Source organism: Carya illinoinensis, chromosome 8 (assembly GCF_018687715.1).
Source record: "Carya illinoinensis cultivar Pawnee chromosome 8, C.illinoinensisPawnee_v1, whole genome shotgun sequence".
NCBI classification, from domain to species: domain Eukaryota; kingdom Viridiplantae; phylum Streptophyta; class Magnoliopsida; order Fagales; family Juglandaceae; genus Carya; species Carya illinoinensis.
In genome coordinates, this window is record NC_056759.1 from 32042510 (window position 1) to 32114598 (window position 72089).

The 72089-nt window shown below is 39.6% G+C and overlaps 3 protein-coding genes and 1 pseudogene across 3 annotated transcripts; all 4 read right to left on the bottom strand.

Annotated features, from left to right (window-relative positions):
• Positions 1–14550: 14550 nt before the first annotated feature.
• On the bottom strand, positions 14551–18539 carry LOC122274733 (annotated as a pseudogene).
• A 2356-nt stretch (positions 18540–20895) lies between these two features.
• Positions 20896–24777, bottom strand: LOC122274732 (squalene epoxidase 3-like). Its single transcript, XM_043083741.1, has 8 exons — positions 24204–24777; positions 23612–23723; positions 23244–23418; positions 22884–23052; positions 22421–22639; positions 21967–22242; positions 21484–21762; positions 20896–21310 (listed from the first exon to the last, which is right to left on the bottom strand). Exons 1-8 carry the CDS (start codon positions 24453–24455, stop codon positions 21173–21175), a joined length of 1620 nt encoding a protein of 539 aa, XP_042939675.1. The 5' UTR covers positions 24456–24777; the 3' UTR covers positions 20896–21172.
• A 3496-nt stretch (positions 24778–28273) lies between these two features.
• Positions 28274–32119, bottom strand: LOC122274627. The gene is made up of 6 exons (XM_043083650.1): positions 31240–32119; positions 31004–31080; positions 30286–30806; positions 29122–29756; positions 28621–28908; positions 28274–28449 (listed from the first exon to the last, which is right to left on the bottom strand). The coding sequence occupies exons 1-6, from the start codon at positions 32117–32119 to the stop codon at positions 28274–28276; spliced, it is 2577 nt and encodes an 858-aa protein (XP_042939584.1).
• A 9035-nt stretch (positions 32120–41154) lies between these two features.
• Positions 41155–49210, bottom strand: LOC122274205 (DEAD-box ATP-dependent RNA helicase 16). Its single transcript, XM_043083212.1, has 15 exons — positions 48925–49210; positions 48060–48218; positions 47887–47976; positions 47587–47715; positions 46799–46899; positions 46376–46490; positions 45515–45646; positions 44865–44930; positions 44496–44675; positions 43273–43368; positions 42378–42515; positions 42178–42260; positions 41838–41875; positions 41527–41741; positions 41155–41367 (listed from the first exon to the last, which is right to left on the bottom strand). Exons 1-15 carry the CDS (start codon positions 49087–49089, stop codon positions 41278–41280), a joined length of 1797 nt encoding a protein of 598 aa, XP_042939146.1. The 5' UTR covers positions 49090–49210; the 3' UTR covers positions 41155–41277.
• Between the last annotated feature and the right edge of the window lie 22879 nt (positions 49211–72089).

Genomic DNA, 72089 nt, shown 5'->3' on the forward strand with positions numbered 1-72089 from the left:
AGAGTTTGTTAATAAAAATATTGAAACTTTTTGTGATGAAAATGGTTTTGTGCATAATTTTTCTGCTCCTCGAACTCCTCAACAAAATGGGGTAGTAGAGAGGAAAAATAGATCTCTTCAAGAGATGGCAAGAACAATGCTTAATGAGAACAACTTGCCTAGTTATTTTTGGGCCGAAGCGGTAAGTACTGCATGTTATGTTATAAATAGAGTTATGCTAAGGTCTAAGTTATATAAAACCCCCTATGAGCTTTGGAATGAGAAAAAGCCCAACATTGGTTACTTTCATGTATTTGGATGCAAATGTTTTATTTTGAATGACAGGGATAATTTAGGCAAATTTGATGCAAAATCTTATGAATGTATCTTTCTCGGGTATTCTACTAATAGTAAAAATTATAGAGTATTCAATAAAAAGACTTTGACTGTACAAGAATCTATGCATGTAGTATTTGATGAATCTAATTTTCCACTCTCCAAGAAATCTATTGATGAAGAAACAGGAGGTATAAATAAAACGGAAAGTCTCAATCTCAACAAAGAGAAAACAATAGAGGAAGTTCAACATGGAGCCATCAGGAAAGATCATCAAAATTTAATACAAGATGCAACCAAACAGTAGAAATTTGTGAAAGATCATCCAGTGGAACAAATTTTGGGAGAACCTTCACAAGGTGTAAGTACTTGATCATCTCTTAGAAATATTTGCAATCATACTGCTTTTCTATCTCAAATTGAACCCAAAAATATTGATGACGCACTTCTTGATGAATCTTGGATTCTAGCTATGCAAGAAGAGTTGAATCAATTTGAAAGAAATGATGTTTGGACACTTGTTCCTAGACCCAAAAATCATACTATTATTGGAACAAAATAGGTTTTTAGAAATAAGAAAGATGAGTCCGGAGTCATAACTAGAAATAAGGCTCGACTTGTAGCCCAAGGTTTTAATCAAGAAGAAGGAATCGATTATGATGAGACATATGCACCAGTCGCAAGATTAGAAGCTATTCGAATGCTACTTGCTTATGCTTGTTATAAAGATTTCAAACTTTTTCAAATGGATGTTAAAAGTGCTTTCTTAAATGGTTTTATAAATGAAGAGGTATATGTTGAGCAACCTCCAGGTTTTGAAAATCATATTTCCCCAAATCATGTTTTCAAACTCACAAAAGCATTATATGGACTTAAACAAGCTCCTAGAGCTTGGTACGAGAGACTCAGTGGTTTCTTGATTGAAAAAGGTTTTTCAAGAGGAAAAATCAACACAACTCTTTTCATTAAATATGAAAATGATGATATTCTTTTGATTCAGATTTATGTTGATGATATAATATTCGGTGCTACTAATGAAAATATGTGTCAAGTTTTTGCTAAGACTATGCAGGAAGAATTTGAGATGAGCATGATGGGAGAACTTACATTCTTTCTCGGATTACAAATTAAGCAAGCAAAAAGTGGGACATTCATCAATCAATCAAAATATATTAAGGAATTACTGAAGAAGTTTGGGATGGAAAATGCTAAGGAAATTGGAACACCAATGAGCCCATCAACTAAACTTGATAAAGATGAATCCAGTAAGCCAGTTGACTCGAAGATATATCAAGGTATGATTGGTAGCTTATTATATTTAACAGCCAGTAGACCAGATATTATGTTTAGTGTGTGTTTATGTGCACGCTTTCAATCATCTCCAAAAGAATCACATTTAATTGCAGTTAAGCGCATTCTTAGATATCTTAGTGGTACAATTAACCTAGGATTATGGTACCCTAAGCACACATCTTTCGATCTAATCAGCTACACAGATGCAGATTATGCTGGCTGTAAAATAGATTGAAAAAGCACTAGTGGAGCATGCCATTTCTTAGGTCATGCATTAGTTTCCTGGTTTAGTAAAAAATAAAATTCTTTTGCACTATCTACTGCTGAGGCAGAATATGTTGCTGCGGGTAGTTGTTGTGCTCAAGTTCTCTACATGAAGCAACAACTTGAAGATTTTAAACTCAAGTATAATCACATTCCAATCAAATGTGATAATACAAGTGCTATAAATCTTTCAAAGAACCCAATACAACATTCTAGAACTAAGCATATTGAAATAAGGTATCATTTTCTTCGAGATCATGTGCAGAAAGGCGATATAATATTAGAGTTCACAAACACACACGATCATTTAGCAAATATTTTCACAAAACTTTTACCAGAAGATAGATTATGTATGATCAGAAGAGAAATAGGTATGATGTATGCTATGAATATCTCTTAAAAGATAGACCAGAGTCAATAAAAATAGAGATAGATTTTTTAAATACTTTTACATAAACTTGAGATTCTTAGCCTCATGTTTGAGACGCTCATTCTCTTCATACAATATCATGTCATTCTTATCCATGGGAACCGGCAAACGGAATGAAGAATCTAATAAAGATTTCAACTGTTTATTCTTCTGCCGAGTGATTCCTTCCCTTGTATGAGACTCTTGAACAAGTCGTTGAAGTACAACAATTTGTTCTTTGAGCTTTTCAACTTCATGATTTTTGGCTTGTAGCCGCTGAGAAAAAGCAACAATAGAGGAAGAGTAGCGAGTCCCAAGACTCACCAAGTCATAAATAGTATCAGAATCTGACTTATTAGTCAGATTATTATTTTCTTGCTGCAACATGGCACCAATGGCAGTTGCAGAAAGGACAGGAGGTTGAGATGCAGAATGCCTCATGGATGGATCTAGAGAAATATTAGAAGAATGAGCCATTGAGAAAAGAATAGAAGGCTTAAAACGAGAATGCTGAAGGAATGCAGATGAGTTATAGAGATGAGATGAAAACTTGATGCGGATTGGATGAACTTCAGGACTGATTTTATAGATATAGCATAAAGAATAAGACAAACTATTTTCTCTTCAAATCTTATTTAGTCAAAAGAAATACAAGATATGCTGGACACACATTGTCAAAAGTTTTCTTACTAAGCCAGCGAGATTAACAGTAGATTGTCCCTATTTTTCTAGTAAACGATGAACCTCTGCTGTTATCTGCTGATGTTGACCTTGTATCTGAACCCTTTCTCGTTCCAGCTTCTCTATTCGTGGTTTCAGATCATGAGCATACCAATCTGTAAACTTTTTCAACTCTTGGTTTTCTTGCTTTAGCCTTTTATTCTCACTACCTTATTAGCAAGCTTCTGTCGTAACTCAAATATTTGCATGTTAAGATGATCAATCTCATTCACCCTCGCCATTAACCTCCGAGACATGATCGTAACAGAGGCAGCATATTGACTACTGAGCATTCTTGATTCTGCAATAATCTCAGAATCAGCCTTACTAGAAAAACGGTTCACTGCTCCTATCATGGTATTGACGGCCTCAGGAGAGAAGATTGATGATTGATGCGTCAAGGGTTCTTGATTCAAGTCTGGAACATTAGTGGAAGAGAATTGCTCAGCCATTCTATCGTTGTGGAAAAATAGAACTCAGGTCAAGAAGCGATTATTTTTTTTGGCATCCGATAGATGAAAATGATCATTTTTTTATAGAAACTCGGAGCCTTCAATCCCGTTTGTCAACAACATCAGGCGATTTTTTAAATCTTCAGCCGTATTAAATTCATAGAGTTAGGCCTCGAGGCTTTGCAGTACTTGTCGGGTCACGGATGGCTCCATTTTTCAACTATCTATAGTGTCTACTAACGCACCGTTTTCTTCAGTCTATTTACTTGTTGCGGATCCTTTTTAATGATGCCAAAAGGGGGAGAAGTGTTAGACTAGAACATTAACACTGTTTAAATTGCTAAACTTGTTATATATGCTTGGAATTATATTTATACTTTTGCTTGAAAAACTAACGCACATTCTCAGGGGGAGCTTAAGTATTAATACAGGTTTAAGGTTTTATCAAGTATTTGTCATCATCAAAAAGGGGGAGATTGTTGAACCCAAGATTTCAAGTTTTGTGTAATTATATATTTACACATGGATTTTGATGATAACAAATGAATTCAAAGAATAAAGAAGTCTCAAGCTCAAGTTGTCTACACAATGGAGTCAAGCACATCAAGGAAACAAGTATGAGTAAGAAGGGAACAAGTTCACATTAAAATTATAGAGTAATGTTGTAAATCTCTTCAAAATTCGAAATTAGGATTAATGTTCAAAATTAATATTTTATCATAAAGCATTAAAATATATTTTCCACATGTGCATGAATATTTTTGAAAATTAAATTTGAAAATTTTGAAAGATGATTGATTGTCATCTTTTGCATGTGCATGCCTTGATTAAAGGGTTGAATTTTGAAAATATTAAAGATGATTGATTGTCATCTTTCACATGTGCATGTTTTATTTGAATATTTTCAAAAGTGATTGATGCTTTTTTAGACTTATACAAAAGGTAGATGATTTTGTTTGAAAAATTTGAAAAGTAAAGTGTGCTCATTTTGTCATATACAAAAAGTAAAAGATTAGGTTTGAATTTTTTTGAAAATGAAAGTGTGCTCATTTTGTCATATGCCAAAAGTAAAAGATTAGGTTTGATTTTTTTTGAAAAAGTGAATGATGTTGTCTTTGACAATTGAAAAAGAAGAACCTTTTATTTGAATTTTTTTGAAAAAGTGAATGATGTTGTCTTTGACATGTGAATCTTTTTAAATTTGAATATGAAGTCTCATATGCCTATAAATAGATCATTTGAGAGCTTCACATTCACAACACCAAGAGCATACAACATTCATTCAAAGCTTTCATTCTCTCTTCTCTAAGCATTGAGCATTAATCCTTGTTCATTTTGATAGATATAGTTTGCACTGTATTGTTCTTATTTCACTCATTGAGGAGTGTTTTCTGATAACCTACCCACTATCAGCTTTTGTATCAGAAAAGAGGTGTGTATAACCCTTGTGCGTGTAGAAAGTATTCTACACGGGGAATAGTTGAATCACCACGTGTAAGGTGCTTGCAAGTGTAGAGGGTGTTCTACACGGATCCTTTGTAGCGGTGTTGTTCAAAGGTGTAATAGGTTTCTATCTCCACCTGAAGGAGGTTGAATAGTGAATTTGGGAATCCTCAAGGGATAGCTTGAGGCGAGGACCTAGGCAGTGGGGCCGAACCTCGTTAACATACTGAGTTTGCTTCTCTCTTACCCTTACTCTTTATATTTATTGTTATTTCATATTTTGTTTATATTTTATATTATATATTTGATTTATAATTGTTATTTTTTTTAATACAACTCAATTCACCCCCCCTCTTGTGTTAGTCATCTGGGCAACACATAGGATCGAGTCTAACCTGGAGAAAGTTGAGGTGATAGAAGGAATGCCCTCCCCCCACATTCTTCATGAAGTTCAGAGGCTCGCAGGGCAAGTGGGAACTTTGAACCGCTTCATCGCACAATCAACTGATCGGTGTCTCCCCTTCTTCAAAATTCTAAGGAAGGCCTAGGAATAGGATGCTAACTGCAAATTGGCATTCATCGAACTAAAAAGGGTATTTGGCCCACCCACCACTCCTCAGCCAGACTAAGCCAGGTGAGGACCTGACCGTGTACCTAGCTCTCTCACCACACATCGTGTCTGCAATACTGATCCACAATGCAAAAAGGGGATAGTAGCCCGTCTATTACACAAGCCAAGGGTTCTACGAAGTTGAGACGAGATACCCACAAATGGAGATGCTAGTGTTCACATTGGTAGTCACTGCAAGAAGGTTAAGGTTTCTGAGCCCATCCGATGAAGGTGCTCACCGATGTCACCCTCAAAAAGATTTTACAAAAGCACGGTTGGTGAAATGGGCAATCAAAGGATAAGTGATAACAAACTTTGTGGCCGAGTTCACTAACTTCCCAGAGGAGGTACTGGTCACACCCCAAAAGAAGCCCTGGTAGGTCTATATCGATGGCTCGTCCTACCAGGCTAAAGGGGGAGTAGGGGTGCACGTCATCACTAAGCATGGGGAGGAGTACAATTATGCGATAAAGCTCGCTTTCAGAGCAACCAACAATGAAATTGAGTATGACACACTATTAGTTGGAATGTCGGTGGCCAGGCTACTAGGAGCCACTAAAATCAAAGTAGAGGCCAATTCCTAGGTTATCGTTAGCTAGGTGCTAGGACAGTTCACAAAAAAAGGCAAAAAGTTGAAAAAGTACCTCCGTGTGACCTCTTCCTCTATTTCAGCATTTAGCAAATTCCAAGAAGAGAGAACTAAAAGGCAGATCGATTGGCAAAGGCTGCCTCAGGACAGGAGGAGCTCCCCCTTCCCGAACATATCGTGATCAAGACGGTCGACACTCCAGCCATCAGGGCCAAGGTGTTGGTCGCCTCCTTAGTAGCATCTGAGTGGGCCGCAGACATTATGAAACTCCTCCAAGAAGGCAAAGTCCCAAATGACCCAAAGGACACACGCAAAATCAGAAACAAGGCCGCACAATTCATGCTATTGGGTAGAATCTTGTACAGGAGAGGCTTTTCTGAAACCCTCCTAAGGTAAATTTCACTAGAAGAGGCCCAGTATGTACTGGCCTAAATTCACGAAGAAATCTATAGGAACCATACAGGCAGAATGGCACTGGCCACATGGGTGACTCGGGCAGGATATTATTGGCCCCACTCCCTTCGGGATGCGAAAGATTGGCAAGGAAGTGCCCAAAATGTTAGGAACACACACCCGTGCTGCGCTACCTGCCAAAGGAACTGATGTCATCATATCCCCATGGCTTTTCACATACTGGAGACTGGACTTGATCAACCTGTTTCTGATGGCTAAAAGAGGAATAAAATTTGTGGTTGTAGCGGTTGACTATTGTACTAGCCGAAATTCCTATGGAAGTCAGTAGTCTGCTGTTTTGGCATCCTCCAAAGCTTCATATCAGACAGTGAAAGACAATTCAACTTCTCACACTACTAAGAATGGTACACTGAATTAGGGATCAAAGTCAAGTACTCTTCTCCGGGACATCTGTAGGGCAATGAACAAGCCGAGGCAACCAACAAAAATTTATTGGCCATATTGAAGAAAAATTTGAGGGCTCATAAAGGTGGATGGGCTGAAGAACTTCTAGGGGTGTTGTGGACCTATCAGACAATCGTCAAAACCCCTACGGGAGAGACACCTTTCATCCTCACCTATAGAAGCTAGGCGGTCAATCTTGGGGAGATAGGAATGCACACTTACTGAGTCTAAAACTTCAACCCAAACCTCAAAAGGAAAACGTTTAAAAGCAAACCTAGACCTCTTGAAAGAAAGGCGGGAAGAAAATGCGATGTAGACATCGAACAACAAAAGGAAGGCGGAGCAGTACTTCAACAAACAAGTTAGACCACGCTCCTTCAAAGTGGGAGACCTAGTAATGAAGCAAACTGGGGTGACCAACCAGGAAGAAGGAAAGCTGGGGTAGTGATGGGAAGGTTCGTACCTAGTGATAGCCAGCAATAGACTCAGCTCTTATTGCCTCAAAGATGACCAAGGCTGTGAACTCTCTCACCCATGGAACGCTGAACACCTGAAGAAGAATATTGTTTAGGAACTATGTATATTATCCCTAAATGTAGCTTATAAATGAAGATATATGGATGTTCACCTCAACTCACCATTGTCCAAATGGGAGACTAGCAAGCCAAATCCCTAGAGTCACCGTGGGGTTACGGCCGAGTCCAGAGCATTGCAAACTCTGCTTAGATGGCCACTCGGAGAATGCCTAGCCTTGTGGCTAGCAAGCCGAGTCCCTAGACTCACTGTGGGGTTATGGTATGGCCTAGAACATCCCAAGCTCTACCCCGATGGCCACTCAGAAACAGCTCCCTAGACATGTTGAGCCTCGTGACCAACAAAGCCGAGTCCCAAGACTCGTCGTAGGCTTATTGCCTGGCAAAAGCATCTAGAGCTTTACCTAGATGGCCACTCTAATACAAGTCCCTAGACTTGTCGAGCCCCGTGACCAGCAAGCTAAGTCCTTAGACTCATTGCGAGGTTATGGCCGAGCCTAGAGCATCCCGAGCTCTTCCCGAACGACTCCTTGGATACAAGTCTCTAGACTTGCTGAGCCTCGTGACCAGCAAGGTGAGTTCCCAGAATCACCACGGGGTTATTGCAGGGCCCAGAGCATCCCAAACTCTGCCTGAATGGCCACTCAAACACAAGCCCCGAGACTTACCAAGGCTCGTGACCAACAAGCGGAGTCCCAAGACTCACTGCGGGTTTATGGTCAGGCCTAGAGCGTCCTGAGCTTTGCCCAAATGGCAACTCGAATACCGGCTCCCTCTTAACAAGGATGGACATGAAACATTTATAATTTGTTCCTAGGGTCCATTTATTTATTTATTTTTATAGTGACGCATTAGTTAAGAATAGGTGTTTGGTGGGGTCCCCTTACCCTTTACCCAGATGGCAACTCGAATACAAGTCCCTAGACTTGTCGAACCCTATGACCAGCAAACCGAATCCCTAAACTCCCTGCAAGGTTATGGCCGAGCCCAAAGCATCCCAAGCTTTAACCAATGGCCACTCGAATACAAGTTCCTAGACTTGCTAAGCCTCATGACCAACAAGCTGAGTCCCAAGACTTGTCGCAGGGTTATGGACGGGTCTAGAGCGTCCCAAGCTCTGCCTTGATGGCCACTCGAATTCAAGTCCCTGAACTTGCCTAACCTCGTGACCAGCAAGCTAAGTCCCAAGACTCACCACAGGATTATGGTCAGGCTGTGAGCATCCCAAGTTTTGCCTAGATGGCCACTCGAGTACAAGTCCCTAAACTTGCCGAGCCTCGTGACCAGCAAGTCGAGTCCCTTAGACTTGCATTGGGGTTAAGGTCAGCTCTAGAGCATCCCAAGTTTTGCCTAGATGGCCACTCGAATATGAGTCCCTAGACTTGTCGAGCCTTGTGACTAGCAAGCCAAATCCCTAGACTCGCCGCGGGGTTATGGCTAGGCCTAGAGCATCCCAATTTCTACCCATATGATCACTTGAGTACAAGTCCCTAGACTTGTCCAGCCTCGTGACCAGCAAGCTTTGTCCCTACACTCGTAGTGGGGTTATGGCCATGACTAGAGCATCCCGAGCTCTGCTCAAATGGCCACTCAAATACAAGTTCCTAGACTTGCCAAGCCTTATGACCAGAAAGCTAAGTCCCTAGACTCGCTGTGGGGTTATGGATGGGCCTAGAGCATCCTAAGCTGTGCCTAGATTGCCACTCGAGTACAAGTTCCTAGACATTTTGAGTCTCATGACCAGCAAGTTGAGTCCCTAAACTCGCCGCAAGGTTATAGTCAGGCCCAGAGCATCCAGAGTTTTGCTCAAATGGCAACTTGAATACAAGTCCCTAAACTTCTAGCAAATAGGGAAACAAGCATGCAAAGATTGAAGAAGTACACAAGCAGAAGATAAGGAAATCAAGCATATGCATAAAAGTCCATATTACATCACGGCCCAAAAAAAAGTGGTTGAGAAAGATCAATTGTGCACAGGCAAAGGGCTGACTCACTCAAAAATGAGTAGCACAAAGGTTATCCCAAGTGCAGGAGGATGTCTTGTAATAATTAGAAATAAAATGCCTAGATCGTCTCCTTGGAGAAAGTTGTTTAAATATAAACTCGTATAAAATAGTGAAAAGTTTCACAAATAAAAGTTGTGGTATGTACAATGAATGGAAGAGTGCAATGAAAAAAAAAAGGCACTAGTCATAGACTAGATTCATACTTTTAGATTTTTTTTAGTGTCGAAATGGAACGTAAAAGACTAACAATTTGAAATTAACAATTAAATATTCAATTACACTAAACAATTTTAATTAATCTGAAAATTGAATAATAAATTGAAATTAATCTAAAATATAATTGTAATGCATTTTTAATAGAAGCTTAAAGAAACGAGAAAAATAACTGACATAAAATAAAATAAACAGCAAATAAAATGCCCAAACTTTTAATACAAAAATATCAAGAATATACCATAAATTTTAAATTGAAATTAAATAAAAAGAAGGGAATGAAAAAATCAAGCCAAATAAACTGAGATGAAAATTGAAAGCAGTGGAGGAGGCTGGACTGTCACAACAATTGAACCCCTCAAGAGGCTCTTCAATGGCACTGCAGTTCCTAGGGGAATTAAAAGTACGACGTGAATGAATTAATGCCCAAAAGAGAGAAAATACGTTCTGTGCAATGCAACTCAAAGTCCCAATATATATTAAAGTGTTGTTCCGTAGGTCAAACTCCCAATTGAATAAGTAGTGTGCGGCGTGTAATTCTCCATCACATAAAAGTGTTGCCGTGCGTGAATCAAATGCCCAAGGAATTCAATTGTATACGGCATCCCAGGTTCAGGTCAAAATAATGTGTTGCCATAGCTCCAAGTCAAAAGTCTTAACATCTATTGCCTTTTCACCCGTGCAAACTTGACTTTTCAAAGTGAAAAGTAAGTCTTCTTTTATTTTGTGCGGCATACAACTTTTAGTAATTCTCCACTTCTATTTCTTTTAATCATTATATAGAAAGATAAATAAAATAAAATAAAAAGAATAAAATATATAAAAAAAATATGTGTTGTGCATATAAAGAAAAATTACTCAATTAAAGCACAAGTTCTAAAGTTAAGCATAAACCATGCTATTAATTAATTTAAATTACAACTCGAATTTATTCATCTTAATATTTTTTTTCATATAAAACTAATAATGATGTAATAAAATAGATAAAATATATTAGTTCAAAATATATAAGATATGCAATATTTCAGCTCAATCAATGAAGTCCATACAATCACAACTATTGTGGTAGAGGAGGAGCATCCAAGAAGGCTAGAGGCATCACATCTGTCTTGAGGGTCTTGACAAACTTGTAAGCCTGGGTTCGGGTTCTAGGGAGGCCAGGTTCAAAATGATGAGGTATGTCCTGGGATGATCTCGTATATGGTCCCTTAGCCGCTTAAGGCCCTCCTTGAAGCCATATCCCCAGGCTTCATTTCTAATAGCTCGAGCGCTCTTGATTTGGGACTTGACCAACCCAAAGTACATGCGACTGGCCACTTGACTGGACTCCAAGGTCAAGATCTGAACGTCCCGAGCCAAGATGTTGTTCATTGTGGTGAGCAACTTCTCTTCGAAGGTATGAGCCTAGACCTCACTTCACCTTACAAGCGCTTTCTGGCGACGAACCTCTCGAGTGAGCGCGAAGCGTTTGGACAACAATTTTGAGTGTCGCTTGGTGCTCGAGGTTTGCTCCTTGGCCAGTTGGTCCCTCTCTTCCCGCAGCTCCAAGAGCCCTCTCCAAGCTGATTGCAACTCTTTCTCCCTCCTCTTCATGTCCCTTTGGGCTTCAACATGCCCATCCCAAAGACGCTTACACTCCGACGCAATCCAGGAGAGCTCTTCCTTGACAATTACCAGCTCTTGCTTCATCGCAGACTTCTTGCCTTCAAGTTTCTAGCCCTTCTCTCGCATGAGCCTGTTGCATTCCTTCAAAGCGTCCAAGTCCTCCATTAGACCTTCGCATTTGAGGGTCAGAGCCTCAACCTCCCAGTTCACCTTGCAAATCTCCATGTGTGAAAGAAGTGCAAGAGACTGGAGAGCCCTGTTCTCCTTCTCAAGCTCCCTGCACTCCTCAACAATTATGCCTGCCAGTTGGACTACGACCTGCATTGTGAGAACTATTAGGAAAAAAGAAGAGAAGGAAAGGGTCAAAGAAACAACCAAAGTGCAAACGGAATGTACTTGGGTGAAGAGAGGCCCTAACTTCTAGGCCTCCCGCTCAATTGCCTCAACCAGGGCCCTATCAAAGCCTGGATCGGTAGCCCGACTTGCCCTCGCCCCGGGGTGGAAGGACAGGCCAATGAGGATGGCATGAACGAGTGATCGGGGATTGATAGGTACCTCCTAATGTTGACCTCAATCAACATCGCATCAGTTCTGAACTCTATAGGGTGGGCCACTACCTAGGACAGCACTGTCGCTAGCCTGGCCTCCTCCTTTCGAGACAATCTGATGGACAGACTCTTGGTGAGAGGAACGTATGACCAAATGGCCTGAACAGGAAACTCCTGGTGGACCTTTTCTCGTTCAGAATACTCCCACCTTGAGCTAGAAATAAAAAAGAACCTCCTGGACCAGTCCTTGATGTGCGAGTGACACTTATCCAGGCTAATGATATCCTTTTTAGCGGAATGTGCCTAGAAACTGCACAGGCTCGCATCAAGGAGTAGCATACGGTACACTAATAGGAACTCCAGAGCTGTTAGGTCAGGGTACTCCTCGGGATAGAAGCTGAGCACCCTCTATAAGATGATGTAGCTAGCAAGCAAGAGCCACCAAACATTCGGGTGGAGTTGTGCAGGGGCGGCAGAACGGGAGGCAGAGCCCATTCACGAACATTAAGGGGACGATCGACACTCAAGGCGCCATCCCGTTGGAATCCAAAGCTTCCACTCGATGCCTTGGGACCTCTAGGACCACCGATTCTAGGATATTATACTTCGACCTCATCACCTAGAGGTCATCAGCAGAGCCCAATGATTCCTAACTTGAGCTAGCGAAGTACAAGGGACGGGCACTAGAGGAACTTTTGGGGGCCATGGGAATGAGAAATAAGAAAACAACAAAGATTAAGAAGAAAGCTCAAAGAACGAGAGAGAAGATGATGGGAGAAGTGAAGAAGAAAGCTCAAAGTGAGAGAGACAGTAATAGCGAAAATGAGAGAGAGGGGATCCTTATATAGGGGCTGGATGTGACGGTAGAGCTATTCTGAATAACGAGCAATCACAAGCCAGGAACCCAAGAGGTGCGCCACTTCTTGAGAAACGTGCGGAGTGGAATTGTGGAACTTAACCGACGCAAACTTGCAAAGACATGGGAAACCCAAGTCGGGCGCATAGGGAGGCCAAGCCAATGTGCAGCGGGACATAGGGGAGACTCCCTCATCAAGTCGAAGTTTCGGGACATTGAAGAGGGCAAGGAAATTGAGGCACCCCCTAGACATTGATGACAAAGGGGAATAGTCATGGGGTACATGCCTGAGAAAGGCGCGGTAGAGGTGTTTTGAATTCACACCACACGTGTGTGGTCGGAATACTGTGAGGGAGTTATTTCCAGGGCCAAGCCAAATCAAATGGGCCTGGTCCACGAGGCCAAAATAACCCAAAGGCCTAAGAGGAAATGATGAGCTGGGCTAGGTCAGCCTAGGAAGCCCAAGAGAAGAGCAGCTTGACAACGCACGCTAGTCAGGGGTTGAAGGATAGATTGTTTAACACCACTACTGGCCGATAGCCCCAGCACGCAAAGTCAAGGACAACCCCTATCCCTGAACCTAGGTAGCTGGACAAACCTTAAGAGTGGGTGCACCTGACTTAGGCCACTTCGCATTTAACGGGATGCAGAAACGGGCACGCCATAATGAAGGAGCCACGTCACATTTAATGAAGTTTGAGGGTGTGCATGCGACAACATGCCTTCTAGGTCGTCAATAGTCACCATGATCATGTCCTACAGGACTGTTGTACAATAGGAAGCTGGCAGGGAGACGAGACCCAAGCACAGAGTGACACCCCCACGATCCCCCTTCTAGGGATCACCCTAACCAGGTATATGTGCCCTCTCCCTCATTGAGGGGAGGGCTCTCAGACACTTTTCATACTCAAGCTTCTATAATTCTCGCACAGAGAACCATAAACTGATTTAAGCATCGGAGGTGTCCCCCACTACCCCAAAACTCCCATTCCTCCATAGTTGCAGGTGTGAGTTGGGCCTCCATGGAATTGCTCGAACTGCGAAACACAACATCAACACCTTCTTACAATTAAGCTCAAATCTCGAAACTTTTTAGGATATAACTAAAAAATAACCCTTTGTTGAGTTTGATTCTTTACATCTTCTTTATGTTTGGTTTTCTATTTGTGGTGGTGAGGGAGAGGGCTCTCAGACACTTTTCATACTCAAGCTTCTATAATTCTCGCACAGAGAACCATAAACTGACTTAAGCATCAGAGGTGTCCCCCACTAACCCGAAACTCCCATTCCTCCATAGTTGCAGGTGTGAGTTGGGCCTCCGTGGAATTGCTCGAACTGTGAAACACGACATCAACATCTTCTTACAATTAAGCTCAGATCTCAAAACTTTTTAGGATATAACTAAAAAATAACCCTTTGTTGAGTTTGTTTCTTTACATCTTCTTTTATGTTTTGTTCTCTGTTTGTGGTGGTCAGGGCATTGAAATCTTCTCAAAGACATTGTGGGTGAAGTGGAGAGGGGAGTTTACCCGAATTTCATAACAAATAAAACAATCATGTCATTCTTCTGGGTTTTGAAATCATTTTAATTAATGAGGGGTGTTAATAATTATCTTTTAAATCATAATTATTTTTTATTATCGCATTCAGTTCAGAATCACCGGGAACATTATTATTAGTGAGGCTCAGTAGCAACCTTTCAAGGTAATCTAGGAGCTGCTCCACAGTCCTCACACACACAGTTGATGATCATTACCAATGAATAAAAGCGAGAGTTTGGATTGGGAAGTAAGCCACTAAGAAACATTAGTAAACCCCACAGCATAGTCATCCAGATTCTCTGCAAAATTTGTTTTTTTTCTTTAAAGGAGTTTCTTTACACAAATTAAATTTTCTACAAGTTAAAGAGCAAATGTATAATTTTGGGTTCTAATAGAATGATTGTTCATATGGTTACTACAGTTAATAGCGGTCTCGATGTATAAATAATTATTCCATCAATTCCCCATACCCACCCCCTTTTGTTTGTATTCATATATTTGTTTGCTTCTGATTACTCTCTGCTTATACTCGACAGCAACAAAGCCTCAGCTACTTGATCTCTGCCATATCCTCTTGGATGTCTTGCTTGATAGGAGGAGCTCTATGGTATGCTGAAATGGTTGCAGGGAAGAACATCTGTCTCACACCTTTTGCCTTGATAATGGGAAATATTATACTGGATGCACTCTGAAAAGTACAAAAAATGTTCAATAGGCGTTGCAAGGGATATTTATTTATACGTATGAGGTGATTAATTCATGCCTATAGATGTAAAAATGAAAAGAAAAAGGGATAGAATAACTATTTGGACTTGGCATTCTACCAACAAAAAAAAAAAAAAAAAAAAACAGAGAGAGAGAGAGAGAGCAATAATTGATGTGGAATACGCACCAAAACAACCTAGCTCCAATCCACATGCCTTTGGGGGAAGGAAACGGTAGTAGCAAACGACCAACACCATATATTACAACCGCAAAGAAAAGGAGAACTAAATTCAATGGACGTGGGTTCAGACCAGAGACTAAAGCTACTGGTCCTGTTGAAAATTTGCCGCCAAGGCTTAAATAGTCAAAACGTGCTTGGCGCATCTCCCTCCTTGCCTGATCAGGAGAAGAAGAAAACACCATGTAGAGGGCACCAGCCAGAGTATTTATTGTAGATGCCACTGGCAATAATAACAAACCATATCATACAACAATGTTAGTGTGAATTAACATACCTTGGACATTAAAAGGTTCCTTGAATTTTACCAAAAAAATAAAGGTTCCTTGACTTTTCAAACATCATATAACAAAGCAATCCAGAAACAATGGAAAGAACACCTTGCCATCCAATTCTACTAGCACACATGAATAAGCAAAACATGTCAGCAATTCACTTTTTGTTCTAGAGAGTTAACTTTCGCAAGGTGTAAAAGGATTCAAGATACTTGGACAATGAAGGTGCACCATTCAGGTCACATAGTGGCTTCAGAAGATCTCGGAGTATGACAATATCCGAAAGTGCCACAGTCATCCCACCACCAGTTAGAGGATGCTGCATGTTGAAAGCATCACCCATTAGAAGGGCTCTGGGTGTAGGAAGTGGATCTTCTGGCATGCTTCTATTTGGCATGGTTCTAATATTTCCTTTATCAACTGCAGATATGAAGGCCTCCTTAAGCTCAGCTGGATTCTGTAATTGAAATTCTCTAGATTAATCCAAGGTGCAGGAACATATGTTCTTGTTGAAGCCAATGCAAAACAAGGATGAAAAATACCGAGAATACAGTAATAGTAGTACTACCATTGGAATTGAGTCGTGATAATCAGAGATCATTTACACACAAAAAAAAAAAAAACTAGATACCTGTGGAGCCACCACTGTTTTCAAATAGTTGGCCATTTCGCCATTAGCAACAGAAGGAAATTTCTGACCAGGTACATCAACCAAACAGCGAACCTCAGTACTACTGATTGGATAAAACAAGATGGGTGAAGGGTCTGCTAAAATGACATGTCCATGATTTGCAGATGGAAGTTCACAGTTCTCCAAGACTAAACCCACAAAACAAGATGGCATGTCTACCTGTTGAAAAATATTAGTTTTCTACATGTCAGTCTCAATATAGAATGGAGCATGAATGCATATGCCCAACCGCAAAAAAGTAGATGTGTATGCAAAAAAACAAACTAATTTCTGCATATCCTGGATTATGATGATATATATTATAACTGTCGAAATATGATCAGTGAACAATTTCCAACTCAACTTTAACTGCATCAGGCAAACTGTAAATATTAGAAAGTTCCAAGATGGTAACTTCACCTTAGGGTTACAAAGAGAGCGGCGCAAATTTGAGAAGCAACCATCACACACAATCGTGAGAGGAGCATAAGCTTTATGTTCTAGGCCATCCTTTGTTTTGTACTGAACCCCCTTAATTGTCCCATTTCCTTCAAGCAGGGATGTAACTGTACCTTTTTCCAATTGCACACTGAACATGGACATAACTATGTGCTTAGTACAGTGCAAAACTTGAAGACCAAATTCAAGAAAAGTGGAATGTGCACCAGGAGTCCAGGACAAAGCAATATCTAAACAAGCTACAGTGTAGGAGATTCATGGAGCAAGGATAGCATAAAACTTTACTACGCTAAGTTGAAAATGAGCAGCAAGAAATAATACTTGGGAAGAGTGGCAGCTTTTTCTCTCATCCTTTCTATAAAGCGCCCGTTGTGGAAGCTCCTTCCAGCCACATCTGAATGAAACTTTTACATAGGATAAGACAGTCTAGTATTTTTCCCATCCTTGAAGAGAGCATAACCAACGACTTGCTGAGCATCAATTTCCTCGACGCAATCTGACATCCAAGCACAATTGTGTCACCAATACACAATCAAAACCAATACTAAGTAATCATTATTCCAACGCCAACAAATCCTCCTTGGAACAAGAGTCAGTTCAGAACCATGTTTGCAATCATCCTTGAGAAAATTTTATTGTACTTGAAGGATACAGGAAATTACAATAACGATGTGAACTTCCAAGCATACCTTCAAGGCCCAATTCAATTAGTTTTAGGTACCCCCCAGGTTGCAGAAGTTCACCGACAATTCGGTCTGGCTCTGTCAAGTCTCTTTCAATCACATGAACCGGTCTTCCTTCCTGCAATCAGTGGCAAAAAAATTTAGATTCTACTTGTAAAAGGAAATAAATCAACAATTTTAAGGCAAGTGGTCGTTGAGGGGTGATATTGCAGGTAAAGTAGTTAACTTTAAACACAAGAACTTCGTAACACGGTTTACATCTATTAGGTCTGGTAAATCACGGGAAATCATTAATAATTAGATGCCGCTACATGCGATAAAACTTCAATACTGGTAAATCTTAAATCACTTGTGAGGTTGTCACCCTCCTTGAAACACTATGCATTCAGTCGAGCTTCCAATTCCTATTGATTAAACTATCTAATACAATTTTCTTTTATCATTGCACTTGCGTAATTTACTTCCACACATATTCACTGACCCAGATTCCCCAATAAAATAAAAGTATGCGAAAATTAATTAAAAAATAAATATTTTCATGCCTTGATGCTAGATTCCTGAATTCTCTGGTTTCATAATACCGGAAGTTTCAAAAGACCCACCAATTTTCATACCTATGCAAAAAGAATTCAAGTCGAGAATTTTCAAATTTTAGAAGTTCTTTATTGTCTTGAGAAAAAAAAAACAATTACCTTGCTGAGGGTGTAAGCGAGGGCGGCACCCGCTACAGCGGCACCGACGATGATAACGTCCGTGCCGGAGTACTCGAATGGGCGAGATTCTCCATCGCTAAAGCTCTGTTTCGCGCATTCTTCGGGAAAACTCTTCTTCTTGAGCTGTTTCCTGTTGGCATTGCTACAATTCCTAAGACGGAGAGAGTAGAGAAGAACGAAGCCGAACAGGGAGGCAAAGAAGGCCCAGAGCACATGCTGGTAGATAGCCATCATTATGTTCAGCGGGATGAAACAATGAGACCCAGATGAAGAAAAAGAGGAAGAACAAATGGGTTGGGTCAAATCCTCCGTTTCACCCCCCTAACCTGCTCGCAATGCCGGCTCTTCTTCTGGTTCTTCTAAGTAATATGGATGTGGATGGTGAGAATTTAATAATTTATGGTGTAGAACAAGTTAGGAGGCAACGAGGCTTTATAGAGAGAGATTACAACGCAGCGGTGGTGAAGAAGATATGGTTGTGACTGTGAATGTAAATGTGCATGTGAGTGGGTGGATTTATAGGAGCATCTGTTAACTTGGGATTGTGGCGCCATTGTGGTGGGTAAGAAATGGCTGACTGCCTCACGGGACCTTGGAATTGGTGCTTGTCTTTTTGTCCTTTCTCTTGAGTTTCTTTTTTAACACTCATTAAATAAGTTTAAAATAGGAGGAATACAGGGTTGTCTGTGAGGTAAATTCCCTCTAATTCAGGTCTTTAATATTGACCCCAAAACGTATGTATTTATAAGACATGGACCGACTCTACGTAACTAGGGAACATACCCTAGTTTGGTTTACTAAAATCAACTTATTTTTGTCTCTAAATGAGCTTGCTATAAGCCTATACCTGATTAAGATTTGGGGCGGGCCATCCCGTTCCCGGTCGCACTGCCCTGCATACATTAAAAAATTTTATATAAATATATATACAAATATTTATAAATATATATTAGTAATTTTACTGTATGTAAATATAGTAATATGTATTAAGTATCGTTTTTATTTAATATTTTATATAATTTGTAGTGTAGTAAGTGTGGCATTTATATGATCAAGACAATACAAATGTTTCATTTAAGTAATGTGTGACTCTTGCATTGTCAGAGGTGAGGTATGGGCAGGAGCGAGGGCGGGGATTAGGGAAGGGTAAACCCCACTCTGCCTATCACCCCTAATTAAGGTCTTGCTTTTTAGTGAGTTATTAAATATTTATTGTCTGCACTAGTAAACATCTTTTTCAAATAAATTGATGTCTCTATTATGTGCAAAGCAAAGCTTGATAGAATCTAACTTTTCTTCAAATTCATACCAATAATGGTAAATATTATAACATCAAAAAAATGAATAATACACGTAGCAAAGCGACTTCCTTCTCCAAAAGTGTGGTTATCATTAAGTAGTAAAGCTCTAAATAATGATAAATACTCTAGGGACAATGATAATACTATATAATTAATTTATATTTATATCTAAAAAAGTTGAAGTCCTAAAATCTTAAAAGCAACAATTTTAAAAACACGCCGCGGAGTTATGACTAAGCCTAGAGCATCCCAAACTCTTTCCAGATGGCCACTCAAATACAAATCCATAGACTTTTTAAGCCTCATGAGTCATGACTAATAAGCCGAATCTTAAAACTCGTCGCAGGGTTATAGCCGGGCTCAGAGTGTCTCGAACTCTGCCCAGATGACCACTCAAATACAAGTCCCTAGATTTGTCAATTCTCGTGACCAGTAAGCCGTGTCACAAGACTCACCACGAGGTTATGGTAAGGTCCAAAGCATCTCGAGCTCTGCCCATATAGTTACTAGTGTAATGCCCCAGTCCCAGATGGAGTTGGAGAGTTACTACATGTCGCCTAAATCATTTTTCACAATATAAATAAATATTTCGAAGACTCCATAGACATATCATCATCCACTTTCAAAGACTCCATAACAATAAATACGACAACTCAAGGCTTAATTGTCAACATCCCAATAAATCTAGTCAATACAATAGATCAATTTACAAAATAATAACCTTTCAATAATTAGGTATATAAACCCACTCCCTTATTGAGGAGGGGAGGGCTCTTAGCCACTTTTCATACTCAAACTTCTATAATTTTCACACAGTGAACCATAAACTAACTTAAGCATTAGAGGTGTTTTCCACCACCCTGAAGCTCCCACTTTTCCATAGTTGCAAGTGCAAGTTGGGCCTCCGCGAAGTTGCTTGAATTGTGAAACACAACATCAACACCTTCTTAGAATTTGGCTCAAATCTTGAAACTTCTAGGATATAACTAAAAAAATATCCCTTTGTTGAGTTTGATTCTTTAGATTTATTTTATGTTTGGTTCTCTGTTTGTGGTAGTCAAGGCATTGAAATCCTCTCAAACACATTGTGGGTGAAGTGGAGGGGAGATTTTACCCGAATTTCATAACAAAGAGAATAATCCTGTCATTCTTCTGGGTTTTGAAATCATTGTAATAAAAGAGGGGTGTTAATAATTATCTTTTTAAACATAATCTTTTTCATTATTTTTAACCTGATATTAAATAATTAGAAAATTATTTATCCTCTTCTAGTTATTTACATATCATTTAATGTTATATTTATAAATGATGAATATTATTTTTCTTAATTAATAAAAAATAAAAAATAAAAACTTGAAGGTGGCCTGAGTCTACATAGTTGTGTGAACATAACTCACACAAATACCTTGTCTGAAACTCAAGGCCTAGTTGGTTGGTTCCATACTTATTAGTGAGGCTCAGTAGCAACACTACAAGATAATCTAGAAGCTGCTCCACAGTCCTCACACCCATAGTTGACGATAATTACCAACGTAAAAAGGCGAGAGTTTGGATTGGGAAGTAAGCCACTAAGAAACATTAGTAAACCCCATAACATAGTCATCCAGATTCTCTGGCGAAAATTGCCTTATTCTTTAAAGGAGTTTCTTCATACAAATTAGATTTTCTACAAGTTAAAGAGCATATGCATAATTTTGAGTTCTGACAGAATGCCATGCCCTCTAGTGGAAGTATCAAGATACAGACCTCTCGTGGAAGTATCAAGATACATTAAATTCCATCAATTCTCCCTACCCACCCCCTTTTATTCGTATACATATATTTGCTTGCTTCTGTGACTCTCTGCTTTTACTCGACTGCAACAAAGCCTCAGCTACTTGATCTCTGCCATATCCTTTTGGATGTCTTGCTTGGTAGGAGGAGCTCTATAGTATGCTGAAACGGTTGCCGGGAAGAACATCTGTCTCACTCCTTCTGCCTTGATAATGGGAAATATTATACTGGATGCACTCTGAAAGGTACAAAAATTGTTCAATAGGTGTTGTAGGGGATATTTATTTATACAGATGAGGTTATTAATTCATGCCTATAGATGTAAAACCAAAAAGAAAAATGGATAGAATAACTAACTGCACTTGGAATTCTACAAAAAAAAAAAAGTAAAATTTGATGTGGAATACACACCGAAATCAACCTAGCTCCAATCCACATGCCTTTGGGTGAAGGAAACGGTATTAGCAGACGACCAACACCATATATTGCAACCGCAAAGAAATGGAGAACTAAATTCAATGGCCGTGGGTTTAGACCAGAGAGTAAAGCTACCGGTCCTGTTGAAAATATGCCTCCAAGGCTTAAATAGTCAAAACAAGCTTGGCGCATCTCCTTCCTTGCCTGATCAGGTGAAGAAGAAAACACCTTGTAGAGGGCACCAGCCAAAGTATTTATTGTAGATGCCACCGGCTATAATAACAAACCATATCATACAACAATGTTAGTGTGAATTAACATCCTGTGGACATTAAAAGGTTCCTTGACTTTTCAAACATCATCATATAACAAAGCAATTCAGAAACAACGGAAAGAACACTTTGCCATCCAATTCTAGTAGCACCACATGAATAAGCAATACATGTCAGCAATACACTTTTTCTTCTAGAGAGTCACCTTTCGCAAGGTGTAAAAGGATTCAAGATACTTGGACAATGAACGTGAATCATTCAGGTCACACAGTGGCTTAAGAAGATCACGGAGTACTACAATATCGGAAAGTGCCACAGTCATCCCACCACCAGTTAGAGGATGCCGCATGTTGAAAGCATCACCCATTAGAAGGGCTCCAGGAGTAGGAAGTGGATCCGCTGGCATGCTTCTATTTGGCATGCTTCTAATATTTCCTTTATCAACTGCAGATATGAAGGCCTCCCTAAGCTCAGCTGGAATCTGTAATTGAAATTCTCTAGATTAATCCAAGGTCAAGGAACAGATGTTCTTGTTGAAGCCAACGCAAAACAAGGATGAAAAATAACGAATACAGTACTAGTAGTACTGCCATTGGAATTGAGTCATGGACATCATAATCAAAGATCATTTACCAAAAGAAAAAAAAAAAAAAAGATACCTGTGGAGCCACCACCGTTTTCAAATAATTGGCCATTTCACCATTAGCAACAGAAGGTAATTTCTGACCAGGTACATCAACCAAACAGCGAACTTCAGTACTACTGATTGGATAAAACAAGATGGGTGAAGGGTCAGCTAAAATGACATGTCCATGATTTGCAAATGGAAGTTCACAGTTCTCCAAGACTAAACCCACAAAACAAGATGGCACGTCTACCTGTTGAAAAACATTAGTTTTCTACAAGTCAGTCTCAATATAGAATGGAGCAAGAATACATATGCCCAACAGCAAAAAAGTAGAAGTGTATGAAAAAAAAAAAACAAATTAATTTCTCTAGATCCTGGATTATGATAATATATATTATAACTGTCCAAATATGATCAGTGAACAATTCCCCACTCAACTCTAACTGCACCAGGCAAACTGTAACTATTTGATAGTTCCAAGATGGTAACTTCACCTTAGGGTTACAAAGAGAGCGGCGAAGATTTGAGAAGCAACCATCACACACAATTGTAAGAGGAGCATAAGCTTTATGTTCTTGGTCATCCTTTGTTTTGTACTGAACCCCCTTAATGGTCCCATTTCCTTCAAGCAGGGATGTAACTGTACCTTGTTCCAATTGCACACTGAACATGGACATAACTATGTGCTTAGTACAGAGCAAACCTTGAAGACCAAATTCAAGAAAAGTGGAATGTGCACCAGAAGTCCAGGACAAAGCAATATTTTAACAAGCTACAGTGTAGGAGATTCATGGAGCAAGGATAGCATAAAACTTTACGACGCTATGTTGAAAATAAGCAACAAGAAATATTACTTCGGAAGAGTGGCAGCTTTTTCTCTCATCCTTTGTATAAAGCGCCCGTTGTGGAAGCTCCTTCCAGCCACATCTGAATGAAACTTTTCCAAAGGATAAGACAGTCTAGCAGTTTTCCCATCCTTGAAGAGAGCGTATCCAACCACTCGCTGAGCATCAATTTCCTCAACGCATTCTGATATCAAAGCACAATTGTGTCACCAATACACAACCAAAACCAATACTAAGTAATCAATAAACCAACGCCAACAAATTCTCCTTGGAACAAGAGTCAGTTCACAACCATGTGTGCAATCATCCTTAAAAAAACTTTATTGTACTTGAAGGATACAGGAAATTACAATAACGATGTGAACTTCCTAGCATACCTTCAAGGCCCAATTCAATTAGTTTTAGGTATCCCCCAGGCTGCAGAAGTTCACCGACAATTCGGTCTGGCTCTGTCAAGTCTCTTTCAATCACATGAACCCGTCTTCCGTCCTGCAATCAGTGGCAAAAAAATTAATAAATAAATTAGATTCTACTTGTAGAAGGAAATAAATCAATAATTTCAAGGTAAGGGGTCGCTGAGGGGTGATATTGCCAGGGAAAGTAGGCAACTTTAAACACTATGCATTCAGTCAAGCTTCCAATTCCTATTGATTAAACTATCTAATCCAATTTTCTATTATCATTGAACTTGCGTAATTTACTTCCACGCATATTCACCGATCCAGATTCCCCAATAAAATAAAAGTATGCGAAAATTATTTAAAATATATATATTTTCAAGCCTGGATGCCAGATTCCTGAATTTGATCAGTACCTATATATGCGCTATCAAGAATTCTCTGGTTTCATAATACCGGAAATTTCAAAAGACCCACCAATTTTCATACCCATGCAAAAAGAATTAAAGTCGAGAATTTTCAAATTTTAGAAGTTCTTTATTGTCTTGAAAAAAAAAAAAAAAACAGTTACCTTGGCGAGGGCGTAAGCGAGGGCAGCACCCACTACACCGGCACCGACGATGACAACGTCCGTGCCGGAGCCCTCCAATGGGCGAGATTCTCCATTGCTAAAGCTCTGTTTCGCGCATTCTTCCGGAAAACTCTTCTTCATGAGCTGTTTCTTGTTGACGTTGCTACAATTCCTACGACGGAGAGAGTAGAGAAGAACGAAGCCGAACAGGGAGGCAAAGAAGGCCCAGAGCAGGTGCTGATCGATAGCCATCGTTATCTTCAGCGGGATGAAACAATGAGACCCAGATGAATAAAAAGAGGAAGAACAAATGGGTTGAGTCAAATCCTCCGTTTCACCCTCCACCCTGCTCGCAATGCCGGCTCTTGTTCTGGTTCTTCTAAGTAATATGGAAGTGGGTGGGGAGAATTTATGGTGTAGAACAAGAGAGAATTTAGGAGGCAACGAGACTAGAGAGAGATTACAATGCAGCGGTGGTGAAGAAGATATGGTTGTGACTGTGAATGTAATTGTGCATGTGAGTGGGTGGATTTATAGGAGCATCTGCTAACTTGGGATTGTGGCGCCATCGTGGTGGGTAAGAAATGAGTTTGAACAAAGAAACCCAAAAGAGAAAGGCAAAAATGACATTGGCCGTTAACCAAAACTAAAAAAATTATCTCTATCATTTTAACTTATTATTATAATTTTTTTAAATTTTAATATAAAATATAATAAATAATTTAATTTTTTTAAATTTTAATATAAAATTAATATTTAAAAATTATTATAATAATATTTTATTTATTATTATTTAAAATATTTTAAATCACCTCATCTGTATAATTACACGAGACACGTAAGTAAGTTTAAAGTAGGAGAAATACAGGGTTGTTATTTAGGTAAATTCCCTCTTTTTCAGGTCTTTAGTATTGACCCCAAAAAGTATGTATTTATTAGACATGGACTGACTCTATATAAGTAGCTAGGGAACATAGGCTAGTTTGGTTTACTAAAATCAACTTATTTTTGTCTCTAAAGGAGCTTTTGCCATACCTGATTAAGATCTTCTTTTTAGTGGGTTGTTAAAAACCTATTCAAATGGTTTTATCTTATCTTATTATTATAATTTTTATATAAAATATAATAAATAATTTATTTTTTTTAAATTTTAAAATAATAATAATATTAAAAAATAATATTTTAATTATTTTTTTTTCATTTTTTATCTAAAATTATATCATCTCATCCTACTGTCTAAACTACACCTTAATGTGTCTATTATTTGCAATGCAAATTGCAAAGCAAAGCTTGATAGAATTTAACTTTCCTTCAAATTCATTCCAATAAGCAATAATGGTAAATATTATAACATAAAGAAAATTGAATAATACACGTAGCAAAGCTTTAAACAATGATAAATACTATAAAATTAATTGATATTTATATCTAAAAAAAAAAGTTGTTTAAACAATAGTAATCAGCATTAATGCATCATGCATGGTTGTTGCCATGATCAGCTATATATCTCAAACAACTTGTAAATATTGCGGCCAGTTGGCAACAAATTATTAGTTGCGAGCAGCCTAGTTTGTATATTCTAGTGACTCTTTTTTGTTTTTCTCGACTAATTAATTAATTTGTACTCCCTAGCTGGATCTCAGCTTTACACACCCTTACACCATGTTTAGAAGTGGGCTGAGCTAAATTTTTTATAAATAGTAATAAATTGAAAAAGTGGAGTGAGTTATGTTGAATCAATTTAAAATGAGTTTAGGTATATTTAGATATTAAGATGAGTTTAGTAGTATTTATGAAAAATTGAAAAAGGTTGTGAGTCCTACGTATAAAGATGTGTTGAGTTAAAAAAGGTTTTAGATCCCACGTATAAGGAGGTTTTGAGTTTAGATGAGCTTAATAATTTAAAAGTTGGCTGCTTGGATATTAAGTTTAGCTTAAAATTAGATCGAATTGAATTAATCTCAGCTAAATCTTACAACTAAACAGGACTAATTATAAATATCTCATATATATATATATATATATATATATTTGTCTAATGAGATTTATATTGATCAAGTGAACCACTTGAATCCTGATCAAGGTACTCATCTTGCCAGAGAACCTTGAGCCATTATAAACATGAGCCATAAGTAGTGGAGTAAAAAAAAATCGGTGAGCTAGTAAACCAGACTGGCTCGGACTGAAACGGTGGGTTGAGTTTGGTACCGAGTTTGGTTCAATTCAGTATCGGTTTTATTTTCTTAAAACTAATCAAAATCGATCCGGTTCCAATTTTTCTTTTTTAAAACCAAACTGAATCGGACTAATTCATATATATAAATATATATTAATTTTGTATATAATATATAAAATATTTTTGTATTATATGATAAATTAGTAATTAATATAATATTAAATTTTAAAATTTTATATCACTATAGTTTATTCTATTAATAGTTATACCAATACTATATCATTATATATTATAATATATTACAATATATTATCACTATATTATTATATACTATAATATATTATATTATATATATTATATAATATAATATATTAAAACTGAAAAATTAGACCGAACCGGACTGGAAATTGATAAAACTAGAATACCAATTTAGGATAATAATTTGTATATAATCGATTTTAAAAAATATAAAACTGATACGTACCGATTATATGTTAAATTTTATCATTTTATCCAAAACAAGATCGGATTGGCGGACCGAACCAGTTATCCAAGTACATAAACTGGCCAGAGATCAGGGCAATTCTTGGTGAAGCTATGCCCACGTCATGAACTTGATATTTACAGTAGGGTGAGGTTACTCTACCGCCTCACCCTTACCGCTGGGCTTACCACCCAGTGTAATTTTTTTTTCATTTTTTTTTCACATTTTTTTAATCACTTTCTTAATCATTAACTAAAAAAAAAAAATACATCAATACACTTAAAATCACTAAGTAAAAAAAAAAAATATTTTTTTGCCTAGCAGTCAACCCAAGCGGTCAACCCCAGGAGGCAAAATAGCTTTTTCCTTTACAGTATGGGGTTGTTATTTATTAAGGGGCCGAGATGGATGCATGTCTGTCGTGAGATGACAACTACGTACATCGTCTGTCCAGTGTCCACATTCATAAAGGGTTGGAGGGGCTGAGGTTGAAAGATGGGACTAGAAGTGGGGACTAATTGCGTGCCTTGTTTAATGCTTTTTAAGATCTGTTGTTGTTTTCTTGTACGTGTAGTTGCATGCTTTGTATCGTTCATTGAATGCTTGGGGACCAGATGTAACAACTAACTCAAGAATTGACTGAATATCTAATCTTTGAGGGATTAGTTCCTCCAAGAATGAAATCTATTTCACTTTTTGCATGCTTTACATCAGGAGCTCGTCTCCCTTTTATACACAAATCAGACGTTAATTCTGTTATAAAGGGAAGGGCATTATTGTACATTTAGTTAACACTTTAAGACTACAATTGTAACTATACACTACTTAATGAATCATGTGCTATCACGTGCCTCAACTGCTTCAATCCTTCACACTCGCTGCTCCCTTGCTTCCAGACTTCCCTTCTGTTATTTCTTCTTCATGCTAATGCTCGTAACATTTCAACCCCTTCAAAAGACCTTACCCACAAGGTCAGGGTATTGCAATCGCAATTGCTCAACAGGAACCCATGTAGCATCTTCCTCAAAGGCCCCATGCCATTTAATCAACAACTCAATAAAATGGTTTGTTGTTAACAGGAGTCATTCTTCTCTACAAAACTTGCTCAGGCTTAGTTCTAATTTCACCATGTGAATCTTGCAATGGTAAGGCTGAGGAAATAATCTTCAAAGGCCCTACATGCTTCTTTAATCTGGACACATGAAAAAATGGATGGATAGCTGAAGTTGGTGATAATTCTAGTTTATATGCTACTCTCCCAATACACTCTAACACCTTAAAGGGACCACAATATCATGCTGCCAACTTGGGATTAAAAACAGATCCCACAGTGTGTTGCTTGTACTTTTGTAACTTCAAGTAAACCATGTCACCAACTTGAAATTGCCTATAAACATGCTTCTTATCATACTATTGTTTCATGGTAGCTTGTGCTGCCAGCAAATTCTTTCTCAATAAGGACAGAATCTCCTCTCGAGATCTCAACTCTAAATCTACTGCTTCATTCTGAGTTGTACCTGCTGCATATTGTAACAAGGTAGGAGGAGGCACACCATACAAAGCCTCAAATGATGTCATTTTAGTTGCTGCATGCAAAGAGATGTTGTACCACCATTCTGCCCAAGGCAGCCAATAACTCCACTGTTTTGGTCTCTAAAAAAAAAAACAGCTCAAATACTGTTGCACACACTTATTCACAATTTCTGTTTGTCCATCCGATTGAGGGTGATAAGCAGAACTGTAATGAAGCTTTGTACCTTGCAACCTGAAGAGTTTTTTCCAAAATCCACTTGTGAAAGTGGCATCTCGATCAGTAACAATTGTTGCAGGCATACCATGCAACTTGAAGACTTGTGAAATAAAAAGCTTTGCCACAGAAACTGCAGTGTAAGGATGAGACAGTGGTAAAAAATGGGCATACTTAGTGAGTCTGTCCACAACCACTAAAATGACAGAAAATCTCTTCGAATTAGGAAGTGCATCAATAAAGTCCATAGAGATATCACTCCATGACTTCATAGGAATAGGTAATGGCTGCAATAACCCTGCTGGCAACAGATTCTCCACTTTGCATTTCTAACTTACTTCACATTTTTTAATGAAATTCTTAATATCCTTCCTCATTCCCAACCAAATAAAATCTGCTTTAGCTCTGTGTAAGGAATTTTGGTAACTAGAATGGCCTCCAAAAGCACTACTATGTATAAATTTCAGCACTTGTTGTTTCAAAGGGGACTTGGAAGATAAAAATACTCTACCTTTCTTCAGCAAAAAACCATTCTGTAATGTAAAGGCCTGATTCATTAATTCCCCTTTTTGCAACTTCTGACATATAGTAGAGATCTCTTCATCATGCAAATAAGAATCCTTCAACTGCTGCAACCACATTGGATCCAAAACAATTATGGCAGATAACAGTACTTCTTTGTCTCTTGAATCATCTCTTCTGAAAAGAGCATTTGCAGCCACATTCTCCTTGCCTTTTTGATACTCAATTTTGAAGTCATAACCAATGAGCTTACTAATCCACTTTTGTTGTGAAGGTGTACCTATCTTCTGTTCCAGTAAAAACTTTAGGCTTTGTTGGTCAGTTCTGATGACAAACTGAGAGCCCACAAGGTAAGGCCTCCACTTCTTAACAACCACTACTAATGCCAAGAATTCCTTCTCATATGCAGAAAGATCCAATGCTTTTCCTTTCAAAATTTGGCTAAGGAAAGCCAAGGGTCTGTCATTCTGGATTAAAACAACTCCTACTCCTTGACCTGATGTATCACATTCAATTAAAAATGGTTTAGTAAAATCAAGTAAAGCTAAAACAGGTGGTTGAGAAATAGCCTTCTTCAATGCGTCAAAGGCTTGTGCAGCTGCATTACTCTCCAATGAAAGGAATCTTTTTAAGCAAATCAGTGAAAGGCCCAGCAATTAATCTATAATGTCTTACAAACTTCGTGTAATAACCAGTTAAGCCAAGAAATCCCCTTAAGGATTTGATGGATTTGGGCAAAGGTCATTCCACCATGGCCTTTATCTTGGATGGATCAGCTTGCACTCCCTCAGCAGACACCAAATGTCCAAGATAGTCGATTTGCTTGGAGGCGAACCTGCATTTACTTCTCTTAGCAAACAATGTATGCTTTGCTAATACTTCTAACACTAAGGTTAAATGTTGCACATGATCTTCCTCATTCTTACTGTATATTAAAATGTCATCAAAGAAAACTATAACAAATTTTCTTAAAAAATGGTTGAAACACTTCATTCATCAATGACTGGAAGGTAGCAGGAGCATTGGTTAAGCCAAAAGGCCTAACCAAAAACTCATAATGGCCTTGATGTGTGTAAAATGCTGTCTTCTCAATATCTTACTCCTTCACCCGAATCTGATGATAGCCAGATATGAGGTCTAGCTTGGAAAAAACTGTAGCCCATATAATTCATCAAGAAGTTCATCTACCACAGGAATAGGAAACTTGACTTTAATAGTTTCTCTATTCAAAGCCCTGTAGTCTATACACATAAGCCAAGATCCATAAGCTTTCCTCACAAGAATCACAGGAGATGAAAAAGGAGATTGACTGCATCTTATAACTCCAGCTTCTAGCAATTCTTTAACTATCTTTTCAATCTCAGCTTTTTGTACGAAGGGATACCTATATGGCCTAACAGAAATAGGCATTGTACCCTCTTTAAGATAAATCTTGTGATCATGGCTCCTCTTTGGAGGTAAACCCTTGGGTTCCTCAAAGACTACAACAAACTTTTTCAAAACCTCCTCAACTTCACTGTCTATCGGTTCTTTGCTAGCAGGCTGTTGTAGCTGAACTAACGGTAACAACATTCCTTTCCTTTCAATTGTAGTCAACTGACATATGTGAATATCCTCAACCAATTCAGGTTTAGTAGCATTCATGCCTCTAATTGTCACTATCTTGTTGTTGTGCTGGAAAGACATAGTTAAACCATTAAAATCCCATAACACAGGGCCCAAGGTTCTCAACCACTGCATTCCTACTACAACATCACAACCACCAAGAGGCAACAAAAAAAATCAGTGTTAAACTGATTGCCTTGCATCTAAAACTGCATCTGTTCTATCAACCTTTCACTTCTCATTTTCTCCCCATTAGCTACACGTACTTCCACCTGCTTAGCAAAATTAATTCCTAACCCCACTTTTCCAGTAATCATGGGATCAAGAAAATTATGTGTGCTGCCTGTGTTCACAAGAATGACAACAGGACAATCCTAAACCTTACCATGAATTCTCATACTTCTTGGACTCAAATATCCTACTATAGCATTAAGAGATATCTCAGGAACTATACATTGTGGAGTCAGAATCTTATCCACAGCCTAATTTTCTACCATCTCACAATCTTGCTTGTTATCATCTCGAAATAACTCCATCCCTTCCATCACAAAGAACTTAGCCTTTTTCCTCTCACATTTATGACTAGGGTTCCATTTCTCACCACAGAAATAACACAACCATTTTTCCCTTCTTTCCTTCATCTCAGTTGGGGTAACTTTTTGTATTGGCAAAAATGGCTTAAAACTGTTATTCTTTTCTACAAGAGTGTTGTCTTTTCTTGCAAAATTATTAGTAAATCCATTTCCTTCAACAGAAAATGGTGCATAGGAATTTTGATAATTCCCCCCTCTAAAGTTACCATGAATACTGTGGATGTATTCTTCTTGCATCTTAGCAAGACCAAAGGCAGAATTAAGAGACTGAGGATGCAGTATCCTCACAAGTAATCTTATTTCATCTCTTAATCCACTTGAAAACAAGCTCAGCTTATAATCTTCAGACAATCTTTTCAACCTATTAGAGATTTCTTCAAACTGAGTTTTGTATACAGTAACTGTAGAAGTTTGTTTTAAATGTTTTAAAGCTTCCATAGGATCATCATATGATGAGTTCCCAAATCTCAATTGTAAAGCATCAACAAAAGCATCCCAAGAAACAAAAAGACCAGTTTCTTCAGCACCTTGGAACCAAATCAAAGCAATTCCCTCCATGTACAAAGATGCCATCCAAATCTTTTGTCCATCTGGCATAGGATACAAAGCAAAATAATGATTTGCTTTATAAACCCACCCAATAGGATTATCCCCATTAAACTTTGGAAAGTCTATTTTAATAGCACGAAACTTCATATCTCTTTGTTCTGGATTACCTCCATCTTGTCTGCTACTTGAATTCTGATGACCCAGCCTGCCACCATTAACATTCACAGCCTCAAGCAACATATCCAGCTTCGAATTCAAGGATTCTAATGCTCCTTGATGATCTTCAAGACTCTTTCCTTGCTGATCTTGACTTTATCGCAAACCCACCACCATCTTCTCCAATTCTTTATAACGAGTTCTAGGACTGTTTATCCGGGTTCTGACTCGGGAACCCGGGTATACCCAAACCGAAACCTAAATTTGAAATTCGGGCCGGAACCCAGATCGGGTTAACCTGGGTCAGATCCGAGCCGAAACCTGGATGAACCCGAATTTTGTAAAACTCGGATTCCGGGTTCCGAATTGAACCCGGGTTTTTTTTTCGGATTTAAAAAGCCTATTTTTTTTAATAAAAACCTATATTATATTAAAGATTTTTTAAGAAAAATCAATGTTGAAAAGCATAATTCTCTTTATGTAAAAGCCTATATTTATTATAGAAATTTTTAAAAAAGTGTTGAAAATCATACTTTTTTTTTTTAAAGCCTATATTTTGTGAAAATTTTTCTAAGAGGTAATGTTAAAAAGCATAACATTGTCCAGAATAATAAAATATATAAAAATGAAAAACTAAAATGCATGTAATCCACTACATATTACATTATATTACAAAATATAAAATTACAAGATATGAGTTACATATTAATAACATATTCTTCCATGTGATTTAATCACACCAAATAAAACAAGTATATTCACTGTAGTCACCCAAACAAAAGATAACCGTCACATTGAATTCCTAGTATATTCTCTGCAGCCACCCAAACTGAAGAGTTCGAATGTATTTCAACAGAGAAAAACACAAACCATAGAAAGGAACACTAAGAGCATTATCTCTGAAATTCCTATCCCTTTTTTTGCCCCTTTCATTATGATGATGATCTTGAGTTTTGAATGTGAAAATCTAAAATTTCTCTATCCAAATTCTCAACCCATTTATCTGTTGGTGATAAGGAAATCATTTCCCAATCAATGCTAATAAATGGTGCTGAAGCCATATAATTTAACCCGTCGTCTAATCCACAAAGACAGTTAACAAAAAGCTAGAACTTCCTACCTGTTTCCTTGCACAGAATGAACAACCATATGTCATCCATGTACCTGCAATATCCTAGAAAACTTGAATTATTGCAATCCAACTAAAAACTAAAAAAAAAGAAAAAATCAATTTTGGTTTCTACATAGAAAAAAAAAAAAAAAAAAAAAAAAGAGGAAATGATGTCATCGCAGAAATTCACTATTTCTAAACAAAGCCTTACATAAAAATGGAATATTGTCATTTTTATGAGATCTGAAGTCTATAAAAATGATGCCATTGAGATCTAATCAGAGCTTATATGCTTAGATCTACCATAATCGCACAAAAAAGACATGTTTGGGTTTTTGCCAGATCAACTCAGATTACACAAGCATTACTAGTCTCTAGAAGTGGATACTACGAGAGTATGCTCCAAAAATACCACGTTCTCTATACATAACCAATCTTGGTTGACAAGTCATATATGGTGCAACAGTCTGATATTTCTATTAACAAATAATCACATATAGGCTTGAGTTTTGCAATCCAAACACATCCAAAACATATAACATTAAGAGTATAGAAATAATTTAGTTAGTCATATTCATTTGTGTGTAAAACTACGTAATGAGAAATCTGAGTAAATAAGTTATAATTTATAAATGTGGCTGTTAGTCACATCATTATCTGCCATTCAACTAAAGCCACCAATGGTCGTCTAAACTATTAAATGAAAAATGGATAAAGCTCAAAGACAAAGAATCCAAGGTATTTTGTTTATGAATGGTAGAATCCAAGATAAATAACTAACAATTCCTAATTCGAAATCAAGTGTTCATAACCCAATATTTTGTTTTTGATAAGTAATAAAGATTCTAATGAAGAGTGTAAGAGGCTTAGCCCAAGTACGCAGGAGGGTCCATTACCCAATATTACTCCTGCCTTGGCAGGAGTTTGGCAGGGAAGATCTGGATATGGTCCTAACCTTCAGCATCAGCAAACTGAATAGAAGACAAACATGCAAGCTATCAATTGTGAATCATAGTAAATTTGTCAGATTAAGAAGGGGTAGGAAATCTATTTATGGATAAACTAAATGCCCATAAACAAGCAGTAGGACGTAATCAAGAACACTAAATAACTGAACCCTCTATATACATCATTAAGAAATTATATCAAAACAAACAAAAATGAAAATTCAAGTTTTTGGCAAACAAAGTCCTAAAAAAAATCACCTTCTTTCTAGATGTATATGGTCACGTTGGAATGTAAACTACTTCATCTTCTCTGATCATGCTTAGCAAATTCACAACCATGAATATGGAAAAGAAAAGCAAAGAAAGTTTGATATGAAACTGAGATTATTTGTCTTTAAAAGAAACATAATCTGAGCAAAAAATATGCAATCATACATTCCTGGACATATAATAAATCCTATAGTTCCAATGCGTAATCCAGAAATATTATCCTCCCATTTTCCAACGAAATATCACATATATAAGTTGGGAAGGGGGCACAAATCTAGAGAGAGAGAGAGAGAGTTTACTTGGGAGTTCATGTAGTTCAATGACCCCTGATAAGCAAACTGACATTTTTTTTTATCGCCAAAAATGCAGAAACAGAACACGGTAAGATAATATTTTTCCTTTGTTCAACTAAACAGACTTAACCCAGAAAATACCTTATAATTTCAGGCTTCGGCTAAGAAAGAACAAACCCAGCAGAGAGAATAAAGAAAACATACGGAAGCCTCTGCCAATCACTGGCACTTCCATCGTTCGGCATTGCAGACAGCAGATCAGATCCTTCTGCTATCAATGAAACCGAAAGAAACACAAAAATCCAATGCGTTTTGTATAGATCGAGAATTGTAGCTTGATTTTTTACCCATTCCATACCGGGAAGAACTGCAGGAAATCGTTTGATAACACTTCTTCCTATTTCTCAATGACATCCGACGATCAAAACCATCGCAAAGCATAGAGAGAGAGAGAGAGAGAGAGAGAGAGAGAGAGAGAGAGAGAGAGAGAGAGAGAGAGAGAGAGAGAGAGAGAGTGATTTCGGGGGAAGGGGGGCAGCTAGCGCAATTATGGGTAGTGAAGCACTGAAGGAGTTAAGAAACCCGGGTACCGGGTTTTGTAGCTGGGTTTTGGGTTTAAATCTGAAACCCGGACCGGATTTATCCGGATTTTGAAATCCAGGCCGAAACCCATAACCGGAATCCGGTTATCTCGAGTTACGGCCTATATGAACAGTCCTAATGAGTTCCTTCTACCATTTGGGAAAAAAAAAAAATTTGCAAAAAAATAAACTTGCTATGATACCAATTGTAACAACTAACTCAAGAATTGATTGAATATTTGATCTTCGAGGGATCAGTTCCTCTAAGAATGAAATCTATTTCACTTTTTGCATGCTTTACATCAGAAGCTCGTCTCCCTTTTATACAAAAATCAGACATTAATTCTGTTATAAAGGGAAGGGCATTCTTGTACATTTAGTTAACACTTTAAGGCTACAATTGTAACTATATACTACTTAATGAATCATGTGCTATCACGTGCCTTAACTGCTTCAATCCTTCACACTCACTGCTCCCTTGCTTCCAGACTTCCCTTCTGTTATTTCTTCTTCATGCTAATGCTCATAACACCAAAACTTCCTTTTTTAGGTGTTTTTGGGTGTCGTAATCACAATAAAGCTCCCATTTCTCCACAGCTGCAGGTGGGAGTTAGGCTTATGTAGAATTACTCGGCTGCGAAACACAACATCAACACATTCTTACAATTAGACTGATCAGATCTCGAAACTTCTAAGATATAACTAAAAAATAATTCTTCGTTGAGTTTGATTCTTTAGATCTTTTTTATGTCTGGTTCTCTGTTTGTGGTGGTCAAGGTATTGAAATCCTCTCAATTAGACACATTGTGGGTGAAGTGGAGAAGGGATTGTACCCGAATTTCACAACAAATAAAACAATCCTGTCATATTCTTCTGGGTTTTGAAATCATTTTAATAAAAGATGGGTGTTAATTAATAATTATCTTTTTAATCATAATCTTTTTTATAATTTTAACCTGATATTAAATAATTAGAAAACGGTTTTTTCTCTTCTACTTATTTACATATCATTTAATGTTATATTTCTAAATGATTAATATTATTTTTCTTAATAAAAATAGGCAAAAAGATAAACCAGTACTTGAAGGTGGCCTGAGGGGAGATCTTTCAATTGATGCGCCCACCTTGAAGGTGAAAGTTCAGAATTTTAAAGGTCTACTACGATTTGTCAAGTTTCTGATATGAGAAATATATATTAGTCATAAAAGTAAATTTATAGACAGATGTAGCTTGTTGTGGTATATTAAATTATAAAATGACTTTTATTGTAAAATAGAAATCACACAAGTTTGTGAATTTACTTTTGTATAGCCTCTTTGTGCCTGTAATAGGTCTCTACTTATATATTTAAAGGAAAATTCTATATATTATATTACGATCTTACTTGTATTTTACTAAGTAAGATGTAACACATTTACTACCATTGAATGATCATTGATTGGATATTTCTTTATTATCAAATGATGATAAATACACCACATCATATATAGTACAATACAAATAAGATAGTGATGTGGGGTATAACATTACTCATATCTAAATAACCTGGTCTTTTTCTCATGTAAAAATGCTTGCTAATCAAGTGGCTCATCATTTGGCAAAAGGAGATTTGTGTTTACTTGATGGTGTAGTATATATGGAGGATGTACCTTTGAACATTCATCGTTTTGTAACTGTTGATGTGTCTATTTAATCAATGAAATGTTCTGTGTTGTGATAAAATAAAATAAAATGTCTTACTAACTTCTCAATAAAATTAAAAATGAAATTAAAAATTTAATAATTTTCCCATGCACCGCACTGATCTGCAACAAAAATCGATAATTCAGAGGACAAATAAACAACCTATATCAATAGAAATTCAAATCGAAAACAAAAACCCGAACTCAAATCAAAATCCTAGCTATTATCAAACGTATGTACTCCATTGAGTAGACATGCTTTTCTTGGACATATTAATGGCCATCATGAGGACCATGTCCACACTCAAAACTATTTATTAATAAAAAACTTTATGTGCAGTCGCTTTTGCCTACTCTTTTATGTACTTCACTGACGTGATTAGCTGTGTATTAAAAAAATTAATACAGCCAATTATCACATCAATGGAGTGCGCAGAAAGTATGTAAAAATACTTATATATAGCATTACTCTTTATTAATTAGGAATTCTCCAAATGTAAAAAAATAAAAACCTAAAATCATTGAAATTAATTCGAAATCTGGAAAACCAATTCCCTTCGCATTAAATCACTGAATTTTGCGCGTGAAATTAGTTGGGTTTTGTTATGTGAAAAATTATAGTTGGAAGAAAAGAGCAAAATCGACCTTAACTCAGTTGGTAGAGCGGAGGACTGTAGTTGGTAACACCAAACAGATAATCCTTAGGTCGCTGGTTCGAATCTGGCAGGTCGGATTAATTTTCTTTTGTTTTTGTACTACAAACTTTACCCTCAACCGTATACCAGATTGAAGAACATCCCCCAAAAGGATTAGGGTAGTAAAAATCTCAATTTTTCTAGATGTCAAACAAAAGTTTTGAATATGATTAAGGCACTAAAAAGAAATATTTCAGTATCTGTACAATTTCGAAATAGTCTATATATAGATAAATTAATTATATATGTATAAATTATATTTCAAAATAACATAAATGAAAGTTTTAAAAAGTTAAAACACATATTCATAAAACTCAATAATATCTCTAAGTTCTCAATTCAACTTTTAAAAAAAATAATCACTCATCTTTATCACAAAAATGGAATTATGGATTTGATTTTCAGTCTTCGAAAAAAGGAGATTAAAAAAAATTAAGAAAATAGTATTCAAATGTGAGAATTTGAATGAAAATTACAAAAAGTCAAGATTTTTATATTAATTATAAAAATAAATTAATTTCAACCGGTACACCGAAAATTAACAGATATTGACCGAAACGCACCGAAATAACTGGTATTTGACCCGGTACGAAACACCTACCTCCCTTGTGCTAATTACTACTTCGGCACGTTAAGTACCGACCAATACAGCACGATGTATTCAAAACCTTGCATCAAACCCCCTCGAATAGTGCTACACGTACAATGTATTAAGTGACAGTTCTATTTTATTATTTTTTTCTTTTTGAATCAGATTTGAATTTTAAAATTTTAAAATCTTTACTATTTTTAATAATTGACACGTCAATACATATGATTATATAAGTAAAATTGTAAGTTTACATAGCATTTTCCAACCCTATTTGTGTTTATCATGAAAGCAACCCTTTAAACTCCATCTTATACCCCAAATCTCGATTTATTTAGCTATACCTAAAAAGGAGTACCATTGTTTATGAGCAAAAGCAGAGCCTGGAATCATGCATGATCCTATTTATACGAGCTTTGGGTATTGAAGAGTAAAAGCATCAGTAACCACCATTTAAATTATAAATGAAGGAATCTGATTTTCAATTGTATTTCTTCTCCATATTTCTCAGTTATGTTGAATGGGTGTTCTCGAGGTTTTTTTAAGCCTTCAAGGGGTTTTCGTCAATGGGATCCTCTCTCACCATATTTATTTATTTTGGCAGAGGAAGTTCTCTCGCATATGTTAAATAGGGAATTTCACTTGAGAATGATTAAGCCTTTTAATTCTTGTGGAGGTACCATGATTAGCCATTTGCTGTATGCAAATGATCTACTAATTTTTTCTAATGGTGGTAAGGCTTCAATTTGAAGACTTTTGACAGTAATTCATTTATATGAGGCTATGTCAAGCCAGCGGGTTAGTGCTCATAAATCTTCGATGTTTTTCTCTTCTAATTTCTCGGTGAATAGGAAATTGGAGGTAAAGAAAATCTCTCGCTTTGAGGAAGGTGCATGGCCTTGTATTTATTTGGGCATCCCTTTGCATGTGGGGAGGGTGCAATTACGTATGTTTGACCCATTAATTGCTCAGATTTAGAAGAAATTAGCGGGATGAAAAGGTAAACTTCTCTCCTTTGGTGGGAAAATTATTTTGATTAAGCATGTGTTGAATAGCATGCCTATTCACATGCTTTTAGTTTTGAATTTAGCAAAGGGAGTTTTGTTGACTTTGAAAGGGATTTTCTCTAATTTTTTATGGGGTTCATCCATAGAGAATAAAAAAACAAAATGGATTTCGTGGATGAAAATTTGTTTGCCAATAAAAGAAGGGGGGCTTGTGATACGAGATTTATGAGAAGCTCAATCTTCTTTGCTTATGAAGTTTGCTTGGAAAATCCTTCAAGGGAATTTTTTGTGGGCTATTTTTTTCTCTTCTCTTCCAAATATGTTCGGGATAAGCATATTTATTCGGTTATGAATGTGAAGAAGGGTTCTCATTTCTAGAAGGGGATTATGCGGTTAATGCCAATTGTGTTGAAGAATTCAAGATGGCTTATTCGCAAAGGAAAAGTTTTTGGTTCGATAACTGGCTGCGTGAGGGGATATTGGCAGAGAATAGTTTGGTGATTGGGGATTTTAGTTTGCAGATCAAGTATCTTTGGACTGAATCAAGTTGGAATGAAGAGATGCTTCGGTTCTTGGTGCCTGAGAAGCTGGTGCAGAAAATTACTAAGTCTGAGATCAAGGTGAAGGAGGGAGAAGATAAATGTGTTTGAGAGCCTTTGATTGATGGTAATTTTTCTACCAAGTTTGCATGGTAGCTTGTGTAGAAAAAAGGGAGTTTGTGCTCTTGGCGAAGATGGTTGTGGCATGATGGAGTTCCTAAGAGGATGTCATTTTGTTGTTGGAAGGCTAGAAGGAAGTCATTACCAATTGATGAGGCTATTATGCAGTTGGGTATTCCATTGGTCTCAAAATGTTGTTGCTATATTGAGCCTAATGTAGAGACATTAGATCATGTTCTATGTGAGGGGGAGGGGCCGAAAAAAAATATGGAATTATTTTGCGTCAATTTGTGGGATTCGGTTGCCACGACTTCTCACATGGGATGGGATGATGAGTGTTTGGTGGAGGCATGCATCTTCTACTTCAAAGGTTGGCTGGTCCCGTGGTGTGCTACCCATTATTATTTCTTGGGCACTTTAAAGGGCTAGATGTGCATCTCGGATGGAAGGTGTTAATTTCGATTGGAGGGTCGTTTTGAGAGTAGTAGAAGTGATCTTAAGAGATATTTCAAATGGTTTGCGAAAATTCAAATGAATGGGTGTTAATGATTTTTTAGTTTTACAGGACCTTAATTGTCATATTTTTCCGGTTCGTGAAAAATTACCAAGATTAATAGCTTGGAACCTGCCAGACTTGAGTTTTTTTAGACTCAATGTTGATGGTGGTTCTTGTGGCAATCGAGGGAGATCCGGTGGTAGGGGCATCCTTCAGAACTATAGGGGCAAGGTGATAGTAGGGTTTGCTCACTCATATGGTCATGCGACGAATACCATTGCCGTGCCGAGTGTCGTGCTCTTCTTGATGAGCTTCATTTGTGTCACTCAATGAGTTTGAGAGATTTGTGGGTGAAATCTAATTTAAGTGTTATGATGGGCTAGCTAGCTTTTAGAATATGCAAATATTGGTTTCTTTGAAATTTTTGAAAAAAAATTCAATCTCTTGTTGATTTGTTCAATATTCAGTTCCGGCATATTTTCATAGAGGCGAACAGGCAGGAGACTTTTTGACAAAACAAGGCCTGATGGATAGATCTTTTGATTTCACTGGTACGTTCTAGGTGCAAGGAAGGCTTTGGGGTCATTCAGCTAGATTTACTGGGTATTCCATGTGTTCGTTATCGATTCATTCTTATGATGAAATGTTGTAAATTCTCTGGTGACATGTTTTGTTTTTATGGTATTCCTCCACCATAAGTAATGATTTTTTAATAAAATTGAGAAATGATCACTCATAGACACAGACTTTCGTCTCTTAAAAATATAAAAATTGCAAGACCAGACTCAATAGAATTGTAACTGTTTGCGAGCTTTGACAACTAAAATTTAACACGAAATTTACTGCAAAACTGTTTGTGAGGCTTGATTGCCAACCTCAAGGTTATAAGGATTTACAGCTCAAATATAAAACTCAAATAGATTTTTTCTTCTTGCGTTTATGGCGGTCATCACTGCCTTTGTCCTCTCTCTTTGCCCCACCATTGCGAGATCTCTTTGGTGCCTGAGACCAAATGAATTGAAATTCCGTTAGCTGGTTAATCCCTGATTAGTTGCCATACCTAATCCTTGACTTCTTAGAAAGCACTCCGACATCACTCGTGTGAAAATTGGCATAAGCTAGGTATCATCTTTGGAATAAAGTAAAAAAATTTAACAATACCTCAGTAGAGAATGTCTTCAGTGGGTCTCCACTTTTTTTGAATTTTTTCTTTGATCCACCGTGGCGAGCAGATTTGGTATTTCCCATTGCAGCCCTAGCAAGCTTGACAAATTTGCGGGCTTCTTGTGTTTTTGGGTCCAATAGATAGTCCGGCACATCACGTAGGTGAGGAGCAGGGGGATTCTTGCTGAGGACCTTGTCATGTTTCAATAGATCTGCTCAACATATGAGTTGAAATTTTGAACCTCAGAGAGTCAGGCAAGAGTTAGAAAAATAAATACTGTAGATATCTAACTATAAAATTTCATTACCTAAGTCTCTTGGATTTACTTCAAAATGAGCTTTCAACCTAACCAGGCATAGGCAGATCATCAGAAAGAAAAGCAGAACCATAGGGGAATTAAGAGGATAATGTCTAATTGATACAAGGTCAGAAACCTTAAACAAAAGAATGACTGCTCAAATACTAGTTAAATCACCGCACCATAGTGAAAACCTGAAATATTTGGAAGTCATGCAAAATACAACCCTCAAGCAGGCCACAAGAAGACTAGGTTTGAGTTTTTTAAAAGTCATGGATCTATTTAGCAAGTGATTAGGTGAAAAGAGAATTCCTAATCTTGAGAAAAGCGCTGTTTGGTTTGTACTCACTTTTCAGAATTAAGAATTTCATTCCTCAAATCCTGAGCTCGTGACTCCCTAACAGCAACTTTTGTCACACTCTTCCCAACATCCTGTAAAAGTCAACATTTACAATCAAATCATTTTTGTATAAATCTCAGGATAACACACACACACACACACACAGAGTAGGGGTTCTCTGTTAGAAAGGTAAATGAATTGGCCATCACCTCAGCTCTGTATCGTAAGGACTCCACTGCATTCTTCGAGAGCAGAGAAAAGGGAGTTATTAAGTCCGAATCCTTCTTTTCATTATCCCCTAAAAAAGCTTTTATTTCTTCAAAAATTTCCATCTCATCAGGAGAAACCTGCAAAGGAATAATTATTAGAACTCTGTAAGGCAGATATACTTGCCACATCATCTCATTCCAATCATCATTACCATTGTCCATCCCCTGCCTTATATCAGCAGAAACAGGGAAAATTCTAGCAAGCAATGAGCACTGTTCAAAGATGACTTACATGTTCACATGAAACCTCAAACTGGGGCGTCAGCCGCGTCACATATGTACATATATATACACATAATCATACCCACCACCCCTATATAGTTATATACAAATATATATAAATAATAGAAGCTATTTCATTTTCGTTCACTAATAGTGTAATCCCAGGTGCACAGGGGCATTTTGTTACACTGCATTGGGGTCAACCAGTAAAGAAAGTTAACCCAATGGGCACCAACAAAGTGGGAACGCGGAGGAATGGGGGTGGGGTACTGGATTGGGCAAACTGATGATTGCTGTTGTACTAGGTGCAACAACAATATCAGTGCAACAACAATGTCACGGTAATCAAAGATATGCTCATGTTTTGTGGTAAAACCGGGTAACTTGTTTTGGAATGGGGTGGGATGAGAACTAGGGCATGCTAGGTCTAAATTTCAAAGTTATCATTCTGTATTGTATTGATACTGTGAGGGGAAAATGAATATAATCCATGATCTTAGAATCAAGTACCATAGATAAATACTCCTACTTATTATAATACATCCAAAAAGAAAAATGGCAATTTGTATCAGTCCTAAACAATTAACTTCAATGTTCTTTGATAAAAACTCACAAGAGAAATAGAAGCACCAGTGCTGTATGCTCTTCCTGTGCGTCCAATTCGATGTACATATCCAGCAACACTGGGTGGCATTTCAATGTTTATAACCTGTTCAAGGAAATATTGGGCAGTGCCAACATGGTTAACTGACATAATATTGTAATAATTCCCCCTCTAAAAAGAATTGCATACTAGCCAGCAGCCAAACACGGCATTTATCATGAAAATCTAGCAAGGTACTGCATGAAGAACTTGATTCATCATAAGGCACAAAAAAAGAAAAAGCACCATAATCGACAGAAACAAGCAAAAATTCAGATAAATAAGGTGGCTCTTATATAGTGGGAAACATTCCCAAGCTAAGGTGATTGTTTTTTTTTTTTAATAATATTCCCAAGCTAAAGTGATTGAATTAATCAATCATCATCCTCTCAAATTACATATGGGGATTTGTTTGTTTGATTTCAAGAGAAATCACCTTGGTGGTTAACAACCAAAGTTAAGTACCGAAAAGCAATGGGCATTTCATGATGTTTAATGGGATGCTAATATTTCAAAATATTGGAACTCCAACTGAAGAAATATACAGTTTCATCCCTCCAAAGAAAAGATAACTCGTGAAATATTGAACAACGATCCAGAGAAAGCGCTAGCCACATCTAGGCTATAAACCCAAAGGAGCTAGACAATTTGTAGTGTGACAGTATAGGTGTGACTGGCGCATTCTGTGTCATTACAGATCAGTTTCTTGCTGTTTATAATGGTTCCAAAAACTCCAGTTGTGACCTTGACTAGTTCTTTTGGAGTATAAGCTCAGATGTGGTTTGGACTTTCCTTGGGTCACTACATATTGAAACTTACAATGAATTGACGATGAAAGAATGTGCTCAAACAAATTAAGCAATTCTTCAGAATTAATACTGAAGAGAATCCTCAAAATTTGCCACACAATAGCAAACATACATACATCTCACCTGCCTGTCAGACTGAAAATTTGAATCACCAGAACAATTCTTTTCTTAAGAAGTACATCTTGCCACAAGAATTATTACATGATTCATTCAGAGGCCAAAACATAGTTTCAATTGGCTTTTGAGTGGCAATAGAACCTTAAGTTCACATGTTTGAAATCCCAAAAACTACCAGTTCTAATTCAAACAAGAAAGTATAACCATAAACAACAGCAACAAAACTTCCAGACACAACATGCCACAAGCAAACTAGCAATCACCTACCGTGTGTACATTTTTAAAGTCAATACCCCTCACTACTCCAAATTCAGAGTCTAGTTTTTGCTTGGCATGCTTTCTAGACTTTCTTGTTTCAGCATTTCTTTCCCCATTGACTTCTTCCTTCTCTTTTGTTTCACTGTCATCAGTTGCAATCAAATAATCAAAAAGCCCAGCATTGAATTCCTGATGACAAGCCAGTGACATTAAAGGGTACTTGTTAGTAGTTATAAAGTTGTAAAAACCATCACTGATCAGTGATAACAATATAAACTATCATTCTCAAAATGAAATGCTAGCAGCAAATCTACCAAAATCAAATTTAGAAAAGAAAATCATTACAAGGTTTCAGAATAAATCGGTATTAAAGCAGACCTCAAGAATATGAAGACGAGAATTCTGTGGCAACTCAGAATTTAAAACAGCAGACTTGATTCCAAACTGCAGCAAAAAGAATAATTGCAGTCAGTTAGGAAGGATGCGAAACACAAAAATATATAAAACTATGATGTTTGATACAATGTTAACCAACACAAATCTTGTATAATTAGTAGTTCTACTTGAAGGACAAGAAATATAAGTTTCTTCTAATATAAATACATATATACTTTTTTCATGCAGAAAAAATGAAGAGAACAGAATCCTTCTAGACAGACAAGACATAACACCCCAATGGAAGGCCTAAGCCACATTTGGGCCTATACTCCAAAAGGACTAATCAATGGTACAATTGGAGCCCCATTGGAATCATTATAAAGATCAAGAACTTCTCCCTCCCAAGGAATGTGGGATCCCAAACATCACCTATATTCCTCACTCAATATGGGTATCACATTCGAAATAGTCTAAAACCATCATTGACCAAGGGTCCAAGACTTTATTTATGCATTATAAGTCAGATGTTCCACTCTTAAAGACCATATTTAGTTTCAGAAAGATACAAAGCTGCCGGAGAGAAAGAAAGCAAGTATTTCGTAGACTATTAAAGAAAGGGAGAACACGTATACCTAAATGAGTTTGCATACCTTTTCCAGAAACAGTTTTGATCTATATCCCATGTCTATGGTATTAGTAAAAATCAGAACTTTCTTTTGAACCAACTCCAACTTCAAGAGGGCAAGGATGTGGAGTAATTTATCACGACCACCACATGAAATCTGAAAACAAAAGAAACATGACATTAAACTCATTACTAAAATGATCTTCATTGTCCAAACAGATTAAAAGACAAGTGTGAATGTATGGGGGATTAATGAACATAAACCAAATCCATACAGGTCAATGAACCCAAAATTACTTGAGAAAATTTGACAGACAATTCACCTTAACTTTAACAAAATGACGTGCAATAGCAAGTAACCCAAACGCATTATATAAAAACATATGAACTTGTTTTCATCATCGAACTGAAGATGGAGATATAAATGCAGAAATACCAGGACGTGGCTGACTAAAGTTGCCTACTGTCAGGTTTATTTTGCTTGAAAAAAACTGTTTATCTAGAGATATTACAACATCACGTCTTTGCAAGAAAGAGGAGAGAAATCAGGAAATATGTTGAAAATGGTGAGAAACAAGTGGAGATGATTTCCACATGCATCTATGCCAATATTACCAACAGTGCAATTAAAAGTTACAATTTTTTTTTTATTGGCACCATGGTGTCCAGGAACAAACTCCCAACTAATCCCGGGATTCTTACCACTTGAGCTGACCCCCTAGGGATTTGGCCCTTACCAGGCCCTTATGATTATCTTAGGAGTGTCCATTACTCATACAAAATAATATGATTCCCATGCAGAAGAACTTAGGTACATGGCCAAAGAAAAATTAGTCGAAAGGCAAGATAGTTTTCCTAATTACCAAAATGAGCATATCAATCTTACCCAAAATTGCTGAACATTCTTGGGGATAATCTCATCTTTAATATTTCCCACTTCTGGCAAAGTCAAGATGAAGGGGTTGTGTAAAACCAGCTTCTTCAGTTTCTCAACATCACCACTGCAAATAAATGAATACCAGAAGAGATGACATTAAGAACAAACATACTGAACATCAACGCCACAAAGATTTGCTGCAATGTCAACAGCTAGTAGAAGGGAATTTTGAGGCCCATTGTTGTATCTTTATCAGGTCATAAGCATCAGGCCAAGAATGAGAAAGAGGTAAAAGAACAAATAAGCAAAATCCTAAAGTGACCTTATTGTTTGGGAGGAAGATATTAGCAAGAACAATGTGGTCTAATATTCATAAAACACCTAAATTAGCTCAAATAAGTGAAGTGGCACAGGTACACAGTAGAAGCAGACCTTGATGTGGCAGACATAAGAAGGCATTGACAACGCCTAGGAATGTGAGCTGTAAAAGCTTTTATGTCATCTTCATATCCATATGACAATAGAAGATCTGCCTGAGAAACAGAAAAAAAAATCAATCTCTCAAAATGAGAATACTAAGCAATCATGTCTTAATGGTTAAGAAAGAAAGTATCATTACCTAGAATATTCTAATCATCGATATTTGTGTTACAATGTGACAGAACAATATAAGAATGTTTCAAGTATCAATACAAAGCATTTGTGTATTATGTGGAGCACTTGGCTGGAAAGGAATGAGGGGTGTTTGAATAATAGGGAAAGAACTTTGAAAATTTTTTATGTTTTACCTGTTTAGTTGGTTTTCAGCTATTGTTTTGAATGATGGGGCGTTCATGAGTTTCTGTCCTCATTTTCTAGTAGTTGAATGTATTTAGGTGTTTCTTTTGTATACTCCCTATGTACATGGGCTTTTCCTATTACATTCATTGAATAAATTTTACTTATAAAAATAAAATAAAAAATAAAAAATAAAAAAATATCAATACAAAGCAGAAAAGTTTTCATTTTGAATAAGTAATACATAAGCAGAGAATTTTTCATTTCCATTCTAAATGAGATAAAAATTCTGTAAACAAATTAATGAAGCTGATATAGTTGCTAAAGGCATAAAAATTACATACTAAATTTTAAATGAGGCTGTTCGAAAAGAATCCACATGCCATGAAACTCAAACAAAGCTAAAGAAATCAAACCATAAAAACTTAGGACCATATTCTTACCTCATCAAGTACAAGAATTTCAAGCGAGGCATCAATGGATGCTGATAGAAGTAGACCAGCTGACAAGCATTTTGGTATACAAGCAGGTGTGGAAACCAGAATATCTGGAGGTCCTGCTAGTGCAGTCCGCTGGAAGCAAAATTTAAAACCAACATGAGTTAACAAGACCTTTTTGTATTGGCCTACAACTACCCATTATAATGAGATGGAAACTTATGGGGAGAGCGTCTGCGCAAGAAGGAAGGTGCTTCTTTTATTTTATTTTTTATCAGGAATTAAATAAAAGAACATTGAACAAACCAAATCAGAAACAGGCATACTGCTCGTCAACTGCACAACTTTCAATTGAACTCTGCATAATTCAATGAGAGATGAAACCTCCGTAAAAACCTGAAAATCAGATACAATTAGTTCACAGATCGAACAAGGAAGTAGAAGCATTGAAAATCAAACAAAAGATACTAAAATTATACCTGTTGACACAGTTCTCGAGTTGGGACAAGAATAAATGCACTCGGAGCAAGCTTGTTCTTTGAACCATAATCAGTAAACAGCTTCTGAAGCAATGGAAGTAGATAAGCAAAGGTCTTCCCAGAACCAGTCTTTGCACGAGCAACGACGTCTTTACCTTCCTAAAAGCACGGAGAAGTACTATAATGAACCCACCGACAAAATGATAATTAGCTGAGAAAGAGCAGCAAAAAAAGAAGGAATGCGAATCTTTTTTTTTTTTTTCTTTTTTTCTTTTTCCGATTGGCAACGGGTATCCGGGGACGCTTAACTAATTTTGGAAGTATACAGACCATCAGCAAGAATTTACCCGCAAGTGCACCTCGGTTAATTCAGGGAAAAATCCCCCATTCAGATGGCCCTAGAGATTGTTTGCACCCAATGGAATTTGAACCTTACATATGAGGGGAGCATCCCCTCGAGCCCAAGTCCTTTACCACTTGAGCCAACCCCTAGGGTTAAAAGGATAACAAATATTTCACTCTGACATATATTTACGGATCAAAATAAATGAAATATAAACGTCCCATAAAAAATCTAGGGTCAGAGCACACAACAAAATAAACTGAACTGAGTCTAAGAGAAATCTCCGACTAACTTGAAGTAAGACTGTCATCATTTTCTATTTTTACTCAATTTTCTTGGCAAACCAACGGACCTTGATGCTTTCAGCCTACTATAAAGCCAATGTTTTGGTCGAGAAACTAAAGAAAAGTGTAGTAAGTCCAAAAGTAAAAAATTCCCACATTGTCTGAGCAGCCAAACAGAGGATAGATGAAGTAAAACAACTATAAATCATATAATTCAACAGAGTTAAAAAAATCTCACCAATATTAGAGGAACAGCGACTCGCTGAATGGGAGTGGGCTTCTCAATCCCCTTCTTGATTAGGGCACGAATAAGACGAGGGTCCAATCCTAGCTCTTCGAAGTTTAGATCTTCTTCTTCGTCTTCCGCTTCCTCGCGAGCAATATCTTTGGGTGGTTCCTCCATGCTTTCAACAATTAAGTCCCCCACTTTTGGCTGTGACAATTGACAAACTTCTCTGGGTAATAAAACCCTTCCCTTTATGAAATTAGGGTTTTAGGGGCACAGAGAGAGAGAGAGAGAGAGAGAGAGAGAGATTCGGGTCGATAGTGGATCCAAGATAAAATATCCAGCCAGTATTCGACATTCATGGGCTGGGCTTCTGTCCTGAAGGAAGCCTGCGATTCCACGAATAGAAATAGGATTTTATCTCGAGTTTGAAGATAAATAGGCTTGGAGTTTTTATTTATTTATTTATGTTTTTGAGTAGCAGGATTTCTTTCCTAATGAATGGTTTTGAATTCATTCCATTAAAAAGGAACAAAAAATTAAATAAGTAGCTGGAGAGAAATTTATAAGGTTGTTAGCTATATATCGTACGTGTAAAATAATATGTTAATATATATCTCTTTTATTGGATTATATATATGCATGGATATCTTCAAAGATGCGGATCATGAGGATTGAGGAGTAGTGATCGTATGGTACTGCAGGATTATCAATGGTGTGGCCGGGAATTCATCAAGGTCCTTGATTCCATTATGATTCTTTGAAGTTTTGAGTCTTGACGCACATCTTTGATCTCGACGGCTTGAATTCCAAGGAAATTAGTTGTATATGTAACGTCGAAACCCTAGAGAAAAATGAAGAGACGGAATCTTAGAAGGAGAAGAAGGGTCTTGATGGTCTGACAAAAAAAGGACAAAATCTAATTGATCTAAATTGAATAGTGACCAAATGAATAGAAGTAAAATATAAAAGTAGTATTTATACTCTGTACAAGTAAACATCAGAATTATACTTGTACAAATAAAATCACTACAAGATACGTGTCTACGAAAATTATAAAGTATATATGTGATAGTATACATGCAAATTAATGTGCGTTGATTGTGAGGGGAAAATGACCTGGACCCAACGATGGTGGGCCGCCGAGCACAAGAAGGCCCCAAGCCCATCAAACGAGGGTCTGAGTTGGGCTGGGGGGGCCTGAAGCAAAGGCCAGATGCCACACCCCCAATGCACCTGCTCACCCAAAGCAAGGGCCCTTGCCTTAGGCCCACCCTGTCAGAAAGCCGGCAACGGTCACCTAAGGTCTCAGTAGGGAACCAGGCCCTGAAGAAGACGCGCAATAGACAACTACCGCAGAGCCCCGATGACTGAGCGTGCTCGATAGTGGGCATGTCAGGCTAGGGAAATGCCACATTTAATACATGTCAGGCAATCCAAACAAGTAATGGCATTCAGTTTGAGCCCACTTAAGATGGCATAACCTTGGTCTGACACTTTGCCGTAGCAACAGGCGGGTGGCAAGTCCGACCTGAGTACTGCCTGACACCCCATGATCTCCCTGACAGCTGGGTCAAAACCAAGTATAAATACCCCAATCCCCCTCGGGAGAAAAGGTCTGATTTTTCTTCTTCCACTTTATTGATTCTTATTATTCTTCCTACTCAAATATTAGCTCCTTGAACATCCCTAGAACCCATTCTTTTCCTGTCCTACAGGTTTCACAAGTTAGGCCCCCATGGAGCTGTCCATGTCACGAAACACGACATCAACAATGGCGCCGTCTGTGGGATTTTCTTTTCCATAGAAGCGTGTACTTCGCATACTGGCAGCAACATGGTCCCAGGCTACACGGCAAGAGAAGAATCAAAACCCAGCGATGGAAGCAAGGCTCATAGAGATAAAGGAGATGATAAAGAAACTCACAGAGGAGATAGTAGGCTTTGCCAGGAGAACGCTGCACTACAAAGGACTAATGAAGAGCTAGTTGGAGGGGGGGAGGAGGGGGGAAGAACACAGTGGCAACAAGCACGTGGACTCATGGTGTGACTTGGTGGGTGCCGCGGTGGATGAGGAGAGGTGCAGGATGCTCCTCAAGCTTTGGGAGTTGGGGGCTAAGTACACAGAGATAGCTGGGTAGGTTGGTGCACCATCCATAATGGACCAACTGCTCATCAGCACCAATTAGCAATACAGTGCGGGAGTCATGGCAGTACCCCTCCCACCAAAGTTTAAAGTCCCTCAGATGGAGTTGTATGATGGGACCAAGAACCTCCTGAAGCACTTGGATACATTTAAGGCCCACTTGACCTTACATGGCTTCTCTGAGGAGGTTGCTTGTTGAGCCTTCCCTTTAAACTTGAAGGGAGCCACTTGGACCTGGTTCCGATCCCTGCCACCTTGATGAGCTGGCATGACTTTTTATGACGTAGTTCATGGTGAGCTAGAAGAAGAGACGGCTAGCCGCATACCTCCTAACGGTGAAACAACGAGAAAACAAAAGTCTGAAGTCGTATCTTGCCCGCTTCGATCTGGAGTGAATGTCCACTGGCGATCAAGACGAGAAGATCACTCTAGCGGCCTTCCTAGGACGATTTGGCCCAAGAATCCATTCATGACAGAGATAGGTCGATAGACTTCGACCACGTTTAGGGCATGGACTAGTTCATTAACACAAAGGATACCCTCGAGGCTCTGATTGCCCCATAACGATTCAAGATGGAACAAGCAAACCTTATGGCGGTTGGACAAAAGGGGAGTCGTGATCGTGAGGGAGGAAAGAAAGGGATTCTCGAGGCGAAAATGAAGGGTAAAGCCTCAAATCGATCGCGAGGTGGGCACTAGACACACTCCAGTTTGGCAGAAGATGGGAGAAGGAGTGGAGCCCACGAAGGAACCTGAGCCGGGAGACGATGGGTGCCAATATTGCGAATACCACATGACTAACCAACACAATGTCTTGAATTACTATGCCTTGAAGAGAATGTGGGAGGAGGACCTACAAAGTTAGAGGCATTGGTCCAAGGACTGACAAGACGGCACTAGGGTACCTGATGAGAAACTAGCCTGAGGGGACACGAAACTAGGAAGGAAGTCCAGAAAAGCCCATGTCGCAAGATTCCCCCAAGGGCAGAAGGGCCGATTGGGGAAATTCGCACAATTGTGGGAGGATACGCCAAAGGAGGGACCACCTCGTCGACTTGGAGGGCGCATGCCCAAAGAGCATGCTACTAGGAAGTATTCACCACAAGGAGGGTCCCCACCAAGACCCATCAATCCTCTAGGGAAGCCACAATAACTTTAAGTGAGAGAGACAAAGAGGGAATCCTCCACCTGCATGATGACGTGCTAGTAATGGCAATGCAGGTAGCAAACTTCACAATTCGAAAGATCCTGGTCGACAACGGGAGCTCAGCGGACATTCTATTCTAGGAAGCCTTCGTCAGAATGGGGATCAACTCCGACAGGTTATGCTTGGCCCCCGTACTACTCAAAGGCTTCATGGGCAATGTAGTATAGCCGATGGGGGCATTACCTTGTCCGTTTTGGCCAGGAAAGCTCCAAGGACCGTAGTGATTATTGCTGATTTCCTGGTGGTCAAAGCTCTTTCCTCAACAATGTGATAATGAATGCCCTACCCTCAACAGTCTAAAGACTATAACCTCCACCTACCATCTCAAGATGAGGTTTCCCACTAACTTGGGAGTGGATGAGATCCATGGCGAGCAGGTCCTAACTCGGGAATACTACACTCATGAGTTGAAGCATGAAGTTAAGGTAGTTGCAAGTGCTGGAGGAGCGGCAGAGGAGACCAAATTGCCTTCACCACTCAACCTGGTCGAATGGGATGAGAAAGTCCATGACAAAGGGGCCCTGCGGCGGCCAAGCCCAATGAACCTTTGGAACTAGTCTCAGTCAACAGCCAAAGACTGGAGTGAACTGTTCGAGTCAGGCCCAAGCTGGACTCTAGATTGAGGCAAGCCTTGAAATGCCTCCTTATCGAGCACCAAGACGTCTTCACTTGGAGTCACGAGGAGATGTTTGGGATAGACAATTCAATCATCAAACACTGACTCTACATCTACCCGGAGGCCTAGAAAATCAAGTAGAAATGACGAAGCTTCAGCGTTGAGAAATATGTGACAATAGCTGAGGAAGTGGATCTTCTTTTGGCGACAAGATTCATCCAAGAGGTACACTACCCTGAATGGCGCTCCAATGTAGTCCTAGTAAATAAGGCTAACGGGAAGTGGTGGATGTGTGTTGACTTCACCGACCTAAACAAAACTTGCCCAAAGGACCGTTTCCCTTGCCTTGCATCTATCTGATTGTGGACTCGACAGGGGGGCACCCCCTCGTCAACTTCATGGATGCCTACTCCTGATACAATCAAATCAGAATGAGCTCGGCTGACAAAAAGAAGACAACCTTCGTCACAGATTGAGGGCTATATTGGTACAAAAATATGACATTCGGCCTCAAGAACGCTAGGGCCACCTACCAACGGTTTGTCAATTAAATGTTCAAGCAACATATTGGCCGAAACATGGAATTTTATGTGGACGACCTATTGGTAAAAAGCAAGAAGGCCAAGCTACACTTGGTAGACCTCTGAGAGGCCTTCTCATTTTTCCAACGATGCTAGATGAAGCTCAACCCGACAAAGTGTACATAGTAATGTAGCAAGAAAAGGAGCACAACTACATCGTAGAGTTCACCAGTTTCCAATAATAAATGCCTCGTCTTGCCAAGCTGGTGGGGGTGTGGGAGTGCACATAGTAATGAAGTAAGGAAAGGAGCACAACTACATGGTCAAGCTCGTTTTCAAAACAACCAACAATGAGACTGAGTATGAAGTGCTCTTGGCAAGGATGACAGTGGCTCAACTGCTGGGAGTTGAGAAGGTGGAAGTAAGGGCCGACTCCTAGATGGTCGTTAGCCACGCGTTGGGATAGTTTGCCACGAACAGAAAGAGGCTTAAAAAGTACCTTCAGGTCATCTGCAATGAGCGTGATCTCTTCTACTACTTCCACATCTAACAAATCCAGAGAGGGGAAAATCAGAAGGTAGACCGGCTAGCAAAGGCTGTATCCGGGCAGGAGGAGCTCCTCTTCCTGGAACACGCTATTGTCAGAACTGTTGATACCCTGGCTGTTAGAGCAAAGGTGTTAGTCACCGCCCTTGGCTCTCCCATGTGGCCCGTGAACATCAGGGAATTCCTGCAGAAGGGCAAATTACCAAGCAACCCGAATGAAGCATGCAAGGTCATAAATAGGGTGACTTGGTTCACCTTGTTGGATGGGGTCCTATACAAGAGGGCTTCTCTGAGCCCTTCCTTAGATGTCTTTTGTTAGAAAAAGCATAATACGTATTGGCAGAAATTTACAACTGAATCTGAGGGAGCCATTTGGGGGGAAGGGCACTTGCCGCAAAGGTGACTCGAGCTAGGTACTATTGGCCCCATTCTCTTATGGATGTGGAAGACTTTGCTAGGAAATGGCTGAAGCGTCAGGAGTACAGGCCCATGCCACACTATGCCCTAGAGGAATTGGCGTCAATCACCGCCCCGGTCCTTCGCTTAGTGGGGCTTGGGCCTAATTAGCCCTTTCCCCACAACTAGGTGAGGGGCCAAGTTTGTCATCGTGGTGGTCGACTACTTCACCAAATGGGTTGAAGCTAAGGCCCTTGCAAGCATCACCTCCCGGACAGTCACATTGTTCCTTTAGAAGTCGGTAATCTGCAGGTTCAGCATACCCCAGAGCTTTATATCAAACAATGGAAGACAATTTGAATGTTCGCATTATTAGGAGTGGTGCATGGACCACTCAGGATCAAGGTTAAGTACTCCTCGCCAAGCCACCACAAGCTAACAGCCAAGCCGATGCGACCAACAAAACTCTCCTCTCCACTCTGAAGAAAAAGGCTTGGGACACACAAGGGAGCATGGGTCGAGGAGCTTCCGGGTGTGCTGTGGGCATACCAAATGACCATTTGGACACCTATGGGGAAACGCCATTTGCCCTCGCCTATGGGAGCGAAGCTATAATTCTCGTATAAGTGGGAATGCCTACCCTTCATGTGCAACACTTCGACCTGAACGCTAACAATGAAAGGCTAGCAGAAGGTTTGGATCTCCTGGAAGAAAGGAGGAAAAAGGCAGCAATATGGACGAAGAGCAACAAGTGGAAGGTGGAACAACACGTCAATAAATGGGTCAGTTTGCACTTCTTTAGAGTGGGTGACTTGGTGCTGAAACAAACAATAGTAACTCTATAGGAAGAAGGAAAACTGGGATCTCAACGGGAAACCCCGTATGTAGTTACCAAAAGTAACCGACTTGACTTCTATTATCTCAAGACCAGTCAGGGAGTCAAGTTCCCCACTCGTGAAACGCAGAACATCTGAAAAAATACTTTGTGTAAGGGCAGGGAATGACACCTTACTTGAAAACTATGAATTTATGAATGAGAACACACGAATGATAGACCCCCAAACTCTTTGTTGCCCAAAATTAGAATCAACAAAGATGAGTCCCTAGACTCACAGCAGGGTAAGGCCATGCCAACCTCCCATCCAACAAAACTGATTCTTTAGACTCGCATTGAAGTATGATCCCTAGACTCGCTGCAGAGTAAGGCCATGTCGACCTCCTGTCCAACAAAACCAAGTACCTAAACTCGTATTAAAGTCAAGTCCCTAGACTTGTTATAGGATAAGGCCATGCTAACCCCTCGTCCAATAAAATCGAGTCCCCAGACTAACATCAAAGTCAAGTCCGTAAACTTGATGTAGGGTAAGGTCATGCTGACCCCTCGTTTAACAAAGCCGAGTCCCTAAAATCGCACTGAAGTCTAATCCTAGATTAATTGTGGGGTAAGGCCATGCCGACCACTGGTCAACAAAATCAAGTCCCAAGACTCGCATCGAAGTTGATTCCATAGACTTACTGTGGGGGAAGGCCAATTCCATGGGCTTGCTGACCCCCTGTCCAACAATATTGAGTCCCTAGGGTCACATCGAAGTCAAGTCTCTGGACTCACTACTGGGTAAAGCAATGCAAACCTCCTATCCAACAAAGCCGAGTCCCTAGACTTGCATCAAAATCGAGTCTCTATATTCGATGCGGGGTAAGACCAAGTCCCCAAGACTCATCAACTCCCCGTCCAATAAAGTCAAGTCCCTAAACTTGCATCGAAGTCAAACCCCTAGACTTGTTGTGGGACTTGCTAACCTCCCTACTGCTTATCCTAATCGAGCTAGGGCACCTGTCCCACCTTTGAAGCAAAAGAAACAAAGAGAGCAAAAAGTAAAACACAAGATACGAGGGAAAAGGATTCTCATTAACTATGTGCACAACATGCAATTTTTACAAAGTACATTTAGGGAAAAAATTAATATAGGAGACTGTACAAAATGAAAGAGGGGCTGGGGGGGCTCCGAACCTGTCATAGGGGAGGAGGGGGAGTTGGAGCAGAACTGCCAGGTTGAAAGGGGGGTACTCTGGCTTCCCGAAATTCTTGACATAAGCCCAAACCTGGGAATCCAGCTTAAGAGAACGTAAGTCAAGGGTATGCAGATCCAACTCAGGATGCACCAACAGGTGTTCTTGTAGCCATTTGAGACCCTCCCAATAGCTGTATGATTAAGCTATGTCCCGAATGGCGTTGGAATTTGCGATCTGGGCCCTGATCTCCTCGGCATTCTAGCAGACACTATCGAGGTTCGACCTCAAGACTGTGATCATGAATACCTTGGCCCCGAGGCCCTCATTCTTCTCATTCACCTCCTGTATTAGGCCGTTGACTTGCTCCTTGGCTGTCACAGCTGCCCCCTTAAGTGCTGCGCCTCCATGATGGTTTTGAAACTTAGGGACAACAGCCTTGAGGACTTTCCACAAGCCTTGGTAGGGTCCCACCGTAGCTTCTTCAACTTTTCCTAGGTCCGGTCCAACTCCACTCCTTGAGTGACCAGATTTTGCAGCATTTATAGTGAGAAATCAAGTCACGATTGTCTTCCTCAACCTCTTGGAGCAGCTTCTTCAATGCTTTCCTCTTCTCTTTGCGCATCACAACATCTGCCTCTAGGCGTTGGATGTGCTTCTACAAGTCTTCCATCTCCTCGACCATCCCTTGGCACTCGGAGTCGAGGTGTTTGTTCCTTTGGACCACCTGCTTGAACTTGTAGAGCCCCATAGTGGACCAATGCAGCGAGCTATCGGTTGTTCTCCAACAGCTCCCCGAGCTCCTCACCTATTGGTGTTGCCAATTGATTTGCGGCCTGTAAGAAAAAAGAAAAAATGAGGAGGGGTAAAACACATAGAAATTCAATGTGCAATAGGGAAATAGAGACATGGTGAGACGAGTAGGGAGGGGTAGGAGACATACCTGAGTGAAGGTAGGTCGCAACCTCTGGGCCACCCACTTGGTAGCCACGGCACAGACTTTGTTGAGGTTTGTAGTGGTGTCCTAGCTCCTCTCAGCTCCTGCACATGAAGAGGGGTTGGCAATGCCAAAAGGCAAGAAGGGATCCGACCCCCATGCTTCGACTTCTTCTTCCTCGAAAATGCCTCCTGAGGGGCTAGGGCAGCCACGCAATGAATCTCGCGAGGTCGACCCCTCATGGAGTAGCAGCGGGGTCTCGACTCCAACCCCTAGGGGTGATCGTCGTCATCGCTTAGCACCACGACAGAATGGGAGCCTGGGGAACCCTTTCCACGTCCAACAACTTCCGGTTCAGGGAATGAAATCTTGGAGGGGTGGGGGGTGAGAAGAGACGATCCCGATCACTTTCTCTTAGCTTGTAACTTCGCCAACAAAGGGAAGGGTGTGGGGAAGAACCCTCGGCATTTCCTTGTGGTCACTTACCCTAGGAAGGGTTGGGGGAGTGATGAAGATGGCCTCATGTTCTCCTTCTCGCCCTGTGGCCACATCAACTTCTTCTTCTTCTTCTTCCTCTTCCTCTTCTGCTTCATCCTCGATTGTAGACGAGGAAACCCCACGGAATACGCCTCGCTCGCTATCCTAGGGCTCAGTCTCTCGAGCATTCTCAGTGGCCTCGTGGGCGGTTTCCTCCCTCAGAGTGTCCTCGAAGGACACCAACATCTCAACCTTGTCGTCCCCTTGAGGAGGAGGGTGATCTAAGGAGTTGTATAAGGCAACCTCATGGCCTGTGTCCCCACTTCTTCTAAAAGAGTGAGGGGTGGCTCAACGAAAGTAGTATAGGAGCCCGTCAAAGAGGAAGGCATCAGGGTGGAGCTTAGCTTGCTCCGGTATGATGTTGTGCTTCCCCAAGTAATAGTAGTGGGAACCTCAAGGCATGCAGGCTCCTATGGCCTTTGCTCACGGACAGACTTGTCTCGAGACCCTTCACCACTAGAAGTCCTGGGAGTAAGTCGGGGCATTTAGGCTCCCATTGCCCTTGCCCGTAGACAGACAGGGCCCGAGACCCTTGATCACTAGAAGTCCTGTAGGGTGACTCGTGGTGCACCTTTGGTCTCTTGTTGTCGGCCCCAAAGGAACCTATAGATCGCTTCTGGCCTTGAGGTGATGGTGCCTCATCCAAGAGAGTTTGGCTGGTCAGGGGGGAATGGTCAGGTGCGAATAGAAACTCGTGAATGTTCTCGTAAAAAAGGGCTAGGTTGGTGTATGACTTGTCGGCATGGGCCTTCACCCAAGCCATCACTATTGCTAACAGGTCTCCTTCCTCTGGTTTAGTCTGATGTCCAGACTTTGTGAATAAGGGAAGAAGTCCCCAGGCTTCCGAGTCCAAAAACTCTTGGTGTTCCAACTCCACCTCAGGGAATTCCCAGACTGAGCCAGATATGAAAAGAACCTCTAGGAGTAGTCCTTGACACTAGAGTGGCGATCTTCTCCAGCGGCGCCTGAAAGCTGCATATACTCCCTCGTTGTCTATTGATATGGTACACCGATAGAAACTCTCAAGTTGTCAAGTTGGGGTGCTCCTCGTCCATCCCCATAAGGGCCCTCAAGAAAATGACACAGCTGGAGGCCAAGAGCCACCAGGGATTTGGGTTGAGTTGAGCCGGGGCCAATCCCAAGTAGTGGAGAACCTCATGGATGGGGCAACAGAATGGCAAACGTAGGCCGTTTGCGAACATCAGGGGGTAAAGAGCCACCCGAGATGCATGCTGTTGAAAGACACTGCATGTTCCCTCGAGTGGGATACCTCCAGAACTATAGAGAAGGGAATGCCATACTTGGTCCAGAAAGCTTGAAGGTCCACGCTGGTGACCCATGAGTTCCAGTGGTTCCTATTGAAGTAGGAAGGAAGGGTTTTGGAAGTTTTAGGGGCCATGGGGGTTGTTGAACAAAGTATAAGGGATTCAGGGAGTGGAGGAAGACGACAATGGAGAAGTGTTGGGGGAAGCAAATGGATGAATGAAAGAGCATAAATGTAGGGAGGAAGGGAGACGTGTGTCAATGGGGGGGGGGGGGGGGAACGAGGATGAATGAGTAACCTTATATAGTTGAAGGAAGATGGAGAGGCACTAGAAACTAAGTAGCATTGACAGCGTAAAGGGCAGCAAATAGATCTAATGGATAGTAACTGTTGAATCAGGTGAGTGGGGGGCAAGGGCCAACGAGCTTCCCTGGACGTGGGAAGAGAAACAGTTAGCCTGTCCAATCAACCATTAGAGACAGAGAGGCTGCGGAAGCTGAGGCAGCATGCAATCATGAGAGAAACAAGTGGCCTTGGGAACGCGACCGACAAGCGACATTGTAGATGTGGGAAGGGGGAAGTGAGAAGCATGTGGAAGGCATGGACTAACCAGTAGTGGAGAATAGGGAAAGGTACCAAGTCAACCCCAACAGCCGGGAACCAAAGGGGTTTTGAAGGTTTAGAGGTCCCTCCTTGAAACACTAATTAGCTATCGGGTATGTGCCCAAAGGAGATAGGCCTAGGTACGTTAAATTCCCACCACATTTCTGTTGTGAGAATTCGTAGGTAATTGTGAGGGGAAAGGGACTCGGGTCCAATGGTGTTGGGCCGCAGAGCACAAGAAGTCCCCAAGCCCATCGAGTAAGGGTTTAGGTTTGGCTGGGGGCCTGAAGCAAAGGTTACATGCCACACCCTTGGTGGACCTGCTTACCCAAAGTGAGGGCCCTTGCCCCCTTAGAAAGCCCGCTATGGTGACAGTCACCTCGGTTCTCAGTACGGAATCGAGCCCTACAAGGAGACGCACGACAGACAACTACCGCAGAGCATCGTAGTTAGGCGTGCCCAATAGTGGGCGCGTTGGGCCAGGGACGTGCCACATTTAATGCGTGTTAAGAGATCTGAACACGCAAAGGTGTGCAGTTTGAGCCCACCTGGGATGGCACGACCTCAGTTTGACACTTTCTTGTAGCAACAGGCATGTGGTAGGTCTGACCTAAGTATGATTTGACACCCCATGGTTTCCCTCAGTAGCAGGGTCAAAGTTAGGTATAAATACTATAATCTCCCCCCAGGGGAAAGGTTTGATTTTTCTTCTTCCATTTCATCGATTCTTATTCGTCTTCCTATTCAGATATTCTCAACTAATTTTGGTATCAAAGGCTTTTTGGATATCCCTGGAACCCATTCTTTTTCCGTCTAATAGGTCTCGCAAGTTGAGTCCCTGTGGAGCTGCCCAAACCGTGAAGCACGACATCAATACTAATCAACATGATTCTCAATATTTTACATTAGAGTAATACACAAGAGGCAGTAACACCTTATAATTACTTGGAGTTGAAGTAGGAAATTTCCATCCTGATCTCAAAGAACAGGAGATCATGTAGAAAAAGTCGCGTTTTCTAGTCATTAATGTATTCCAAATTAGCAAACTACGTAAATGATCTTATCTCATGTATGCTGAATTCTAATTAATTTTGCTTTTATCTTCTTCTTTTTTTTTTCTTATCGTTTCTAATTACTAGCAATTTGGAATTATTTATCTGAAAACTCGTATTTTTTATATTAAATAGTGAAATAGTTAGAAAAACAAATTAAATTCTCAGGCTTTTTCGAAATATCTCTGACAGGTATAGCCTAACTAATCAGAAACATCATGATTCATGGAAAAGAAAGATCATGTGAGATTCAAATTCTTATGTTATTATTGAGTAAAAGACGACAAAAAACCCAGAATTGTGTATAGTGGAGCTAGCACAAAAGGACGAATATGGAGGGTTTAAAGCAAATTATACGATGTTCAAAGCGATCGGGGTGGATAAGAAAACCATCAAATTAATGGAACTGACATGACAGAGGGATCTCAGGAAAAGTAAATCTTTAAGCTAATTTGGATGGTCACCATTTCACACAGCTATACATGAAAGAGAAATATTTTTTTGTAGTCGGGAGATGCAGTCGGCGTGCAGTCGGCTATTAAAAAAAAATTAATATAGGACCTACATGAAAAAAAAAATTATTTTTATAACTTTTTATAATTCATATAGGTCCTCCTGAATATAAAATAATTTTTTTATAATTTTTTTTATTTAATCCGTACAACCATTTACATCCCGACTACGTATAGCAAAGCCCTCACTACATGAAATGGGGCATACACCCACTACTACTACTTCATCACCAGTACGTACTTTAATTGAAGTCTCCCTGCAGCATCCCTCGTGACTTTTGTTCTGTACTTTCCGTTAAAAGTAGTGGAGGTTCAAAGGATAAAGAATTAATTATGATTTGGTTAATTAAAATTAAATTATTTTATTTTATATAATTATTATAATTTTTTTAAATTTTTATATAAATATAATAAATAATTTAATTTTTTTAAAATTTTAAAATAAAATTAATATTAAAAAATTATATTATAATAATATTTTATTTAATTTTTAATAAAATATTTAATCCTATCTTATTTATATTGTGTAACCAAATGATCGAGACATGTAAATGCATCCATATTTCATTTTGTTGGAGGATGATTAATCAGTAACATTAATGCATGTCCCCCCAAGTGCTATTGAAATTAGTGTATATATATGTGTGCACGTGCGAGCGTTGAGATTAATATATAAAAATAAAATAAAATTAATACGTAAGATAAAATACAATATATAAGATCGGCCGATCAAGCCAAGCAAGCCCGAGTGCATACATATATATATATAGTTCCGCATGCAAGTGCGAGTGATAATTAAGACCGTACGTCGGTACGTGTACGTACGTACGTAGTACACATATATCGAATGAGGATGAAGTAAAAGTAAGTAATGACCAATCGGATTCGCTTTATTTCACAGAATAGTAACGAGTATACCACGATTCTAGGAAAATTCTTAAAAATTAACCTTTATGTACAGTCACTTCGAAATATATACGATCCAAGTTTCAACTCTACCCGCGTCAATTGTTTTTGGGTGTTGAGAATATTGAAACAAGTTATAATTTTTTATGTATCAAAGTAGGGTCTGAATTCTACCGTCGGATCACTTATTGAAGGCTCCACGTACCTATGAGGTGGAGTGATTTAATTGTGTTTCTCTATTTCTTGCCGACACTAATTGGGTTTAATTTAAGGCTAACTCGTAATTTGGATGTGGAGATAAAATAAAAAAATTTGTGAATAGTATTTAAATTGTTTGAGTTAAGATATTTTATTAAATTTTTGAAAAGAATAGAGAAAAAATGTTGAATAGAAATATTATAAATTTAAAATATAATTTTATAATATAATTTTTTATTTAAGATTTTAAAAAAATTGAATTATTTTTGGAAGTTTAAAAATATTATAATAATTAGATAAAAAAGTTAAAAATTAAAAATTATTTGTATTGTTTGAGTGAAGTTTGAGAAGAAAATAAGATAAAATAAAATAAGATAAAATGATGAGATGAAATAACTATCCAAACGAGGTTAGTTATTGTGCATAAAAATTTAATATCGTCTATTTTTTTTATGAGTTATTAGTCTAAGAATAAGTTCTCTTTTATTTTGAATTACTAAATCTCAGCAAAATTAATCAATCTGAAGTCAGAATTCTATGTTGATTACTTGTATGATGAAGTTACATATTGTCGGGCAACACTGAGGGGTGTGAAACTTTTCAATTAATGGAAAGAAAGGAGAGAGAGATTGCTGGAAATTATGGCCCAAAACCAAGAGGTCGACAACAAAAGCATGTACCCGGTACAATAATTAAGACCAAGAAACTGAAAGCTAGACCCCTCATCTTGACTGGGTTCTGTAAGATTCGAAATTCTATATTCGGCTCTGAACCTAAGTATCTCTCACTTTAACAAAACAGCTTGTTGCTCAGGTTTACTCAAACGTACGGCCAACAACAGCTCAGCCACTCAGGTACGTATCTCAAATGCAGGACAGATCTAGCATCGAAGCGGCCAAGCCAAAACGTACGTACAATACTCATGGGACTCATGCTGAAACGTTCAAATAAGAGGCCCTATTCGTAAAATCCTTCGACCTGCATTATGTTGCTGGCTATGGCTAGCTAACCTTAATCATAGTCTGATCTGTTAGGTGAAAACGACGGCAATGCCAGAAATTTACTGGTTTGTTTCCCCTTGAAGACGTTCTCAAATGATCATGAGTGTATTGACTTGATCATGATTCAATTATACATTCCTCTCGGCCTATATTCTTAGGACAAAATTTACACGAGGAATGTAAATTTTGGAAACTTTTAGAGTTAGTATGCAAAATCCTTAAGTTATGGGTAAAACGGTCATTTTTCCACATGTAGAGAGTAAAATGAAAATTTTACTTTTTAAGTTAGTATTTTCCATATTTTAAATTATTAGTGATTTAGTTCTAACTTTTAAAATCACTAATTACAGTTCCTCGTGGTCGCACTTGAAGTTTTATAAGAAACGCGGAGATCGATGTAAGTTAGTTTTTAACTTACTAGCAGTCTACTGTGTATGTGTGCTAAGTAAAGGAACTACAATGTATGTATGTGTGTTATCATATATGTCATGCCATACCAAGTTATCACGTAATTGTCTATTATACAGAATTTATTCTGTGGTCAATTTTTATCTGTTACATAATATATTCTGTCATGTATTACTGTACCTTACAAGTACGTCATGCTAAATATGCCATCTATTACATGTATGTCAAGTCATGTAATATTCACTGTTGCAAATATGTCATGTTAAATATATTGTCTATTATATGTTATGCAATGTTACGAAATATTTCTATCTCAAGTTGGTCATGTATTTCAAGTTATATTCAAGTCACGTTATGTTACGTCAGGGCTTCAGTCATTTCGTATTCCAGTCACGTTTCATCTTAATTACTTATGTATGGGGTCACAGCAATTGTGACGCATACACTACGTGAGACACAGCAATTGTGTCACGTAGAATATATGGGGCTACAACAACTGTGGAGCATGTATTTAAGTAGTTAAAGAATAAGTTTCCGTAGAATACATGGGGCCACAACAACTGTGAAGTATGTATTTACACGTAGAATACATGGGGCCACAACAACTGTGGAGTATGCATTTTTCATGTTAAGTCAAGTTTGTGTAGAATACATGGGGTCACAACAACTGTGGAGTATGTATTTACACGTAGAATACATGGGACCACAATAACTGTGGAGTATGTATTTTTCATGTTAAGTCAAGTTTCAAATCAAGTTCATGTCAAGTCAAGTTCAGTTCATGTTTCAATTTAAGTTATGTCAATTATGCTATGTTGTACGCCAAGTTATGCTTTAATTACTTATGAATTTGATTATGCATTTATGATTTTACTGTCATCCATGCATCATTATCTTGTGTGGAAGTTTTTTGTTAACTTACTGAGATTTGTAATCAAATCTCAGTCCCAACTACCATTCCCCCCGAATGGTAGATCTTGTTACAGGACCTGAAGGAGAATCAGGAGCTGATCAACTAGACACAGTTGACTAAGCGACGGTGCGACGTCAATGTTAATATAGTAGTTAACGTAAATTACTACTTGTACAATGGAGTTGCATCTTTAGTACTTTTTGGATCATAACCATTTTGGACTAGTGTTGTGATCTATTCAATGGGTCTTTATGTATGAAATATGTTTTAAGCATTTGAGATATTTTCAATTTGGTGCGTAGTATTGCTAAAGAAAAAAATTATCCGTTACGAATATTGCATAATGTTAGATGCATGTTAGGAACATTGCATCTTATATGTCATGAACGAGGGCAGGTAACCTTGTGTTGCATGTCTCGACGCTTCAAATGTCCGTCCGATCCCAAACGGAATTTGGGGGCATCACAATGCCTACCCTTCACGTGCAACACTTCGACCTGAATGCTAATAATGAAAGGCTAGCAGAAGGTTTGGATCTCCTGGAAGAAAGGAGGAAAAAGGCAGCAATACGGACGACGAGCAACAAGTGGAAGGTGGAACAATACGTCAATAAATGGGTCAGGTTGCGCTTCTTTAGAGTGGGTGACTTGGTGCTGAAACAAACAACAGTAACTCTATAGGAAGAAGGAAAACTGGGACCTCAACAGGAAACCCCGTATGTGGTTACCACAAGTAACCAACTCGGCTTCTATTGTCTCAAGAGCAATCAGGTAGTCAAGTTCCCCACTCGTGAAACGCCGAGTATCTGAAAAAGTACTTTGTGTAAGGGCAGGGAATGACACCTTACTTGAAAACTATGAATTTATGAATGAGAACACACGAATGATAGATCCCCAAACTCTTTGTTGCCCAAAATTGGAATCAACAAAAATGAGTCCCTAGACTCGCAGCAGGGTAAGGTCATGCCAACCTCCCATCCAACAAAACTAAGTCTTTAGACTCGCATTGAAGTCTAGTCCTTAGACTCGCTGCAAAGTAAGGCCATGTCGACCCCCTATCCAACAAAACCAAGTACCTAGACTCATATCGAAGTCAAGTTCCTAGACTTGTTGTGGGATAAGGCCATGCTAACCCCTCGTCCAATAAAATCGAGTCCCCAGACTAACATCAAAGTCAAGTCCGTAAACTCGATGTAGGGTAACGTCATATTGACCCCTCGTCCAACAAAGCAGAGTCCCTAAAATCGCACTGAAGTTTAGTCCTAGACTTATTGTGAGGTAAGGCCATGCCGACCATTGTTCAACAAAATCAAGTCCCAAGACTCGCATCGAAGTTGATTCCGTAGACTTACTGTGGGGAAAGGCTAATTCCATGGGCTTGCTGACCCCCTGTCCAACAATATCGAGTCCTTAGAGTCACATCGAAGTCAAGTCTCTGGACTCGCTACTGGGTAAAGCCATGCAACCCTCCTATCCAACAAAGTCGAGTCCCTAGATTTGCATCAAAATCGAGTCTCTATATTCGATGCGGGGTAAGGCCAAGTCCCCAAAACTCATCAACTCCCCATCCAATAAAGTCAAGTCCCTAAACTTGCATCGAAGTCAAACCCCTTGACTCGTTGTGGGACTTGCTAACCTCCCTACTGCTTATCCTAATCGAGCCAAGGCACCTGTCCCACCTTTGAAGCAAAAGAAACAAAGAGAGCAAAAAGTAAAACACAAGATACGAGCGAAAATGATTCTCATTAAGTATGTGTACAACATATGATTTTTGCAAAGTACATTTAGCGAAAAAAGTTAATATAGGATACTGTACAAAATGAAAGAGGGGCTGGGGAGGCTCCGAGCCCGTCATAGGGGAGGCGGGGGAGTCGGAGCAGAACTGCCAGGTTGAAAGGGGGGTACTCTGGCTTCCAGAAATTCTTGACATAAGCCCAAACCTGGGAATCCAGCTTAAGAGAACGTAAGTCAAGGGTATGCAGATCCAACTCAGGATGCACCAACAGGTGTTCTTGTAGCCATTCGAGACCCTCCCAATAGCTGTATGATTAAGCTATGCCCCAAATGGTGTTAGAATTTGCGATCTGGGCCCTGATCTCCTTAGCATTCCGGCCGACACTATTGAGGTTCGACCTCAAGACTGTGATCATGAATACCTTGGCCCAGAGGCCCTCATTCTTCTCATTCACCTCCTGTATTAGGCCGTTGACTTGCTCCTTGGCTGTCGTAGCTACCAAAGTTTTGAAATCCGTTCTGGAGACCATTCCGGTCGAGGCATTGGAACGGAATATTTCAGTACTGGTACGTTTCGGTGTACCGTTTCGGGATTAATTATATATTATATATAAATATTTATATGTATATATAAACTAACAATTAATAAAATAAATACATATATATATATGTGTGTGTGATATGTATATGTGTATATATATAGAAGAATTAAAGATTTATAAAATGAATATATATTGAAAAAAATCATAAACTTGAGTTAAGACACAAAAATAAAGGAAAAAAATTAAAGAATAGACAGATTATTAAAAATAACAATACTTCTAGTGCACGGAAAGAGGTATTTGAATTCTAAAAGTACAATTTTATTCATTATTTTTCAACTTATTTACAAGAGAGTTTTTTTTTTTTTTGGGACCGAAATTACTATTCCGGCGGGAATACCGGAATTGACCGGAACGGCCGGAATTTGATCGGAACGGCCGGAATTTGACCTGGAACGGAATAGACACTTATCCAGTTCCGGTCACTGTTCCGGCACGAAAAATTTCGGCCATTCCGGCCGGAATGGAACGGTTTTTAAAACCTTGGTAGCTACCCCCTTAGGTGCTGTGCCTCCATAATGGTTTTCGAACTTAGGGACAACAGCCTTGAGGACTTTCCACAAGCCTTGGTATGGTCCCACCGTAGCTTTTTCAACTTTTCCTGGGTCCGGTCCAACTCCACTCCTTGAGTGACCAGATTTTGCAGCATTTACAGTGAGAAATCAAGTCACGGTTGTCTTCCTCAACCTCTTGGAGCAGTTTCTTCAATGCTTTCTTCTTCTCTTTGCGCATCACAACATCCGCCTCTAGGCGTTGGATGTGCTTCTACAAGTCTTCCATCTCCTCGACCATCCCTTGGCACTCGGAGTCGAGGTGTTTGTTCCTTTGGACCACCTGCTTGAACTTGTAGAGCCCCATAGTGGACCAATGCAGCGAGCTGTCGGTTGTTCTCCAACAGCTCCCCGAGCTCCTCAACTATTGGTGTTGCTAATTAATTTGCAGCCTGTAAGAAAAAATAAAAAATGAGGAGGGGTAGAACACATAGAAATTCAATGTACAATAGGGAAATAGAGACATGGTGAGATGAGTAGGGAGGGGTAGGAGACATACCTGAGTGAAGGCAGGTCGCAACCTCTGGGCCACCCACTTGGTAGCCACGGCACAGACTTTGTTGAGGTTTGTAGCGGTGTCCTAGCTCCTCTCAGCCCCTGCGCATGAAGAGGGGTTGGCAATGCCAAAAGGCAAGAAGGGATCCGAACCCATGCTTCGACTTCTTTTTCCTCGTAAATGCCTCTTGAGGGGCTAGGGTAGCCACGCAATGAAGCTCGCGAGGTCGACCCCCATGGGAGTAGCAGCGGGGTCTCGACTCCAACCCCTATGGGTGATCATCGTCATCGCTTAGCACCACGACAGAATGGGAGCCTGGGGAACCCTTTCCACGTCCAACGACCTCCGATTCAGGGAATGAAATCTTGGGGGGTGAGGGGCGAGAGGAGACGGTCCCGGTCACTTTCTCTTGGCTTGTGACTTTGCCAACAAAGGGAAGGGTGTGGGGAAGAACCCTCGGCACTTCCTTGTGGTCACTTACCCCAGGACAGTTGGGGGAGTGATGAAGATGGCCTCATGTTCTCCTTCTCGCCCTGTGGCCACATCAACTTCTTCTTCTTCCTCTTCCTCTTCTGCTTCTTCCTCGGTTGTAGACGGGGAAACCCCATGGAATACGCCTCGCCCGCTGTCCTAGGGCTCAGTCTCCCGAGCATTCTCAGTGGTCTCGTGGGCGGTTTCCTCCCTCAGAGTGTCCTCGAAGGACACAAACATCTCAACCCTACAGTCCCCTTGAGGAGGAGGGTGATCTAAGGAGTTGTATAAGGCAACCTCATGGCCTGTGTCCCCACTTCTTCTAAAAGAGTGAGGGGTGGCTCAACAAAAGTAGTATAGGAGCCCATCAAAGAGGAAGGCACTAGGGTGGAGCTCAGCTTGCTCCGGTATGATGTTGTGCTTCCCCAAGTAACAGTAGTGGGAACCTCAAGGCATGCAGGCTCCTATGGCCCTTGCTTACGGACGGACTAGTCTCGAGACCCTTCACCACTAGAAGTCCTAGGAGTAAGTCGAGGCATATAGGCTCCCATTGCCCTTGCCCGTAGATAGACAGGTCCCGAGACCCTTGATCACTAGAAGACCTGTAGGGTGAATTGCGGTGCACCTTTGGTAGCTTGTTGTCGCCCCCAAAGGAACTTGTAGATCGCTTCTGGCCCTGAGGTGATGGTGCCTCATCCAAGAGGGTTTGGCTGGTCGAGGGGGAATGGTCAGGTGCGAATAGAAATTTGCGAATGTTCCCATTAGAAAGGGCTAGGTTGGTGTATGACTTGTCGGTATGGGCCTTCACCCAAGCCATCACTATTGCTAACAGGTCTCCTTCCTCTGGTTTAGTCTGATGTCCAGACTTTGTGAATAAGGGAAGAAGTCCCCAGGCTTTCGAGTCTAAAAACTCTTGGTGTTCCAACTCCACCTCAGGGAATTCCCAGCCTGAGCCAGATATGAAAAGAACCTCCGAGAGTAGTCCTTAACACTAGAGTGACGATCTTCTCCACCCGTGCCTGGAAGCTGCATATACTCCCTCATTGTCTATTGATATGGTACACCGATAGAAACTCTCAAGTTGTCAAGTTGGGGTGCTCCTCGTCCATCTCCATAAGGGCCCTCAGGAAAATGACACAGCTGGAGGCCAAGAGCCACCAGGGATTTGGGTTGAGTTGAGCCGGGGCCAATCCCAAGTAGTGGAGAACCTCATGGATGGGGCAACAGAATGGAAAACGTAGGCCGTTTGCGAACATCAGGGGATAAAGAGCCACCCGAGAAAGACACTGCATGTTCCCCTGAGTGGGAGACCTCCAGAACTACAGAGAAGGGAATGCCATACCTGGTCCAGAAAGCTTGAAGGTCCGCGCTGGTGACCCATGAGTTCCAGTGCTTCCTATTGAAGTAGGAAGGAAGGGTTTTGGAAGTTTTAGCGGCCATGGGGGTTGTTGAACGAAGTATAAGGGATTCGGGGAGTGGAGGAAGACGACAATGGAGAAGTGTTGGGGGAAGCAAATGGATGAACGAAAGAGCATAAATGTAGGGAGGAAGGGAGACGTGCGTCAATGGGGGGAACGAGAATGAATGAGTAACCTTATATAGTTGAAGGAAGATGGAGAGGCACTAGAAACTAAGTAGCATTGACAGCGTAAAGGGCAGCAAATAGATCCAATGGATAGTAACTGTTGAATCAGGTGAGTGGGGGGCAAGGGCCAACGAGCGTCCCTGGACATGGGAAGAGGAACAATTAGCCTGTCCAATCAACCATTAGAGACAGAGAGGCTGCGGAAGCCGAGGCAGCATGCAATCATGAGAGAAACAAGTGGCCTTGGGAACGCGACCGACAAGCGACATTGTAGATGTGGGAAGGGGGAAGTGAGAAGCATGTGGAAGGCACAGACTAACCATGGAGAATAGGGAAAGGTACCAAGTCGACCCCAACAGCCGGGAACCAAAGGGGTTTTGAAGGTCTAGAGGTCCCTCCTTGAAACACTAATTAGCTATGGGGTATGTGCCCAAAGGAGATAGGCCTAGGTAAATTAAATTCCCACCACATTTCTGTCGTGAGAATTCGTAGGGTATTGTGAGGGGAAAAGGACTCGGGTCCAATGGTGTTGGGCCGCAGAGCACAAGAAGGCCCCAAGCCCATCGAGTAAGGGTCTGGGTTTGGCTGGGGGCTTGAAGCAAAGGTTACATGCCACACCCTCGATGGACCTGCTTACCCAAAGCGAGGGCCCTTGCCCTGACCTGGCCCCCTCAGAAAGCCCGCTATGGTGACAGTCACCTCGGTTCTCAGTACGAAATCGTGCCCTACAAGGAGACGCACGACAGACAACTACCACAGAGCATCGGTAGTTAGGCGTGCCCAATAGTGGGCGCGTTGGGCCAAGGACGTGCCACATTTAATGCATGTTAGGAGATTTGAACACGCAAAGGCGTGCAGTTTGAGCCCACCTGGGATGGCACGACCTCGGTTTGACACTTTCCTGTAGCAACAGGCATGTGGTAGATCTGACCTAAGTACGGTCTGATACCCCATTATCTCTCTCAGTAGCAGGGTCAGAGTTAGGTATAAATACTATAATCTCCCCCGGGGGGAAAGGTTTGATTTTTCTTCTTCCATTTCATCGATTCTTATTCGTCTTCCTACTCAGATATTCTCAACTAATTTTGGTATCGAAGGCTTTTTGGATATCTCTAGAACCCATTCTTTTTCCATCTAATAGGTCTTGCAAGTTGAGTCCCTGTGGAGCTGCCCAAACCGTGAAGCACGACATCAACACTAATCAACATGATTCTCAATATTTAATTTCCATTAGAGTAATAGACAAGAGGCAGTAACACTTTATAATTACTTGGAGTTGAAGTAGGAAATTTCCATCCTGATCTCAAAGAACAGTAGATCATGTAGAAAAAGGCGCGTTTTGTAGTCATTAATGTATTCCAAATTAGCAAACTACGTAAATGATCTTATCTCGTGTGATGAATTCTAATTAATTTTGCTTTTATCATTTTTTTTTTCTTATCGTTTCTAATTACTAGCAATTTGGAATTATTTATCTGAAAACACGTCTTTTTTATATTAAATAGTGAAATAGTTAGCAAAACAAATTAAATTCTCAGGCTTTTTCGAAATATCTCTGACAGGTATAACCTAGCTAATCAGAAACGACATGATTCATGGAAAAGAAAGATCACGTGAGATTCAAATTCTTATGTTATTATTGAGTAAAAGACGACAAAAAATCCAGAATTGTGTATAGTGGAGCTAGCACAAAAGGACGAATATGGAGGGTTTAAAGCAAATTATCCGATGTTCAAAGCGATAGGGGAGCACACATGGATAAGAAAACCATCAAATTAATGGAACTGACATGACAAAGGGATCTCAGGAAAACTAAATCTTTAAGCTAATTTTGATGGTCACCATTTCACACAGCTATACATGAAATGGGGCATACACCCACTACTACTTCATCACCAGTACGTACTCTAATTAAAGTCTCCCGGCAGCATCCCTCGTGACTGTATTCTGTACTTTCTGTTGAAAGT

Bases quoted from the DNA above. Each gene is read 5' to 3' on its own strand.
- LOC122274627 (XM_043083650.1), bottom strand. From the start codon at position 32,119: ATGTTGCTTGAGGCTGTGAATGTTAATGGTGGCAGGCTGGGTCATCAG. The intron at 31,081-31,239 runs GTGAGATGGTAG...TTGTGAACACAG, and splicing joins AGATGATAACAAGCAAGATT to GCAGCACACATAATTTTCTT. The intron at 30,807-31,003 runs GTACGTGTAGCT...ATGTCTTTCCAG, and splicing joins ATTTTGCTAAGCAGGTGGAA to CACAACAACAAGATAGTGAC.
- LOC122274732 (XM_043083741.1), bottom strand. From the start codon at position 24,455: ATGGCTATCGATCAGCACCTGCTCTGGGCCTTCTTTGCCTCCCTGTTC. The intron at 22,243-22,420 runs GTATCTTTTTTT...TTTCAATTACAG, and splicing joins AAACGGTGGTGGCTCCACAG to ATTCCAGCTGAGCTTAGGGA. The intron at 21,311-21,483 runs GTGTGTATTCCA...TGTACCTTTCAG, and splicing joins TTGGAGCTAGGTTGATTTCG to AGTGCATCCAGTATAATATT.
- LOC122274205 (XM_043083212.1), bottom strand. From the start codon at position 49,089: ATGGAGGAACCACCCAAAGATATTGCTCGCGAGGAAGCGGAAGACGAA. The intron at 46,491-46,798 runs GTCTGCTTCTAC...ATTTATTTGCAG, and splicing joins CTTATGTCTGCCACATCAAG to TGGTGATGTTGAGAAACTGA. The intron at 41,742-41,837 runs GTAATGAAATTT...TATGTTGAGCAG, and splicing joins AGTAAATCCAAGAGACTTAG to ATCTATTGAAACATGACAAG.